The following is a 72,089-nucleotide window of genomic DNA, read 5'->3' as shown; positions in this document are numbered from 1 at the left end:
AAATTGCGTGCGAAGCCGCGGGACATAGCTAGTACTAAATAAATTGTAAGTTATTGAAGATCGCATATTTTTTATAAATATCCCTATTTTACATATTTACCGAGGTAAATTAATTAAATTAATTGATTAGTTAATTTAATTAGTGATTAAATTAACTACAAATTGCTTGTTTGCAATTGTGATTGCTTGTTTTCAACTACAAATTTGTATACCGTACATATATGTACCTCACATAAAAGAGGAATATTATTTTTAGCATAATCAAGAAAAAATAGTATTACAATTATTAAGTTATAGTATGAATTACTAATTCTTATATGAATAAAAGAATTTAGATCGTGAAAATTTGTTGAAAATTAATTAAAAAATAATGTTTTACAACATGTCGTAAAACGGCAAAATAATATTAATACTTTTTCAGATAAATTAAAGAGAGCCGTAGGTATTTTTGTGAGATATTTTAAAAAAACATGGTCGGGATCGAAGAGTATAATCCACTTTCCCTCTCTCGGCAGTATCTTACACGATGAGGTGTAAGCAAGTTCCAGCTGTTCCTTTCCCTCTCTAACCTTGCAGAGGTCTAGTGTTTGTATCAGGACAGTCCGTGTGTGGAGTTTATCTATTTTGAAACAAATGCACACTAATAATAAAGCCTAAATGCATAGCACAGAGTCATTTTTTATGTTCTTAGAACGTGTAGTAATAAGTACATACACTTTTCCGAGGTTCCAAATAAATAAAGTAATACAGGTTAAGAATTTGAAACATCTTACTCATGATATTGTATGAGAGCGCCTGAATAAAACATTCGCAGCAGAAATACCACAGTACCGCCCATAAGTAGTGTCGTGGAATTGATGGCACAGCAATAATCTGGGTATCGTTGGGAAAATGCCTTGATGACTCAGGCAGTGACAATGAGTCAGTCACAGAAAACAATTTAGCCCCGGGAGAAGCAGACGGCAGATATAGGCCTGGGTCAACGCCAGTGGCGTACCTACAGGATAGGAGGGTGAGGGGAATACACCCTCCTAAAGCTCTAATAGATGTTTACAAATATATGTTTAACAGTAACTTTTTTTAAATACGGCAGTCTAGTGTTTTATTTTGAATTATACCTATCTACTTTTTTTGAATTCATACTTTTCAGATGTATTCTGTACCCGCTGGTGTGGTGTGCTCTTCAACCAGATTCACTCCCCAAAAACCAAGTCTTGGTTACGTCACTGGTCGACACAGAGGCAGGCCAAGAACGATATATACCGTTAATTTGCTGAGGGTTGAGTTTAAACAAAATATTTAATCATTCCGTTTAGTTCAGAGTATTAAATCTGAGCGGAGTAGTCTCCTTGAGTCCGGAGTCGACATCCGTCTGAAGATATTAAAAAAGTCGGTGATGAAGAAGCTCAAAAACGATTTGTATGCGACATCACACTAGAGTTACAAAATCAAGTACAATCTAAATAAAAATGTGATCTCATTGTCTCGTGAGATGCATAACTGAATGTACTACAAGGTCTCTGGCCAAATACTGCCCTATTCAGGTTCTAATGACGGCGTATTATGGCTTGATTTACCCCCATCTCACTTACGGGTTGGTGTTGTGGGGAGCTTGTGCAAACAATCAATTTATGAGAGTGTTCACGCTGCAAAAACAAGCGATCCGCATTATCGCTCTGTTGAAATTTAGAGAGTCGTGCAAGGAAGCCTTAAAAAATTTACAACTGTTGACGCTGCCCAGTCTCTACATCTTGGAAAACACTCTGTTTTGTATGTCTAAATGTACCATGACGACTGGCCGAGACATACATGCGTATGAGACTAGAGGCAGAGATAACTACCGAACTGGTAGACACAGAACGGTGGTTTATGAACGCTTGCCTTCACAGGCAGGTGTTCATTTCGTCAACAAAATTACCAAACTCAATAAAAAACGCTCCAACGCCCAAGTTGTTAAAAACTCGTTTGAAACGCTTTTTAGTGTCACAAGCATTTTATAATGTAGACGAGTTTTTAGCATATGATTTGGAGACCACCAATTAAAAAGACTGACTGAATCCGTCGCTGGAAGTGGGAATCATTGGCGAATGAATGGATGTATGGAAATTTGTAAATTGTATGTCTGAATGAGATCTATTGTGGGGTGTATTACAACATTTTAGCAAGTAAAAAGTTGACTTTTGCCATGCATTATAGAATGTTCCGGTAATAAAAACCTGATTTGATTTGATTTAAGGCACGACCTCTAAGTACGGCGGAGCAGCAAACCGGTTTTTCTAAACATGGTGAAGCCATGGTGGCCATACAAGTTAAAATTTTGTTTAGTACATTTAGATCCAAAATGTTATTGGATAATTCCTAAAATATTGTAGAATATAATTGATTTTTATTTCTTTTCATTATTGTATTTAGTCATGAGTGATCGTTATAAGGCAGTGGTTAATTAACCTATTCTTAAATAGTTCCATTTTAATATGAATTATTTCTTTAATTCACGTGTATTTATTTAGCTATGAAATCAAACAATAAAAATCATAAATATTTAATATTACAAAAACAAATTTCATTTTCTTCTATGTAAGTCAGCGAGAATAGTATAAAACAATAAAATGAAATTGTTTAAATGACGAAACTTTCAATAGGTACAGGCGGAGACATTCGTATTGCGACGTTAGAGGCGAAACTCTTGGATCGTGGCTAGAATCGTAGTTATATAAATACCTTATTGTTTTCAGTTGAATCTTTTTTGAGACCATCAGCAATGCAAAGATCTTGGATCTCTTGTATCAGGGGATTTCTCTTCAATAACAAAAACATAAGTGACAAGTGAGTCCAATGCGATAATATATGAAATAATCACCTTCGAGTAATAGCCCACGATAATCCTTAGCCAAGAAACCAGACGTGTAACACGCGCAGCTGCTCAATTCAGCGCCTTTACTCTAGATAACATTTAAGATTATATATATTATATATATTGTACTTAACCTTCAACAATTTTCAATAAGTTATGCAATATTGAATTTTTTATTATATCATTTGAATATTACTCGGCATATCTTCATGTATTACAAGATGAAATGATTATTTAGTTATGTATGCATCCTGCCATACCGTAAAACTAAAAATAATAGTACGTCTAACTCATGATCTCCTAATACAGTTGTCGATCTCTTCAAAATTAAGTGCAGTGCTTGCATGTCTAGGGATGACATTTTTGTCGCCATGCCAATGATGTATAGGAGGAAAGGTACCTTATCGAGTGAGTTCGTCAGAGAAAAAAAAACATTAATAACTAGTAGTTACCCACAGCGTCGCATGCAATATTCTGGGTTTTGCACCTCTATGAGGACTTCTCGTTCTGTGCAAGAAAATATATCACGTATCAGATAAGTAACAAGGGGTTTAAAACAATCTTTAAATGTATAATAGCAATTAGATGTTAGCTTTATATTAAATACTTAACACTTACAAACAATGTACATTTTAATGTACTTAACAATTACGCTAGGCGGTTGTCCCTTGTCACTATTCTTGCCGACTGCTTCAAAACAAATCTACTAACTCAAATTCTGACTATCTAATATTTTAGAACATTTTATAAAGTAGATGAATACTTAACTAATCGCTAAGTAATACCGCGTGAAAATAATTGTTATTCCTTAGAGGATGTAAATGTAAACAAATAGGAAATAATAAACAATGTTTACACAGAACAGTTGATAATATTAGACATGCTCTTTAAATTTATATTTCACAACTTCGATACTTTAATAACCAGTAAAGCATAGTCCGGAGGGATTTTCGAAATAAGAATCAAATCAAATCAAATCAACATTTATTCCTTTTAACAAATGCACACTTTAAAAATACAAATTGAAATACAGGAATAATCCCCGCAAAGGCTGTAGGTCTGTGAGCGGGGAGAGTTCAACGGAACAGTTGCACACATTAATCTAAAAATACCAAATCAAAAACTTCTTACACATGGCACTTAATTAAATATACCTTGTAGGTAATTTTTTTTAATAAAAAAAAGAAACATACTAGTATAATTATAGTCTAAAGTATATACAGTAATAACTTTTTATTATTTAGAATAATATTAGATTAACAAGTGTGGAGTATCCATCAGAATATGCGATGCTGACATGTTACTAGTAATTATATTAAAAGAAACTTAAATTCTGTTAAAAATAAGGAGAGCGCAACAGCCTCCCAGCCAATGCGGTACAACCATCGCCTCACCCTCAGTTTGTGGACAGCCACACTGTAACTCTCCATTTGTTATTCCTCTGGCAAGTTTCTAAAGATGATTTGAGCAAGTTAAAAAGAGTTAAGTAAGTTCTGAACCATGATTTAATCTAGGGGTAATGAATCCGTAGTTCTGTGCCTTGTTGTATAGCCATGCTGTATTTCTGATAAAATTTCAATCTTATTAATTTTGATGTATAATAATACATTTTTTTATATATAACTGCCTCACATTTAATACTGGAAATTCTGTGCGACCGCGAGTGGTTCTGAGAAATTGGCAGACACCCCTCCCCACGCCAGGATACCATACTGCAAGACTGACTGCACGTAGGCAAAATAAACAGACCTGCACTGACCCACGGTCAACACCTGGCTTAACTGTGTGAACCCGTATATTAGCTTTCTAAGTTTAGATTTAACGTTTAGGACGTGTGGACACCAAGAAAGTTTATGATCTATTATTACACCTAAATATTTATATTAGTCCACACGCTCAATAAGACCACAGTCACAGGCAGCCGACCGCGGATCGCCGCAGGAATGCATTCTTAATACTCTCTCACCCGGGTCTGTTTGGTTACGAGTAACTATTGGCATGAATTTGGTTGTACAGTACTTACATTTAATGTTAAAGAATTGTGATTAAACCAATTTTTTACTTTCGCTAAATCCGCCGATGCATTATTATAAGCTTCATCCCAAGTGCAGCCAGAAGAAACCACAGCCTTGTCATCAGCAAACAGAAATATGTTACCTTGTAAGACCAGTTTGGAAATATTATTTATATATATATATATATTAGAAATAATAGAGGTCCCAGAGTACTCCCTTGCACGACTCCATAAGGTACTTCAATAGTGTCACTAGTATTTCCGTTTATATAAACCATCTATTGTTGATTTTGAAAGTAACTCTTAAACCACTCATGTGGTTTAAATGCTTTCATTAGTGGTCACCAGCACTCCCGAGATAATGAGATTGTTTTTGCGTGTGTGCTGCTCTAAGCTCTGCAATTGCACAGTGAACTTACTTACACTCTCATTTAGTCGTTTGTTTTCAATCTTCAAAGAGTCCAGGTCTTCCCCTGCTTGTGCACACTTCGTCGTTACATCATCAATTCTTTGTTTCAAAGCACCAATCTCAGTTTTTATACAGTTCAAATCTAGTTGTAACTTGTCTAATTTTACATAATTACTGTCCCACCTTGAACTTGACTCATTCCGAAAAGCAGCTATTGCCTCCAGGACCGATATGTTTGCCGTGTCACGATCATTCTCGCCCATCTTACTGTTACTTGACAAACTTTCCAAAACGCAACTTTTACACTTCCACGTTTTATTTCTTGTTACCACACCAACACATTTAATGTGGCACACAACACATGTGTCGGTAACAGGGGCAACGGGAGACGACTGAGCGAGTGGCAGCAGATAACACAAATAAACAGATTTGAGTGTTTAAATTGTTCGCTTCTTTTGCTGTAGTCGCGTCCCACCTTTTAAACGCGTCATTTGTTTACGATTTCAAACATGATGACAAATAACTAGTGTGTGTTGTAGTCCATCGGTCCGTTAACCAGCCTCAAACAAAAGTGTGTTTTAATTTTGTTTTTACTTCTAATATTACTTGTAATGGTGATTTTTTTTTGTTAGAATACACTACTGTAATACAAGTGGTGGACCTAAACAAGTGTAAATGCATATTATAAAAAAAGAATGATAGACTTAAATAGACTTCAAAATACGATATAATTTCAAACAATTTTATTTTAAGAAAGGAACACACACAACATCTCAATATGTAGTATTACAATGACCACTATAAATTCAATTTGACCACCATACCACGTACAGAACATGTCGACAGTTGTGCCTGCAGTTTGATAATCCAATATTTCCTTTTAGTAACTGGAACCTGTCGCTGTTGCATACTCTGTATTCTCTGTCGTATCACACTCCATTGAGAGATCCTCTGCAATGGACCAATTCTGCAGCTGTATCAGTAGAGAAGTGTCGTCGTCAATTTCTTCCCATTCCATAGACTCCTGATCTCCACCAGGGTTTGTGTCATCTGTTTGCGAATTCTGAACCTGTACTTCCTTTATAATGATATCCCACTTATAATACCCTTGTACGTTTACAATAAAACTCATGTTTGTCTCAACGTTTAAAGCTGGATATCAACGAAAATGTTAAGGTGTTTCAATGGTGGTAGTCAATGTGTTCCTATGACGCAGGGACTCTTTTTCCACACTGCTAAGAAGGTAAGAGAGCACTTATTTGGACTAAGGGACCACGTTAATATAATTTGTAAACTATATAACCGTATAAAAAACTAATAAAATGGATAACGCGATGTTGTGTAAACGAAATCCAAAAAGTAAATGCATGATTGATTATGGTATTCCGCTTTATATAGAAAACATTCTCTGCCAACTTCGTCTTTGATAGTAAGATTGGACTAGAGCGCAGAGGGCACCAGCAAAGTTGCCGATCGTCCATAGAAAATGCGTATTCCATAGAAATTCAGACAAATAGAAACATTTGTTGGATCATCAGTATGTAGTTTCGTATACCTGTCGAGTGTCTACGCCAGTACCACATTTGCAATATTTAGTTTGTTATTGTAAATCTTCTCAAAATGTAACATTGTGTTGTAAGTTAGAATACGTGTTGTATTGAACATACATTAAAATGTCACTACTCGCTACTGTCTACTGAATGGCGCCGTATTGAAGTTATGTTCTCTTTGCTGTACAAACCACTGTTATAATCATGAATGAAAAAAATAATGTTGTTACAGTGATGGTCTTATAAATGAACAACTCGTTACGATTGTCATCGAATAACTTTCCGTACAACAAATTATTAATAGAAATACATGTACCTAGACACCTAGTCAGCACACTTGTCCCGAAAAATATTCGCCAGAATAATTGCTTGTTTAATGCTGAACTCTGCGACCGGTATAGCCCTATTTCTTGGCTAGAACACGCAGTTCGTTTTGCTTACGCCCGGTGAGGCGAAGTGTCTACCACTAGGGAGTCGGCACGGCACGAGATAGTCGCTGGCGGGACCGTAAGGCCGCCGCAGTCAAGCTATTCGAGCCGCCCAGGAGTTTGCGCCGCGTGTGAGCTGCGTACCGGCGGCCACAGAGAACCGTCGGTGGGCTCGCGGAAATGCTGTGGGTCGAGGACAAGCCTCGAGATCGGTAGCGCCGCCGCCTAGAATCACTCTCGGGTCGGCAACTTGAAATTCCGATAAAAAGCTAAATAATCGAAAAAATGGCTAAAAACCATTTAAAATATGTTGCACAGGCCCCTACTGTACTTTGGGAGGGTTTTGACAACTTTTTATTTTTCACTTCAGGGACACCACCTCCTCACTATAAGACAACTGGAATTTACATGAGACGTTCCGCTGGAACGTCTCGCAAAAACTTCAGGTGCATATCGGTTTAATTTTTTTTAAATATTTTTGACAAAATGAACTCGGATTATTGTATATTGCAATGTTTAAAGAATAAAAGAGCTCCTGACGATTTTTCAAAAAAAATTTATTTACCGAGATACGGACGTTCAAAGAGAATCGGGACTTCAGAGTCCGAGGTGCATATTGGTTTGTAAAATAACATAATTTCGATTAAATTATGTATCGGAGACTTATACGGGAATTATTTAAGCATATTTGGCCTCTTGGAGTTTGACCGTCAAAAAATGTATTTACGGCCGGTCAAAGCGAAATCGTGACTTAGAAAAATCTCCGGAGGTTCATATCGGCTTGCTTCCGGGGTGAAAAACTGGTATAAAAACCGGTTTTAGAAGAAGTTTTCAAAAGATAAAATGTAATTAACTGTGTTAAGAAGGTGCAGGAGTAGTAATGTGACTATAAAGATTTCTTTCAACTCGAAAAAAAATGTTTGTACTTGAATCAGCAGTGGTCATGCACATGCAACGCCTACTAAATTGCGTGCAAAAAGCGAATAACTGCTAGCAGTGCAGATATAAGTCCCTTCATCGTTTTGCGTCTCGCAACCAACCTCTCTGAATGTTTGTACTTGAATCAGCAGTGGTCATACACATGCAACGCCTACTAAATTGCGTGCAAAGAGCGAATAACTGCTAGCAGTGCAGATATAAGTCCTTTCATCGTTTTGCGTTTCACAACCAACCTCTCTGAATGTTTGTACTTCAATCAGCAGTGGTCATACACATGCGACGCTTACTAAATTGCGTGCAAAGAGCGAATAACTGCTAGCAGTGCAGATATAAGTACTTTCATCGTTTTGCGTCTCGCAACCAACCTCTCTGAATGTTTGTACTTGAATCAGCAGTGGTCATACACATGCAACGCCTACTAAATTGCGTGCAAAGAGCGAATAACTGCTAGCAGTGCAGATATAAGTCCTTTCATCGTTTTGCGTCTCGCAACCAACCTCTCTGAATGTTTGAACTTGAATCAGCAGTGGTCATACACATGCAACGCCTACTAAATTGCGTGCAAAGAGCGAATAACTGCTAGCAGTGCAGATATAAGTCCCTTCATCGTTTTGCGTCTCGCAACCAACCTCTCTGAATGTTTGTACTTGAATCAGCAGTGGTCATACACATGCAACGCCTACTAAATTGCGTGCAAAGAGCGAATAACTGCTAGCAGTGCAGATATAAGTCCTTTCATCGTTTTGCGTCTCGCAACCAACCTCTCTGAATGTTTGTACTTCAATCAGCAGTGGTCATACACATGCGACGCTTACTAAATTGCGTGCAAAGAGCGAATAACTGCTAGCAGTGCAGATATAAGTCCTTTCATCGTTTTGCGTCTCGCAACCAACCTCTCTGAATGTTTGTACTTGAATCAGCAGTGGTCATACACATGCAACGCCTACTAAATTGCGTGCAAAGAGCGAATAACTGCTAGCAGTGCAGATATAAGTCCTTTCATCGTTTTGCGTCTCGCAACCAACCTTTCTGAATGTTTGAACTTGAATCAGCAGTGGTCATACACATGCAACGCCTACTAAATTGCGTGCAAAGAGCGAATAACTGCTAGCAGTGCAGATATAAGTCCTTTCATCGTTTTGCGTCTCGCAACCAACCTCTCTGAATGTTTGTACTTGAATCAGCAGTGGTCATACACATGCAACGCCTACTAAATTGCGTGCAAAGAGCGAATAACTGCTAGCAGTGCAGATATAAGTCCCTTCATCGTTTTGCGTCTCGCAACCAACCTCTCTGAATGTTCGTACTTGAATCAGCAGTGGTCATACACATGCGACGCCTACTAAATTGCGTGCAAAGAGCGAATAACTGCTAGCAGTGCAGATATAAGTCCCTTCATCGTTTTGCGTCTCGCAACCAACCTCTCTGAATGTTACAATCTCCCCATTCATCAAATTATCCCAGTAATCAGAATAAAGCGAAACAAAACGTACCGGTTTTGTATTCATTCCCCTCATTCGGTTAATTGACAGTTCTTTCCAGTGACAGAAGTCGAGTGAGATCCGTTACCCCCCTCGATGTTCACAGATCCAGCAGGCGCTACTGGTATCCGGGGAGCAGAGATTCATAACCATAATGAGTGAAGGAATGCTTGCTAGCCTTTCCGTTATTAGCTGTGAATTAGTTTGATAGTTCACAGCAGAGAGTTCAAATAGTATAGAAACGTGCCTATCTCTCCCCTTAAGACCTGGCTGTAGAGCAGGCCATCTTAATTTCTGGCACTAAAATGCACTTTTATGATCCTTTTTCTAGTCGTAAAGGCATGGAAGATGTCTCATTTTAAATATATGGTTTTAAAGACGCGTACTTAACTTGCTTTACTAGATCAAGGTTGCACAAAATGTAACTTCATATGCTTGATTTTAAAGGTTTCTGTCTCACTAGTTAACTTTGAAATAAGGTCTGATTATTATAGTTACAGTCTTTAGGGCCATCTGGAAGGTTTTCAGCTCATTAGATAATTTAGCTAACAACTTCGAAATTTTGTTTTCTAGAATAACAAAGTCTTGCATTTGGAAAAATCCATTCATTTCTATGTTTACTTTCTCTTTTCCACCCTTAGTTTACATTTTATTAAACTCATTCTGAAGCTTGGAATCAGTCTCCAGTCTGTTATAATTCTCATTGAATTGCTTCCTACATTTTCAATAACAAGAGGAATTTTTAAACAATTCTAAGATCGGGTGTTGTTTAGCTAGCTATAATTCCTTTATATTCAGAAATTAACTCTACAATAATTATCTCTGAACCAAATGTAACGCTCTTATTCTGATAGAGGATTGACTCAAAGTAATTTATGCAAATGCTAATATTGTTAATCGCTATATAATCATATATCACGTCATAAAATGCTATGTTTAATAAATAATCTGAGTGTAGTGAACTAAGTGTGTTTTATTTCGTACAAGATGTTTTATGTATAAAGGTCTAAAAGCCAACACGTATTATTTTAGATAAGTTATATTAAGTTGTCCGAATAAATTACATCAACATAATTAAAACTAATAGAAATAAGTCCTTGAAATCAGACACAAAATAACAAGTTTATAATTCCTGAAAACGATTCTTAGTAGTTTATAAAAATAAGCAAGTTAGAAATTCTTCATTTTAAATCTTAACATTATCACTCTGAGGTTAAAACACTGTTATTATTTCATTTTTATGAATATAATAATATGCTAACAGATAGTTTGACATTTCATGTATATTCTTTGTTACCCGCAATTTTTATGTTGAGTGAAGTGTCGGACTTTTAAAAACACAGTGAAAAACTCATTTAAATTCTCTAATTGTGTTATATCTAATTGATAGGTAGTTCTGAAGTAAGGAACAGATAAAACACAAATCTAACTGGAAAAAGTATTTACACATGATTCAATGTCTAGGCCTAGTACTATCGATTACTACTGAGATCTAGAAAAAACTAAAAAACATTTTTGGACGTGAGATGATGTTATAAAATGTCTAAATAGCCAAATTTAGGGATACTGTACCAAATTATTAAACTCAGGTATTAACATTGATAATGTTTAATCTGATTCCGTCTTCTACTTATAATATCTTTGATTAATTAATTATTCAATCATATTAAAACATAACCTAAAATACATTGAATGTGTTTCCTTGTTTGAAACACCCAGGTTGTTGTTTTCTTATAACTACGATAAAATCAATAAGGCACTGTTTATGCTCTTGTCGGACTTGCAGTGACGACTGACCAGGTGACAAAGTAAGTAGAGAATCTGACTAAGCGCTTGTGGCAGAACCCCTATGGAAGTCATGGGTCCTGTCACGTCGGGGAATAGAAGAATGCCCTGATGATGTCCCTCAGGCTGTAGAAAGTCCCCGTGCTGAAACCGACGACAGCGAGGAGAAGAGAAACGCAGTCGAAGAGATAGTTTGGGCCTGGCTGGTGACCCCAGTGTAGTGCCAGGTCGCACAGAGGTGGGAACACGAGAGCCAAGGCTGTACTGCTCACAGAACCCAGCAAGGAGATGAACAATCCTAACTTAGGCACCACTTCCGCTGCGACAACTGCAACATCACGTAATATAAATTTGAGGCTATACATGTGAGTCTAGCTGGTGTCCCCAGTGTAGTGCCAGGTCGTACAGAGGTGGGAACACGAGAGCCAGGGCTGTACTGCTCACAGAACCCAGCAAGGAGATGAACAATCCTAACTTGGGCACCACTTCCGCTGCGACAACTGCAACATCACGTAATATAAATTTGAGGCTATACATGTGAGTCTAGCTGGTGTCCCCAGTGTAGTGCCAGGTCGCACAGAGGTGGGAACACGAGAGCCAAGGCTGTACTGCTCACAGAACCCAGCAAGGAGATGAACAATCCTAACTTGGGCACCACTTCCGCTGCGACAACTGCAACATCATGTAATATAAATTTGAGGCTATACATGTGAGTCTAGCTGGTGTCCCCAGTGTAGTGCCAGGTCACACAGAGGTGGGAACACGAGAGCCAAGGCTGTACTACTCACAGAACCCAGCAAGGAGATGAACAATCCTAACTTGGGCACCACTTCCGCTGCGACAACTGCAACATCATGTAATATAAATTTGAGGCTATACATGTGAGTCTAGTTGGTGTCCCCAGTGTAGTGCCAGGTCACACAGAGGTGGGAACACCAGAGCCAGGGCTGTACTGCTCACAGAACCCAGCAAGGAGATAAACAATCCTAGCCTGGGCACCACTTCCGCTGCGACAACTGCAACATCATGTAATATAAATTTGAGGCTATACATGTGAGTCTAGCTGGTGTCCCCAGTGTAGTGCCAGGTCACACAGAGGTGGGAACACCAGAGCCAGGGCTGTACTGCTCACAGAACCCAGCAAGGAGATGAACAATCCTAGCCTGGGCACCACTTCCGCTGCGACAACTGCAAAATCATGTAATATAAATTTGAGGCTATACATGTGAGTCTAGCTGGTGTCCCCAGTATAGTGCCAGGTCGCACAGATGTGGGAACACGAGAGCCAGGGCTGTACTACTCACAGAACCCAGCAAGGAGATGCAAAATCCTAACTTGGGCACCACTTCCACTGCGACAACTGCAAAATCATGTAATATAAATTTGAGGCTATACATGTGAGTCTAGCTGGTGTCCCTAGTGTAGTGCCAGGTCGCACAGAGGTGGGAACACCAGAGCCAAGGCTGTGCTGCTCACAGAACCCAGCAAGGAGATGAAAAATCCTAACTTGGGCACCACTTCCTCTGCGACAACTGCAAAATCATGTAATATACATTTGAGGCTATACATGTGAGTTTAGCTGGTGTCCCCAGTGTAGTGCCAGGTCGCACAGAGGTGGGAACACCAGAGCCAAGGCTGTACTGCTCACAGAACCCAGCAAGGAGATGAACAATCCTAACTTGGGCACCACTTCCGCTGTGACAACTGCAAAATCATTTATTATAAATTTGAGGCTATACATGTGTTAACTGGATGTCGACAAGCAGCAGTACTATATCTTTACCCCCAAGAAGTTTATTTGTGTTATGATTATTTAAGAAAGATAGTATTATTTGTCGGTCATGATGTCCCACTCTTGTGCGAGTGTGACGTGTTGTTTGTGCAGTAACAACGCCTGAGTTCATTTTTTCCATTCTGAACCGCAAGCTATTGGTGTACCAGTGATGATACACATTTTTGAGCAGCGGTTCTCTGCCGCACTTTTTTACGTTTTAAATGCATTTTTATGTATTAGGTTTTTAGACCTGAAGAAGAGGGTATATGTCCTCGAAGCGTGGTGTTATACATTGTTTAACGTATGGTTATGGCAAATGTCAGAAATTCTATTACAACAATAAATATCAATTAATTACAAATCATCATGAGTTGAAATCTAAATGAGAAAAACATGAATAGATACCAAACGCTTTGTTTTGAGTAATATTTATTCGATTACTTTGATCTCGTTACCAAACAAATACCAGAACTGTTTTAAAAATGGACAATTACATGGATTAAATCAGATCGGGATAGAAAGAAATGAAGTGTGGTGTGGAAACAGCAGGAGTGGAGTGGATAGGTGGATAAATGGACGGGACACTGTTAAGATATCACATTACTCATACTGATATTGTTTTGTTCTATTGAACACTAATGTTGGATAGTTGAATGAATCAACTGGCCAGCCAGCTTCTGCATCTTTATCCACCCTTATAAGTACAGTTTATGATATGTTAATGATTGTTGCGATATTATAGAGAGAGGTGTTAAGAAGAGAATGTTGATAACTATATTGTTTATTGAAGGACGATACTAAAGAATTAATATCAAATAGTATTGTCAATAACATTAAACAAACCACTTTTGTTTTTATCTATGTACATTCAGAAGACTTGCAAACGACACTAGAGTTGAAAAATTGGTAAGAATGAATGTCTGTTGTTCTTCAACTATTCGAGTGTGGATTCATACAGATATATAGTTTGGTTCAGTTGTGGAAATGTGGCTATTTTTGTTTAAGCCTTTATAGAAAGGTTTTTGCTGTATTTTGGTTAGCAATGGTAGTTGCTGTTAATTAGATTTCTCTTATATGATATCCCGCAGGGTTTTGTAAAATATTTAATTGTATCGAAGAAACGAACTATTTGGCATTTTTGACAGGTATACAGAGTTTGGTCTAGCAATTAGGCTCCTCTTTTCCTACAACCATAAGCTCCATGTTGCTGACTTATATTACTTGGCATTAATTCTTTAGTGACATCTTTCAAAAAACAATATTATTGTTTCTTTTTTTCCAAAATTAACTCCGTAAGAGTCCCTTGATTATCCCTTACAATGTGAACATGCACCACAAGAGTTCCTCTAAACATTAGAGTATTGTTACTACCGGACGTAGCACTGAAAAGGTTAAAGTGCAGTAGTTGAAGATGGTTAACTTGAAAGGATACCAGGATTACTCACATTTCCATCGTTACATTTTAAATACTAACTTTTTTGTTCACTTAAATTTTAAACACACAATATCAAAACATCAGTCTCACGTACAACACTTTCACTTATAACGGACGATATACTGTGAAGATATCATGTTTCTCAACTGATATTTGTTTATTCTACTAATGGATTTATGAGACCCTAAGGGATATCACAAAAGGGATATCAAATTAAGATCAATTACCATTGCCAACCAAATAAAGCATAAACTTTTCTATATAGACTAGAACAAACATACCCACTTGTTTGCACAACTGAACTAAAACTTTATGTACCCAAACACAGCATTTCGTTTTGAATTTTTTATTTATTACGCCAGAATGCGTAATAGAAAGTGACCAAATGTGAAGAGACCGTATCATTCAAGATAAAGCGTAAAGAAGTTTACGCACTGTTGGCTACAGACATACCGGTTATACATTCAATATTATTCCCATAAAAACTATACTACTTTACTAATAAAAAGAGTGTAAAAAATATACTTCTATTATTCATGAGGATTAGTAAACAATGTACTCTACTAAATCAATGATATTTTTTACTCACAAGTGATAAGAGACAAGACCAGCTTGATGCCACACTCAGCCAACACGGGATGCTTGAATGGCCCATACTTACGATTGAAGTCGGGCCACACAAATGTAATGGCGACGTGGAACTGAAGAGCGTAGGTAAAGAAGAGCCCAACTGCTATCGTGATTTGGACCACTTCAGAGAACCTGAAACAATAACGTACTCCCTTTTGTAACCAGACCACACTTATAAGACTGTAATATGGAACTGAAGTACATACGAAAAGAGAAGCTCGATCTCTATCGTGAGTTTGACCACTTCAGAGAACCTGAATCAGTAACGTACATCCTGTTGTAGTCGGATCACACTAATCCAGATCGCACTACTCAGATAACAACATGGAACTGAAGGACTTATGGAAAAGAGAAACTCGATTTCTATCGTGAGTTTGACCACTTCAGAGAACCTTAAACAGTAACGTATATCCAGTTGTAGTCGGATCACACTAATCCAGATCACACTACTCAGATAACAACATGGAACTGAAGGGCTTATGGAAAAGAGAAGCTCGATTTCTATCGTGAGTTTGACCACTTCAGAGAACCTTAAACAGTAACGTATATCCAGTTGTAGTCGGATCACACTAATCCAGATCACACTACTCAGATAACAACATGGAACTGAAGGGCTTAAGGAAAAGAGGAGCTCGATTTCTATCGTGAGTTTGACCACTTCAGAGAACCTGAAACAGTAACGTACATCCTGTTGTAGTCAGATCACACTAATCCAGATCGCACTACTCAGATAACAACATGGAACTGAAGGGCTTAAGGAAAAGAGGAGCTCGATTTCTATCGTGAGTTTGACCACTTCAGAGAACCTGAAACAGTAACGTACATCCTGTTGTAGTCAGATCACACTAATCAGACAGCAACATGGAACTGAAGGGCTTAAGGAAAAGAGGAGCTCGATTTCTATCGTGAGTTTGACCACTTCAGAGAACCTGAAACAGTAACGTACATCCTGTTGTAGTCAGATCACACTAATCAGACAGCAACATGGAACTGAAGGGCTTAAGGAAAAGAGGAGCTCGATTTCTATCGTGAGTTTGACCACTCCAGAGAACCTGAAACAGTAACGTACATCCTGTTGTAGTCAGATCACACTAATCAGACAGCAACATGGAACTGAAGGGCTTAAGGAAAAGAGGAGCTCGATTTCTATCGTGAGTTTGACCACTCCAGAGAACCTGAAACAGTAACGTACATCCTGTTGTAGTCAGATCACACTAATCAGACAGCAACATGGAACTGAAGGGCTTAAGGAAAAGAGAAGCTCGATTTCTATCGTGAGTTTGACCACTCCAGAGAACCTGAAACAGTAACGTACATCCTGTTGTAGTCAGATCACACTAATCAGACAGCAACATGGAACTGAAGGGCTTAAGGAAAAGAGGAGCTCGATTTCTATCGTGAGTTTGACCACTTAAAATATCTGCTGTTTTGAATAGCGTTTCATACAGATCTCTGCTGAAGGAGCTCAATATTAGGTTTATGATTTTTTTCTAGCGAACTCCTTTCTCAGTCTACTTACAGGCTATCCTGAGGCAGGTTGAGAGGGAGGCTGCCAGCTACATCTTCCCCGTACTTGAGGTATCCCACGAACCCCACCCAGAGCAGGGCGCAACCCACGATAGTCATACCCACGTTCAGCACTCCGAACCTGCTTCCAAACTTGTCTGGGTTCTTCATCTCACTCTGGAGTGGCAGGACCTGACGAGGGGACAATGAAAATATAATTAAAACATGTTTGATTGTTAAAAAATAAATAAAATACAGAAACAAACAAATTGTTAGAATTTGGACCCAGATAGTTGAATTATATTTTAATTTTAACTGAATGGTCAAAATTAAGCATTTAGGTCCTTAATCACGTAGTTTGAATTCTGTAGTAGCCATTAACTGTTTAGTCGTGGCCATATAAATAATTTCTGAATGTCAATCATTTTGAAACCTGAGGACTTTCTTAACCAAAATTACATTCAGGAAAAAATATTAATATAAACTTTTTACTACATTTTTATATGAACCTAAGAATAAAGTTTAAAAAAGTTAAACTCGAATAAGACAAATTTAATTCCCTAACTTCTAGTAAGTAAAAAAGCTTAGTAGTGGTCTACTTTTGATATTTTTTTATCAGGGGGGCGTTTTCTGTAGTAAAAGTTTAGGGAATACTGAAATTAATTTTGCATTTTAAACTTGTTCCTATTTATCGTGGTAGCAGTGTATGAATATGAACATGTGATAATGCTGTGAGCTGAACTGTGCGTGGACCACTTGTGTTTGGTTCCTTTTGAACAGTACTTTGAATCTAAATTACTTTAAAACGGGTGTAAATGAAATATGAATTTATAAAATATTGAATATTTATTCAAAGTGTTTCAGTAATTTGTAAAATCTTGCATTGAGCAAAAACATTGTACCAACCGGGCTCACCGTGATAGGGAAACAGTGGAAATAATTATTTGTTTTTTTTTTTTTAAATTACCCATTTACCCATCATATATTGTGATATATTTTATTTATTTGAATACGCAACAACATCAGTATAGTCTGTGACGCAAAAATTGCAAATGTTACCTCTCAAAAAGTAACAGGGGATCAGGTGAGTGCTGGACCCATATGATATAAATATATCAGGTGCATTGATATACAAATATATCAATGGACTAACTAGGCCGCACTGCAAACAGAAAAAATGCTCTTGAACTGAAAACCTAGTTTACGCCACACTAATGATAAAGTACCATTAGTTTAGTCATTTATTACTTCCCAGTAAAATTATTGCTTCACCTCGCAATCACGTTTATACTTATCACACTACAAGTGGCTGCCAGCGGAGATAGCCCTAATACATACTAATAACGACAAACATGCTAATAACGTCAGCGATATACTTTGGAACACAGTCCATATTTTACTTATATATTTCATTAATCTATCCACTCCACTGTCTTGACAAGGGGTCTAAGAGCTACTGTATTTGCCTTTATCAATATCATTGAATGGCAGAAAAATTAACACCGGACTGAAAACTCTTTCTTTATACCAGTATACCTAGGCGTATTCCTAAATGTGCAATGCCATATTTGGGACCACTTCTTAACAAATTTACAAACAGCAAAAATGAAAACGTGATAATTTGAGTTGTTATAGTAATGGGCTATGAAGTAATCTGTATCTCTTGATATCCGTTATCTTCTAGACACAAACACGCATTGAAGCATCAGACCACACGCTTCAATTACAAGGAACAAACAACAAGAGCTAAAGTCCCTATCCACTTTCACTGTATGGTTAAAATTACAACACTCACCAATCCAACACCTTCAAAACAATAGATTATGGTTCCGAAGAACAGCGGAATCGTTGAAATGCTGCCAACCGCGTTCCTGGAGGTGACGGGAGGCAGGTCGTGCATAGAGATGTACATAGTGAGGATCACTCCCGCTCCCGTGAGGATGTTGGCCAGGACAGAGAATGGCACGAGGAACTTGAGGTTGCGGACCATTGTAGTAGACACCATCGGAATCAGTATTATAGCCATTAAAACGTGGACATCTACTAGATATCCGAGCCGAGACAGAATCTGTAGTCAATTATGGACAAGAATCATGTATAAATAATTCACAAACCATAGCATCACCAAGTAATAATTTTGATAAATCTTTCAAAACCAGGAACTTTTACTCGCATAAATATTAACGCCCAAGGCAAGTTTCACTGTCCGCTGAAGCAGAGAGTGTGCTACAAGTCGTAAAAAATGTAACGAACTCGAAAAAATTAAATCTTTCTGTTTTAGGTCAATTAATCTGATTAAAAAACATTAAACATTACGCTCCACGACACAACGATACATTTAGTAAGTTCTCCTTTTCGCACATGAAAACAATAGACTATTGTTTATATTTCAGACAATGAGTGGACTAGCCATTGGCGCCTCAACACCATTGCACCTCATTGTTGAATTCTATATGATATTTTTAAGATAATATTCTATACATTTGTACTAAATAATTTCCTTTGCAATATGGAATTTTAAAATGGGATTTGTTAGTGCCTACCTTATGCAATGTAGACGATATGATCACGAAGTAGACCGAACAAGATCCAAGTTGAGCCATAATGTTGAAAAAGGACACAATAAATCTGCAAACAGAATTATTTACATTTATTTGATGATTTTGGAAGGAATATTAATTGATTTTATATTCCAAATCCAAAACTATAACATTACTTATAAGTCTCAAAAGAGTTACACAGCCCAAAAATTATTCATAGAACTTTGTACGATAAAATGTTACAATATTCATTGACATTATTTGCAAAATAGAAGGGTTTTTCTAAATTTAAATAAATAAATAAATATATATATATATATATATATATCTTTATTCTCCTCATGAAGTCATACTTTATAAAACATACTTAGCATTTTTAAAACTCAAAACAATTGAATAGTACAATTATACATATTCTAGACCCAGGCTGACCTCAAAGGAAAATAATAGGGCCCCTAAGGCTACTAATTAGCCCATCTAGGGGTTCCATCATAATAATTATAACTATTAAAAATTAATGAGTTCAGGAGCATTAGTTTATAATTTATTAACAACTCTACTGTGATATAACAAACAAAAACTAAAAACAAAAGATGTGCTTCTATGCCAAACCTTATGGACTAATCTATCAACTGAACTAATTAAATAGCCTAAAAACAAAACAAAGCATTATACCTTTTTTATTTACTAAAAATATAACTAATTATAATAATCAAGTACAACATACAAAAAACAAAATACTTTCTCTTCTTAACAAAATGCCTAAATTAATCATATTTTACTACACACACACACGCACACTCGCACACATACACTTATACAGATACATACCTATAAAACATACCGCATACATACATAGGTACACATGAAACCTCTATGAATGCCTACCATTGTTACCTAACAATGTCTCCTTAAAACAAAAACCAATTTTTCAATTTATTTATGTACGTAATGTCATCGCACAATACACAATAAAGTCTCAGGATTCTCCTGAGTTAGCAACCACACCCTGACTAGTTTAACAAATAATCTATAGTTTGTTTGTAATTTAATATCATCACTCAGTTTATTAAATAGCCATGGTGCTAAGAAGTTAAATGTTTTAGTATAAAAAGTTAAATTAGGTTTCGGAACAAAAATATTAGAAGTGCTTCTTGTATTCATTGTATGCAAAATTTCATTATTTTTAAATTTTTTATTATTAAATACGAATTTCAAGGTTTTAAATATGAAAAGAGATCTCAATGGTAATATTCTTAGCTGGATAAAACATGGAAAAGACGAATCAAGTCTACTTTTCTTCAGAATAATTCTTACAAACACTTTCTGCAAAGTAACAAGTGGTTTCAAATTTGTAATGTAGGTTCTTCCCCAACATGTAATACCACACTCTAATCTACTATTAACTAGAGCAAAGTAAAGAGTTCTTAGAATACTCTGGGGACACATGTCGCGGACAAAATAGAACAGACGTATACTTTGTAGAATTTTATTTTTCAATTTTGTAAGATGTAACTTCCAATTTAAATCTTGGTCCAATAAAACTCCTAAATATTTTGTACTGGTACCTTTTTGAACTTTAGCACAATTATCACATACACTTCCACTTTCTAAACAGACTTGACATTTATAAACTAAGTCATTTTGTACATTAAAATTTTGTCTCAAAGAAAAATTAATATACGTAGTCTTTTCAGTACTCAAGACCAATTTATTCTTTCTAAACCACCAGTTAAGAGCATTTAAATCCATTCTCATATTGGAAGTTATAAGTTCCCTTGTCTTCACCTTATAGCAGAGAGCAGTATCATCTGCAAAAGCTGTTAATTCCCCTTTGAATTTTCCATTACACAAATCATTAGTAAAAATTATAAACAAGATTGCATCCAATACAGAACCTTGTGGCACTCCACAAATAACTTCCCCACTTTCGCTAAAACTATTTTCCACTTTGACACATTGCTGTCGTTTGCTTAAATAACTACTAAACCACTTTTGAGCTGTACCTCTAAATCCACAGTTACCCAATTTTTCTAGCAAAATCTCATGATCTACGGTGTCAAATGCCTTCTTAATATCAATAAACAGTCCAGTTACAAATTTCCCATCGTTTATCCCCGCATTAATCTTCTCCATAAAGCTGCACAAGGCTAACTCAGTACTTAGGCCTGCCCTAAACCCGTACTGATTCTTTGAAAAAAAAAAAAATTATTTTTATTTAAGAAAAGCAACATTTTTTCTTTCATAATCTTTTCAAAAACCTTAGAAAAGGTTGAAACTAAAGATATGGGTCTAAAATTAGAGCATACATTAGACGGACCCGCTTTGTAAATAGGTATGACAACTGCGTGTTTCAACTTTTGGGGGAATACCCCTGTTTCGAAACTTAAATTCACAATGAAAGTTAAAATGACCAATATTGCTGGATATATTATTTTCATCATGTTAGAATGGACACCATCTAATCCTGGTGATTTACCGTTTTTTAAGGTTTTAATCACCCTCTCTACATCTGAACTTAAAACTGGCTCCATAAAAAACGAGTTCACTTGATAATTTGCCGGAAAACTATTGGAATAGGTCATATTTTCAAAATTTTCACTTAGCGTATAGCTTCCCACAACTTCTTGAACAACGCCAAGAAAATACCTATTAAACTCTTCATCTATATCCTTACAATTATCATTAATGTGTCCATTAATATTTAAAGATATCTTATTACTAGATTTACTCTGACATGTTATTCTGTTTATAGTGTTCCACATGGCCTTAGCATTACCTACATTTTTTTCAAACTCATTTGCATAATACGTCAGCTTTGCAAGTCTTATATCTTTCCTTAGCTTGTTTCTATAATTTAAATAATATTTCCTAAATTTATCCTCTAAAGGTCTATATTTTATTTTATTATATAAATAATTTCTTTTCTCAATCCTTCTGCATATATTAGTTGAGATCCATGGTTTAAGTCTTTTATTAAAGCTGTATTTACATTCAGATTCTACCGTACAAGCAGATATACAAGTGTTAAGCTGTGTTTCAAACAGATCATATGCATAAGATGCATCAGTCTGTGATCTAACGATTGACCAGTCTACAGTACGAAGTATACTTATCAGTTTATCATAACAGACCCTACGTCGCATGACGCGGGGCGCGGGCGGGGGAGGACCGAGGCGGCAGTCAGCTGTTAGACCGGCCCGGCCTACCACCCTCCAACGAGCTCCTCCCGTTTGTGTTCAATGGGGTGATCGTGACAGGCGGAGAGAAAGAGTGGGGGCAGAGCCGAGCAGTACCGATAAATCCCGAACATTCCTGACAAACCCTGTACATGCGGCTGATAGCGACCTCAGTTCGGAACGGTTCTGATTTCTATTATCTTACGAATTAATGAGTCGTTTTATATCCGAATTAATGAGTCGTTTTATATCCGAATTAATGAGTCGTTTTATATCCGAACATATCTGCAAAACATAGAAATTATATCGAATTAATTATATTAATATTGAACTTTCTTTATAACTCCAAAGATACTTTACAAAATGTGAGATGGTGCACAACGAATAAAATGTCATAATCTAGAATAGAATAGAAAAATTATTTATTTTCTTGAAAATATGTACAATAGTAAAATTATATAAACATCATTTATACCTTAAGCACAAACACAAACATTGCTCCTTAGTTGTAGACACAATTGACATGAGAATAAAAATAAAACAATGTTACTTTTTATTAAAGAAATATGAACATGTATTTTTTTATTTTAATACAGCTAGGGTACATCAATAAACAAAATTCAAGAAAACAAAATAGGACCTCAAAAGGCAAGGAACTGCCTGTGTAGAGGCTCCAACTTTCTTAGAAAAACAAAAGAAAACAACACTCAAGCAAATGAAATTAACAAATAAATTCAAATACGATAAATCTACCCATTTAATCTCTACCCTTTTATTGTATTTCTCAAGCCTTACTTGTTTGTGCATTGACTCTTCATACCAGGCGCAAGCTTTGTGTTGTCTGTCTGTCAGCTGCTGTAGATAAAATATAAAATCAAATAAACACGAAATTGAACTAAGAGCTTGCGTCGACAACGAATATGATTTCAGCTTAACACATTCAAGTTGAAATTTGCCTCGAATGTTTTTACCACTGTGGGTGTTACAAGCCCCTAACACCCCTCTATTTGGACTAAATTTAAGATAATTTTGTTAGTAATTTTTGTAGATTCAAAATTTGTCTATAGATTATTAATATCATTCCATAATTTACTAAAATCAACTATTCCACAAACATGATATACATTTCTCTGTAAAATGTTTTCGCTCCCTGAAATTTGCTGAAATTGGCTATAGCCATTTAAGCCTATATGTCCATCCAGCTATATGCCTAAACTACAAAATAAACCAGCTAAATGAAAATGTGGTTCCTGTTATTGTAACTCTAGTGGTTACTCTGTGGTTATTTAAAACTCTGGTATTTATACGTTTTAATCTGAAAACAATTTCATCTTTACAGTACCCATTACAAAATCAATTTCTCCAACTTACCTTTGGAAGTTATTGGCCGTAGATTAACATTACATTTAATGAGAAACACTTCAAATTATTTAGTTTAAATATATATATATATATATATATATATATATATATATATATATATATATATATATATATATATATATATATGATAAACTAGTGATAAGTCAAGCCAGCGTTTCTACGCCAGGTGCAGGGTTGCAGTATTGGTTGACTCATATCTCCTTTCTGTGGCATGTCCTTTGATATCTTATCGTATTTTCTTTTGAGAACTTTAGTATTTGAAACACTTTGTTAAGTATTCATATTTTAATAACCTCAAATTATTACGATCAAGTTTTAACTTATAGCAATAGCAATATATTTCTCTGTCTGTTTGTTGGATATATAGAGAATGAGAAATAAGCTATAGACTTGAAATTGTGCATGCAACTTCGACCAAGCCTGATAAGTGTCATTTTGTGTCGTCTGGCGTACGCGATTATAATGCTGATCTGATCTATAGTACATGGAAATTATCGAATAATTTCTAACTAATAGTAATGTAACCTACAAATTATATTTATTTGATTAAGGCAGTTGGAAAATGCAATGAACCAAATATAATGTTACGAAACAATTTTATTGGTTTACATTTTAACACGAAAGATGCAATTAAAAAACTCAACATAATTGTTGATTTTGTGTTTGGAGACCCTGAAGATAAATTCTTTAACTACTATGCTAAGTAGGGCTCTTTTTAATCCTCCTGGATGTTTAATCCACCCTCGAATGTTTTATAGCTACGCCACTGAATGTAACGAAGTTACTTTGTTACATTAGACTTCCTTACGTCTTTTTTGGTATTTCGATACTCCGTTGTATTGGTTTATTTGTATGTAGACAAGAGTAATTGCCTGCCATTAATTACGTTGTAAAATCACGGTTCAATGAAATAAATTTAATTGCGCTGCATCCTGCAGCATCCAGCTTTGAAAATGTAATATATATATTACATTTATACATATACATACATATACATATTACACCACCAGGCTCTATTAAATTCAGAGGAGTACAGAGCGAGAACGCGCGGACTGCTTATTCCACTATTCTAATACGCGGGCTATCTCTAGTTGGCAGGAGGGGCCCCTCCATCCCCACTTTTTCTCTCCGCCTGTCACGATCACCCCATTGAACACAAACGGGAGGAGCTCGTCCACCCTCCCCCCGCACCGGCAAACCCCAGCAGCAGTACCGTCATGTAATGGTCCGTTACCTGAGTCTGCAAAACTTGTGCTTCAAACTCAATCTCACGTTTGCTTACTAATCTAATAAACACATGATCAATACAAGTCTGTGATATATTGATTACCCGGGTCGGCTCATTTATCAATGATTCAAAGCCAAACTGGCCATTAGTATTTTATAATAATTGTCTATATCGTTACTCTCTGAAGAAAGCAAATCCAAATTAATATCTCCCAAAAATATTAAATTCTTAAAGTGTTTGTCAAATTTATTTTTCACTAAATACATACGTAACTCATCCAAAAAGTAATGCGCTGTAAATTGCAGCAATCTATAGATTGCCAAAATATGAAATTCCCTACCTAATTACATAAAACTAATTTTGATCATGTCAGCTGATAATAATTTTGGTATTCCCTGTTCTAATACATTAATATCACTTTTTACGTAAATAGCTACTCCACCAGAACGACTATTATCATTGGCATTTATTATCAAATCATAATAAGGAATGTTATAATAATTTGTCTCATAAGAGTTAATCCATATTTCAGTAAAGATTATAATATCCGGGTACCTATCCCAGGTTGTAATTTCGGCTAGAAAAGCGTCAAAATTTGATCTCATACTTCGGATATTTTGCTGTACAATATTTAAAGTAATATTGGATTTGTCAAAATTCGACATTAATTCAGATAAAATCGATACCAAATTAGATTAAATTGAAATTAAAATTAGATTACATCAACATTAAATTAGATTAGATCGACATTTAATTAGGTTAAATCTACATCAAATTAGAATAGATCGACATTACATTAGATTAAATCGATTGGTATTTAAATTGAACAATACAGCAAAATATGTTTTCATTTTACTTACATTATTTAAGCTACAACCCATTGAGGTCAGCCTGGGTTCTTATCTCTACTACTGGTGCTTTTTCTTCCTTCCTCAGCAAGATGTTGCCGTTCCGCAGCCAGATGTACTTGTATCCCCGTTCCTTCCTCAGCTGCCGTGCCTGGGCGAGCAGCCTCCTCCGCGCTGGTGACAGGGATTCATTCAGGTAGACAGGGATGTCCATGGTCAGGCCTAGGTGTCGCGTGGAAAAGTCCCTTTTCTTTTCTCGCCTCTTCTTCATCAGTTCCTCCTTATCAGTCCGTCGCACGAATTTCACAACAATCCCTCTAGCCTGGTTTCTCTCCGATGTTTTCTTGCCGATACGATGACAGGCGTCAATCATGCTGTCGGTGATGTTTACGTCCAGGGCTTTTCCTACCTTCTTAACAAGCTCTGAAACTTGTTCTTCTTTTTCTTCCGGTACTCCCTGAATTTCCACACAGTTCCTTCTAGAATAATTTTCCAAGTCTTCAATTCTTGACTCAAGTACAACAACATGTTTTTTCAGAGCTACATTTTCGCTTTTAAGCTGTTCAATTTCTCTTAGGTAGTCTTCAATTTTCCCCATGCCATCTCGTAACGTTACAGTATTTTCTTCCACCTTGCTGTATAACATTTCATAAGATCTATTGAAATCGGCCGTGTTGGTTTTCTGCTCTTCACGCATCTCTTTCAGGGTGTTCATGATGGTCTCCAAGGTCAAACCCTCTGCTGCGTACTCCAACCTCATGCTCTTTCTTCTCGTCTTGTTGCAGGGATCACACCTCCATCCCGTACCTTGCTCGGTCAGGTAGTCCACATCCGGTTGTCCTATATTTACACATTTGCCGTGATTTGTTAATTTATCATTCTTACTTTAACAAAAACGCATTTCTATATATTTATTTTCGAACATATACATTTGAAACTAATTCAAATTGTGTTTTACGTGGAGTTTGTTTGTTTAACTTAGTACAATACACTAATTCTATTGATCTCTATAATGCCGTTCCTCAATTTATATAGATGAACATATAACATAAAAATTGTCTAATAAACTGATAAAAAATGGTTTAATTGTTGTTAAATTAAAAGTGAAACAAAGAAATAGTGAGAACTCTGATATAAATAAAGGTATAAAATGTTGCATTACGCTAAGTATATGTATTTTTATACGTAACATATTACGCGATCTCTTTGAGTTCTACGATCGTCATTACCACATTTCCGACAGGCATCCTGGTCAACTAATACATAACTATAGTTTAGTACTTAATTTTTGTCTTCCAGTCCTAATTCTCAACACACACTTACCTAATAGTATGAGAGAATCTTTTGAAGGACTTGGGCCCTGTCTGAAAGGACCATTCCATAGTGTCGGGGAAGGTAGGATACTGCCTCATCTTCCTGCGACGTCCTAACTCTTTGGAGCAATTTATCTGTCCGACAAAATAATTAATTAGTCAAACTAAAAAAAAAAAAAAACAACAAAACACGATATTACTATATTATTATATTTATCTTCAAATCCCTAGTTTAAGTCTTTTTTTAGGTTATGAAATAAGACATTTACGTAGGTAGACGCATTGTGAAAAAATATGATTAAGCAGGTAAACCTGCAGGGAAATCATCCAACTATGGTGAATACTTTAACTGAAGACTCTTTATAAAAGAAATCGCATTTTTTCTACTCTTTGAAAATTAATGGTTGTCTGTTCAAGCTGTAAGTTAAAACATTTCTTAAAGGTGCATTATCGAATAAAGACTGTACACAAAGTTAAGCTTTTAAATAAAATTCAAGAGGGAATGCATGGCATCCATGATTATTTGAACTTAATTGAAGTTAAAGAAACGAACTATGGTGATGGTGGAAACCCCAAATAAATACCTGGACAGTCATCTGAACGCCTACTTCTTACAAGAAACGTCTAAGCTGGGTTGTATCCAGATTTAATGTCTTTAAATCTGTAGCAAAAGCTAGATATTAACATTATCTTTAATTCCTGCATTACACTACTGATGAAGCACTGCATACTTAATTAAGCACTAACAATTTAAGTTAAAAGTCAATTTTACAAAACTTCCAATTTTATTATCTGGATAGCCTCTGTGCTCCAAAAGTGATTACAGAAAATATTGAAACAAGAATTAATGTTATTTTAATGCTTACTTGTCTATACTTATATTAATTAAACCTATGGTCGTGTTGTAATATTAAATGGTTTACATGGAACAGTTGATTACTTTTCTTTTAATAAAACAGGTTTAATGAAACAGGTTCTTTTAATACATAAAATGTCTTTGCTGCAATGGATTCTTGTGGACTTTATCACCAGCCCTGATGTCGTAGAGAAAACAATTCCTTCGTGAGCTTCTAGGATACAATATGTAGGTATGTACCAAATTTCATGCCTCTATCTTCCATAGCTTTTGCTAGGCGTTGATAAGTAATTCAGAACACTTTCTTTAAATACATGTTTCGATCAACTAATTTTAATCTGGTTGTAGAAAAATCAAGTTTTATCTGTTTAATTTAACTTTTTAAGATATTGCCTATACCTTGCCAATAGTTTGCCTTGTGGCCCGATCAAGAAAATAAATACCGACAAAAACCAACTTCGGTCATAAAACGTCTTCTTTCGGTCTGTTCCGATGAAGAAAACATATAACTTGCGTACGACTTAAAAGTTACTGCGGTCAAAAAGTGTTAGTTCCGACTGGTTAAATTCACTACTGGTCTAATGTATTTACTTGATCTGTAAAATATATACATATTTTAGTTTTCAAGAGCTCATCGGGTCAAAAAGCGTCTACTTCCAGCACTTGTAATCTACCTCCATTCTAACACATTTCAGGTGTTGTAGTAGGAGTAAGCCTTTTTGTACCAATGACGAAAGTATATCATACAGCTAAAATGTTTTTACGGTCAATATGAGTCTGTTCCGGTCATTCACTCCCGGTGTAATTTATTTCTGGTTCTAAAATTGAATTATATTGTTGCATTGACCAAGAAAATTATCACATATGTTGTTTTGGAATCCAACTTAGATTAATTTCTGGTGCTGAGGTAATTTTGACATTTTCACCGATCAAGAAATAAAAATAATGGTATATGCTTCTGTTTAAGGGGGAGAGTGTGTTATCCATCTGCTTTCTTTAAAATGGCATACACAATGTCAAGGGAGCTAACCAGATTCGATTACCTTATGTGCAAAACTTCACAGATGTATACAATAAAGCAGTTTTTATAACAGCGAATAAATAGTATTTGCATTGCTTTAGAGGGTTTATTGATCTCATTGGAGCAATGTAAATTTAAAATAGGATAATAAATTCGTTCTTGAAATCTGAATTTCCCTACTGATCAAGTACTTTACAATAACTTAATTCTTTCTAACATTTAAATATAAACAAATGTTTAAGCCTCTTTGATAAACTTCAGCTGAAAGTGTTAACAGCTGTTAAGTATCAGTAGTAGCACAGTCTGTCGGATTTAATGTAAAACATACCAAAATCGACAACAAATTATGAATACAAATTTTTATTAAATTTAAAATAAAGTTGAACCGAATTGTAAATCTAAACCATTCTCGAATCCACTTGAAGACACTCAAAAGATTTCATTAATGTCGGTCCAGCCGTTTAGGGGTTCAGTGACATACACACGCACACAAGAATTATATATATATATATATATATATATATATATATAAAGATAGAGTATTATATATATATATATATATATATATATATATATATATATAAATTCTTCCGTAATACCATTATTTGTTAACATTTTATTTTGGATATGCCTTTTGTTCTTGGTTTGAGTTCTGTTTGTATATTTTAATTCAGTGTGGTTCTGATGAAGGGTTCTGTGAACTCTAAAATTAAACATGAGCACTTAATTTTTGTTTCTGTTTTTGTATAAACTTTAAAGTACTTAGAAGAGTATTTTATATATATAATATTAATTATCACATTGTTTATACGCCTAAAGAAGAAGACACCAGATTGCAGAACTTACCAATCTATTAAATTACTCTTATGTTTAAATGCGTGTTTCACAATGAGTAAACTTTAAAAAATGTTGGTTTTTTACATCTTCCTTTTGTTCTACAGCACAATTTTTTTAAATCATTCATTCGAACAGCTATATCAATTTCTTTGTTTCTATTACATCCATAATAAATTAAAAATATGACGATTTAGATTCAGTCTTCTGGTGTCATATGACGTTTGCACTCCCTTTGATGACGAGGGAAAAATAATTTTTGAATGATGTATTGTGAATTAGAAACGGATTTAGTAGGTTTTCAATATATCAGATCCTAGAATTCATATGTTCGGGTTTTATGAAAAATTTAAGCCTTTCTTAGTTGTCATTACTTATTTTATGACATTTATTGAGAAAATATTGGTTTTAGCTCGTAAAAATGCTACATGACTACTCCATCCATTGCAAATATCCTGTATCCTTATTCTCATAGAAACAAATCTTTTGTGTTAACTGATGGGCGACTGATATTTTATAATTTGTTATAGACCTTTTTCTCTTTCCATTTTCTAATAAACCCCTTTAGTACAGTAACAACTTTCTTAAAAAATAAAGGTATTTTTAAGTCCTATGTATTTTCAATTTTGTAATTCAATATTGAAAGTGATACACCTTTAGAGTAGCTTTACTTACCAAAACATGGTTTCCATAAATACAAACAAATCCTAGAAAGATGGTCAGCACTGGTGCAAGGAGGAGGCCAGCATTCTTGAAGGCATCTCCCATTGCAAACACGCCAGACCCTATGTTTCCCTTGATGAGGTGGAACAAAGATTCCAAGTACCTGAGCGTAAATAAATACATTGTAAATGTTTGTTATTTTCATATACTTGTTGCCTGCAAAAAATATCCCTTAGCAACATTTCTTTAGTATTAGTAACTTGAAAATACATACAGTAAATAATACGTAGTTTTAAGGCCACAACCCTAGATTTATACGTTTATTTTAACATTTCTTTGTACATTTTCTGCATAAAATTATACACAAACCTCTTGCGTCTGAAAAAACTTTATAAATAAACAAAAGAAACCTGCATTGTCCAGTGACATACATCTATTGATTTCCAGTTGGAAGAATGTATTATCTGTGTTTCTGGGTCAGTAGTCTAGCTACGTACTGATATACAGTACGTAATTATATTATCTTATAATACTATTATCCGGTTCTGAGTTCCAAATTACAAGACCTTAGGTCTTCAAAAAGGTAGTTTAAAATTGGTAAAATATTCTAACAAGAAAGTCAGAAACTATCAAAAGGCCATGCATCGAAATCCACGCTCCGTTCCTCACGTTATTTGATAAGTTTGATAGTTATAAGTGATCCCAAAGCTGTGCTAACCGAACCTCATTCGTGCTCACACCAACGCTCGTGGTTCACACAGCTTTAGATTTTTGCCTTCAGTAACATTCATATTGTCAGGGTATCAACCTTCACATACAGTATTTGTGTATAGTACTAAATAGACAATACAGTTATAACAATATAAACCATTTACCAGTACCCGTGGCAAAGTAAAAAGAGAAGAAGTTACAAAATGTTGCATGTACAAATGCGAAACATTCTGTACGCGATAATCCAGTAAAAATTACACAATGAAAATATATTAATTGTTTTGGTTATGGGGTGTAGAAACTCATACTGCATAAGTGTAAAAGTGTAAAAGTAAATGTAACTTCATGTTACAAATGTAAAAATGCAAAAACGTAGTAATTATTCATAACACAAGTGATTATGTTGTTGGTAGGTATTTTGCCTTCATATCGTATTCATGTTTGTTTGTTGCATGGCTCTGCGACGTAATGCGTTACCTTCCTCTCTCGACAGGATGGGAGAGAGTACCTTTTGTTAATCAACGTTTATTGAAAATAATGATTTGTGCGTGTGCGCGATCACGTATATCAGTACATGAGTGCTAAGAACAAATACCAAATTTGTTTAGCAAATGACAGCTGTTTCCCTTTTGAGTTAAAACTGTTTTTTGTCAAAATTTTACTATTACACTAATTATAATAAGGACAAAATTTAAAACGGTAGTCCATCTACGCGCTGCCGTTTTTGCTTTCTTAAGGTAAAGGTATGGTAATCTATATATATAAAAATGTATGTTTGTGTGTTTGTCCTTTATAGACTCAGAAACTATTTGACCGATCATTATGAAAATTTGTATGTATATGTATTTTTCCACGTAGAAGGTTTATATGCTATGCCCATTGATGTAACTCACCACCAGGAGGCGCTGCAAAATATATAAGTTATCAAAGCGCCTGCACATTGTAAACTACAATTACGAGATAGTTGTGTATAATAACCACACACTATGTGAAGGCGCTAAGTTTTTATGGACATTTGTCTTTCAAATGAATTTCTGTTTGGCCTTATAGTTTGAATGTTAGACCACTTTATCATTAAGTACATGTACGTGTACAATGGCTATAAACATACACTTTTGGCAGATTTTCTTGATAGTTTCAACAAGGTAAACTCTACATCGGCGTTGACAATATAATTCACTTGAACCAGAAGTGCTCATACACGAGCAAAGCTTACAAAAAGCGTGCGAAGCCGCGAGGAATAGCTAGTAGTATTATATAGGTAATACATACATGGATACAAACATTATCAGCTGATAAATGCTTACGTTATGGGATGTTTCACGCCAACACTGTATCCGTCACATTCCTTCTCTTCCGGCTGGTTCTCCACATCCTCTGAACACTCATTGGGCTTCCCTTGTTCCAACAGATAAAAGGAGTTCTGTTTGTGGTCATCTTTCACTTGCGCCATCCTGTGTTGTCCTAAAATTAATAATAATTGTGATAAATATTTATTGACTTCAAAAGCTCCTAAGAAATAAAATTGTTTTAGTGCAAATTTGAGTTTGGTCTATTTCACCTTCCGCTTAGTGCGGCGTCTGAAAACTGCCACAATCACAGACTTAACTCCTGGAATGTAGAGTCCACATCCTTCTGAGGGGATCGAGAAATACGTATTGGCGAAGAAGAATACGTTAAAAACTCTTTGCATCCTCTCGAGGGAGAAACGCTAAAACGAGCACTGTCGCTGTCGGTTTAACACAGCAGCACCAAGTCTAATCTATATTGACAGTAACTCTTATGGTTACATCAGGTGTAAAATTGAGTTCACTACAATGTTTTAGACACACACGATCTACGCTTAATCAGCAACCGAATTCTACTCTAAACGTAGCTATTGTAGTTAATGCTGCACCGTGCTTTGGTATCTTAACTTTGGCAATCCACTAACAAGAGAGCGGATTATGTGCAGTAGCAATGTCAAAATGTTGGATAATTAGTTGGAAAACGTATAAACTTTACTTACAGAATTGTTTATAAAGAATGATTTGGAAGTGAGTATGGTCGAGCGGTCTAAGACGTCAAACTTTCGATCTAGGTTAGAGTTAACGCAGGTTCAAATCCCGTCTGTGACCGTAGTGCTTTTTATCAGTACCATCGATCTTGTACTGTATCGACTATCCTCCTTATTCTGTTTGATTAAGATCCTCGCACATGCAAGTGGCCAATACGGTCGGGCAGAATGAGGATTAAAAGGGGATCGGTCTTTCCTTAAAAAAATTAAATATGTAATTAAGTATTATTGTTTTGACAGTAATGCGTTTAATGTGGTAAACAATTTTTGAGTTACGTCCAACCAATTTAATCTTAATGAGAATAATTAATATGTCCGTATGGCAATACAGCCAAGAGTTGTACGCGTTCTGTGTTCATGTTTTGGACGACGTATGGAGCATTTTTTTTGTTTTGTTGAATGGTTGTATTTCGGAGTCTACGACACAAACTCATTGGGCCTGAGAATTCAATTCGTTACGATTAATGATCCGATATACGATCTGCAAAAAATACAGACAAATCTCCCTATGAAGGTTGTCTTAAAGCACATTGCGCCACTTCTTTGTCTGTTGCGGATTTCAAATAGAAATGTATTTAAATACCACTCACATAACTAATTTTAAATTATGAACATATTCAGAACTTGTCAAACCTTTATTATGAGAAAACAAAAAATTATCTTTTAAATAAATAATATAAATAGCGTAATAATTATAGATGTCATAATAAATATTGACAATAATTTTGTTTTCTTTTTTGAAATATATAGAAAATGCCTTGTTAAAAAGTTAGATACCATAAATTAAAAAGCTAAAAATCTTTTTACCAGGTGGAACAATAACTCCAGCTTCACAATGTATGGCTGCACTCGGACTTCATTTCTAAGTTTAGAATATGTTTAGAATAGGTTATTTAATTCAAGCGTTTCTTCATACAGTTTTATTTATAGAATGCTTACCGTATAAACTCTACTATTTTTATGAACGTATATTTTTTAATAGTGGAATTTTTAAACTTTTGAAAGACATTCTTCACTAAAATGAACATGATTATTTTGTTAAAAATGGGCAGGAGATAAATGGAGAGATTACTATCATCAGGGCTGTGTTGTGAAAGTGTCCATTATAACGCAAACATACGAAATTTAGATAAAAGTATTAGTCAAGAGGAAATGCAAACAAATTTCTAACTTTTGGGTGCGATGGCTTTAAACATAACTCAATAATTGTCAAAGAAATTATATTAAAGGAACTGTATCAGTGAAAAATCATTTGGTATTCATTAATATCTTATCTCAACTTAATTTATTTGTACTTTGATATAAACATCTTGAATAAAATTAAGTACAAAGTTTTGTATATCACATTAAAATCTATAAATGTCTACTAAGCATACGTAAATTATTTTACTTGTAGTATTTCTCATCTTATCGAAATCTACAAATTGACATGAAACTTAATCTATGTCAGCTTTAAGATTTCCATCGTTCTTATGAGAAAGTAAGGAGTCGCAAGCGTAGTAAATAATTAGGATTTTATGTCTCAGTTTGCGGTACAAAAGGTCAATTTATAAAAACCACCCCTCCCCCACCTTCTAGATGACATCTGAGTACGTTCTTGATTTTGAGTTTTAACTGTAGTGCGGAGATGAAGCCAACCGAAAGACTTACCCTACTTGTCACAACGTCTACCAATGCCATGTTATGTCATTGAGAACTGAAATATATCTTCCCGTTAATCTTTTTCAATTAATATCTCCCTTAATTAATATAGCTGTTGTCGATTTCCGCCTTTCTATATTGAATCAGTAGAGCTAATGTTTTAGTTTGATGACAGGAGCAAAAATGGATTAAGGTATTATTTGTAATAGCGGATCTGCTCATTGAAGGATACTTCTCCCCCCTTAAACCTTACTGAGAAAAATAATATAACCATTTAACAAAGGGATATACTTACGAACAACTTCAGTAGTACAAGGTAGGAGTAAACAGGATTTTTCCGGACATTTACCATCGTTCAGTGAAATAAGAAATCAGTAACACTACGTTTCGAGATCTGCAATCTGATCTCTTCTTCAGGTAAAGAACTAACCTAATACGTCATTACAAACTAGGTTAAAATAAACAAATCTTACCAAAGCGTTATGGCACGCCTAAGTCAGGAATCACAACCTACATGTGATTTTTTTTTATTAAGTGCATGTTTATAGAGTTAGTGAAGTTGACAAACAACATGTAGGTTGTGATTCCTAACTTAGGCGTGCCACAACGCTTTGGTAAGATTTGTTTATTTTAACCTAGTTTGTAATGATGTATTAGGTTAGTTCTTTACCTGAAGAAGAGATCAGATTGTAGATCTCGAAACGTAGTGTTACTGATTTCTCGTTTCACTGAACGATGTCAAATGTCCGGAAAAATCCTGTTTCCTTCACAATCCTTCCATCGTCAAAAATAACCTTCAAACAAAGAAGGTAGGAGTATGTCACACCCCCATGCCGCATTTTGGCTTCTATAAGGTTGCATGCAAAATTTTAAGCCTATAGTTCGGCATTTTCGAGATGCACTACTGCCAGATAGATAAACATACGTCAAGGAAATGTTTATTTTCCTCCGGCAACAAAAATTGTGTCGGCCTATGAAATACTTCAAAGACGCTTTCAAATTCTATAGCTGGACATTCACCATCATAGAACTCATGCCTGTCTAGATAGAAATAAAGTTTCATGCCAAATTAAAAATCTACAGATGATCTTTATCGAAATATCTTGCTACTTGAAAAATTCGCATTTTTGTTAATAGAGTTAGGCTTCATAGCAATATATAATAAATGTTCTGGTCAGGTAGGGAGGGTACAACAACGTAAGAAAGCGCTGAAATCAGATCTTTTAACCAAATTTTAACATTGACTTTCACTCTTTTGTTTCTTCTTACTGCATGCAAATTAGTATTGATAAAGCACATGTTAAAATCTCATATGATTGTACTCAGATTGTTTAAAAATTTATTATTTCTGATATTTTCTTGTTACAATCATGGTTACCAATGTAGAAATATTCACTAACGCTCAGACACATCCCATCGAGTGACATGTAACTTCATCGAATTCAGTGTTCCTCAAATAGAAACGAAGCTTCATCCACAAGGAATGTTTTCTTATTAAACCTATTTAATTGAGAATTGACGATTGGTTTATATTTTCCAACGACATTGTAACTTTAAATGTGATATTTGAGAAACAGTGTTCTTTCCTACTCCGGTCATGAAACATGAGATTGTGGGTAAGCCCCCTTCGTATTAAATTTTGGATACGCTATTTATCTTATGGTCATCAGCAGTTTACGCATTTGGAATGAAAATGTTATATATGTTACCTCGGGTAACGTGTGGGTTGAGCGGAGCGTTAGAACAGGTCATTTTCAAGGCCATCAAATAGTTCAATCCTAAATAGTTCTGGCTTAAAACGTATACAGGGATAGATACTTCATTGTTTAAATTTCAGACATAAGCAAAATAAAGGTGTGTAAATTATTCTCTTACTTTCACTTTAACCTAATTAATTTGTTTTATTCCGAATATTTTGCATAACATTTATGTTTTAAAATAAACATTTCATACCTAGGTGAAGCCGCAATTTAATAATCGTACAATTATATCTTCGGGATACGGTGAACCGAATTTATAATTCGTAAAGCCATTACACATTTGTATAGTCTAGTATTCAATAGGGTACTTACCTATCCTGCAAACATTTGAAATACTATTACGGTACAAAAGAGAATTATTTAACGAGTCAAATTACCTTTGAGCTATCATGATAATTACCGTATTTAAATAGACAACACTGATACGAAAACTTATATCTGGGATTACTTTGCATTCCTGATGTAATTTTTCCGTTTTAAACCTTCAGTTAATATTTATTAACCATAAAGAACTGTGGTTTCAAATTTAATATTATTATGATCAAATTGTGGAAGACCAGTATCCTGTGATTTTTTCATATTCTTTCGTTATTTCTTATTCTTTGGATATTTATTTCGAAATGTATTTTGGCTAAATTTACTGATAATTGTCTATTTTCCTGGTTATTCAACTCTCTTAAAAAAACTTAAGACAATCTGAAAAATATTGAAACCACCTTAAATAATGAAAGTCATAGAAACATTACGTAACATGCAGCAAAGAGGGCCTGCAGTAGGTGAAGCTGATTCCGCCATCTTTGTAAAGTATAAAAATGGAAGACGTATTTTTAAAAGAGACATTTTTTAATGTGTACGCTTCATAAAATCCACGTTAAACGCACGTTTAGGGTATCATTTTCAAAACTTACAGAATTAGTCACTAATATTTTCGGACAATTGCAGTATCAGTTATTAATTGTAACATTTGTAAATATTTTAAAGAGAAATGTAATCTTTGGATGAGTTTCTAGAGATAAATGTAAATCGCCTACCTAACGTTTCATAATTTTGACACAGAAGTGAACAAAGTGAGAAAGTGGTAACTTAACGATGGATTATGTTTTGTATTTAAATCTACAGCTTATATTTAGAGTACAATCTTGTATTTAAAAGCGAGGTTATAAAGCTGCCAACTCGGTCAAGCTCGCAGTGTCCATGTCGGCTGAGAGGTTGCGGTCACAAATTCTTCCCTTCTTGCTTTAGTTGGGTACAATGCTTCCTTTGGAATCTTTCTGTTATCAACGGAGACAAACAAAATAAAAACAAGATCAAATATTTTCTAAAGTAGCCAGGTTATTGATTTTATTTCACTTTAAATATTTTTAATTCATTTAATAGGTGTGTTAAATCCTCTGAGTTAGAACGCAGTAATTTACTCAGTGAGCGGTAATGAATACTGTGAACCAAACTTGTTTTATTTTTCGAGTTTTATTAAATTTAGGTCAAATATTTTTTTAACTATATAGTGTGTAACAGCTTGAACTCCCGATCAAATTAAATAACAAACAATTATAGAAAATGTATTGTCAAGTAAGACATTGGCTAATTTAGTGCATTGTCGTACTCTGTTTGTTAAAAAACGTAATTATACTTTAAAATTTCCGTAGTTTTTTAATAATATTTTTCTCATAGTTAATTTCTAAAAAAAAAAAATAGATGTCCTGACTCACTCACTCACTCAAACATTTTATAGCCGTCAACAAAATGCATCGCATGGCAAAAGTCTTGACTGTTTTAGAATTTCGACATTTATTCCACAATTCCACATTCACAAATACATTTTTCCATTAATTCACCATACATTCGCCAATGTTCTCCACTGCCAACGCCAGTGTCAGTTTTCCAGATGGGTGGTCTCACAATTATACGCCAAAACCTTTTATTGCCGACATTATAGATTGCCTTTGACGCATAAACAATTTTTGAAATAAGTCTTTAACGACTTTGGCATTGGTTTATTTTCAATAAAATCTGGTAACTTTTTGATAAAGTGGTCACCTGCCTGCGAAGGGAAGTGTTCATATACTACGGTTCTGTGTTTCTCAGATCGGTAACTGCCTCCTCTTCTCATGTCCGTGTGTCTCAATCTCTTAGGGCACATTTAGATGAGCAGAATGAAACTGTCTCCAAAACGTATAGACTTGACAGAGTCAACAGTTGCAACTTTTTGTTGAAAGCTAGTCGACAAGACTCTCTAATATTGATGTTACCAATTTTTCGAATCGCTTGCTTTTGAAGCTTGAAAACTTTCCAAAATGTATTGATTGTTTGTGGAAGGTCCTCACAAAACCACTTGTAGGTAAAATGTGGAATATCAGACCAAAACACGCCGTCATCAATACCTGAATTGGGCAGTATTTAACTAAAGATATCAATACATACATTCCTGAGGCTAATTTGATGCTGATTGATTCAACATCGGCTAGAAAAAGCTATTAAAGACAGATATGGAATTTGATACTTAGTTATATCTTATGCCCTAGAGACTTACTAAGGACGGAGTTTTCTCTTCAAACTCAGGGCTCCGCCCCACTGACCTCAAAAGTTGTGAAAATTCCCACAAGATTGCATTGGTGCAATTACATGTTATTAATTATTTGAACGAACTTTGTTAAATAGAAAAATTTTCTATGTAAACATTTTATATTAGCATAACTATCATGCGTTTAATTAATTTAATTCCAATTTTAAATTTGTGTCCATTTATAGTCTTTAAACCACAGAGTAAATTTTAAACCAATAACACTTCTTAGTCAACCTTTTCTCTAGATATTAAAATTTGAAGTTTTAGTAAAAATCTACTTTTAACCGAACATTTCAGCCAACATTAAGCATGCAGTACTTGGTCAGTAGAGAAATGCAGATATTAAAGACGAAGTTACTGTCTGGCTTTGAATACAGATGTTAACGACTTTGTAGTTTTCTAACAAAACTAGGCTTCTTAGAACTGTATGTATATATTTTCTTGATCAGGGCAACAAAGCAGACTCAACTATGCCACTAAAAAAGGGCCAGAAGTAATGTACAAGGGTTATAAGTAAATACCTCTTGACCAATGTAGGCTTCTCAGACCAGTCTCGACACATATTCTTGATGAAGGCAACAATACAAACACAACCATGGTGTTGGAAATATAATTCATGAAAATTGCACATGCAAAGCCTAAAATAAAAACCATTCACGATTTCACCTAACATCTTAAGCTCTGAACCATAAAAACTGGAATATTTAAAACAAGCCTACTCTCGTTTCAATTCTACATAGAGCCCTTCCATTTATTTACTCCATAAGTGCGTGAGCTGAAAAGTTAAGGACCTAAAATAGTTCAATTGTTTCTGAAAGCGTTGTAGCTATTCAATCAATAATCATGGAATATTGGAGAAAAAGTGTTGTTTCACAGGTAAAACCATTTATAAAAACTGTTTCAATATCCGACTTCATGGTCTCAAAACACTGCTCTTTAAACTTAAATATAAAATGTATCATGAGGTGGGATATATTTCAGTGACTGTCACTTATTTCAGGAATGTTAAGAATGTCGTTTTAAAGGAATATGGCTACAATATCGTGGACAACTGCTGGTTTGATACACGAGTATTTATATCCACGCATTGCCCCAAGTCTGTTGCGTCTATTTGCTGATAAGAGCTGATCGGCTGTTAGCAAATTAGCGATTGCTAAAACGTAGATAGGTAACCAAATCAACAAATTGCCGTAATTTTACAAATAACAATAATTTGCTTGCAATTTGTGTTATCTATATTTGAACGGGTGATTATTAAAAGGTACTTAGTCATTTATTTCATATTTTGTCATTATTACTTTTGTGCTTACTTCAGAGGTACATACACACTTGTATGTCAAAAAGTACCTCTTTTAACCTTTTACAACACATTATTATAGACATTGCGTTCTCTTAGTTGGTTTCAAAAGGTTGGTAGCACAGTTGGTAGCACTTCAAAACATGTTCTCCAGCTGTTTCTGTTAACTTCTTTATCTTATTTTGATGAGTGTGATGTTGATTGGCAAAACTGAGAGGTTATGTCATTGAAGTGTTTTCACAGTAATAAAAATACAAGATTTGAACACTAAATGGGTATAGCATATTACTACATCTACCATGAGGGCCAGGGTCACGAGGGACCATGAGGTACTTCATTGGAAGTTGCTTCATTTCTTATCAAAATCCATGTAACAGAGACAGTTGAGTTACATCTTTTCTCGGAAAACTCTCAGGGACAAAATAAAAACTACACTCCCTCAGTAGTTTGTTTTACATTAACAGATACTTGCAAATATATAACTATTACAGTTTTTCACTTTCCGTGGTCATTCCTAGAACCTACGCAATCAAGTTCAGATTAATAAACTGTTCCATTATAAAATGTAACCGTATGTACACCCCTTGTTAAGTTTGCGAAATCATTGCTAATCTGGATGAAACATCCAGGACTGTAACGCCAGTTCATATCGACATGATCAATGAGTTTATTACTTGGTGGTGGTGGTCTTCCATGTGTAAGTAAACATCAATTTCTTTTGAAACCAGGCTCCTTCGAAGGAATGAAAGAGAGCAATTTAGTATTTCAAAATATCGTTTCTTTAGTACTTTCATGAACACAACAGTGCCACAAATTCAAGTGAGTACGTAAGATCGGGTGGTTTTGAGAATATACCTCAATAAAATTTATCTAATTAAGACGCATATACAAAGGAACAATGCCTATCAAAAAGAAAAAGATTGATGACTTAAACAAAGTAATACCGTATTTCATTAAGAGCACAAAGACTTTTTCAACCAACTTGTACAATGGCCAGTATTTAAACATGTTTCCATCAATGATTATGAAGAATAATCATTGGAATATGAATAAGTCCACTACTAAGAATAAGTTTTATTAGGTGAAAATTTATTTCATGGTATAATTCCAAGTCAGCCGAACCCGAAAAACAAATAAAAAACAAAAAATAACTGCTAGTGATAATGGTTTGTCAATCGGTGCAGTATTGTTGGCAACAAAATAATAGAAAAAGCGATGTATATTTTCCGGTGCAACGATCTAAATTTCTTTCTCTTTGCTAATTCTGTTTTCTACAGTTATTCCAAACTCAATTGAATTGAATTAGATTGAAACGTGTTGTATTGTGTTCAGTGTTGGTTTGGTGTGTTGTTTTGAGTTATGAATGCTTGTTGAACGTGTTATCCCGTTTACGCCAATTAGAATTAGAATAACTAGGATTTAATTTACTTCCACTTAGGTTCGTTTTATTCCTTGTGTTTCCTTGAAGTTCAGTACTACATCCTTATTTAGCGTACACTAGCCTGTTGCTCTATAGTTGGATTAGGTTAGGATTGCTGTAATCAACTTTAAGTGTTTGTTTGGTTCATGGTTTCAAGTTTAGTTGTAAAGACTATATTAATTAGGTATTTTGCCTTCGAAGATCGGCAATTTATGGGAAAGTCAAAGGCTAATGAAGGAGATGAATCAAGCATATCGAGTTAATAAAGATGATAAAATACTTCTTTTAGGGGAAGGAAATTTTTCATTTTCAAAGAGCTTTATTACATTTATTGAGACTCATTCTCCACATATTCTTAAGGAAATTGAAATATTTTCGACGTGCAGGGAGAGTGACTCTCAGGGCTTTTCTGATTTGAAAGAGAAAACGGTCAAGTTTCTTTTGGATAAAGGTAAGTTGGTCTTTAATTAAGAACTAGCCTATTTAGGCTATCTATGCGGTTTCGCATGCCATTTTATACAACATTTTACGCAGAAATCTTTTAATAGTATGTCGAAAGATAAATGTAATAAAGTTACGCCTAGGTAACCATGGGTTGGTAAGGTTAGTTATAGTTAGTTGATTCTCTTTTTTTGACAAGAAGCTCTAGAAACTTTGTGTACTTTAATGTAAGAAGTTTTCCACGTGGTTTTTATGCGATAGATAATTTGGCCTTGGTAATTGAGGGAGTGGGACTGCCTCCTGCTGAATTCTATACCTACAGCCATCATAAGGGGGAATGTGTTCATTATTTCAGTCATGCCACCGTAAAATGGGGAGGCTTGCTCTTTAGTGTGCTCCACCCACTTGAACCATCATTCTCCATAGTAAAGTAGACTTATACCCCAATATCTGTGGTTAGAGATGTGCTGCTTCTGGACATCCATATGTAAGTAACAATATAGGTTTTTGTTAGCCTTCTCAGTGTAGGTTCTACTGGCAGATATACAATACCCAAAATATATTTTTTGTAATCCGTGTATATCTATTTAAAAAAATTTGTTTACCCCAAATTACAACAGGCTACTAAATTTTATATATAATTCCTACCCTAATCTTATCTGGTCATTGTGTAGGTATGATGTTTTATTTTATTTAAATAAACAAAATATTTTAACGGAGAAAAATGTCCAAAACCTTGATTATTTTTAATTATTATTAAAATCTTCAATCTCCTGCACAGGATTTTTCTGTAAGCCTGACTACTGCTAGCTGCGGGAGTTATTCATCTAGCCTACCATCACTAAGTCAGTTACCTCCGGTCAAGTTTTTTATTTGCCAACTTTTAGAGGTTACTTTAAAAATTATGTGTTAATTAAAAAAAATTATATAATATTATAGAAACACTTATTAACTTAACATTACTTCTTTCTGTACTTTCTGATTAAATGGAGGGCACATATTAAAAGCACACCGCGGCTGATGTGGTTAGGCGATTTAGCTTAACTAACCTAATCTAACTGTTAGTATTTATTGTATAACTGTCCACCCAAAGTTGCTAAATCCCATTTATTATCGGTGGCCTCTGTTTAGTCAGAATGTACCCGTTTTCTGTTACAATTTACACAAAATAAAATAACTAAATTTTCACTGTTAAACTACAACATACAATGCCCACCCAATTATAGGCAACTCTTGGCACGCTACAGTCTATGCGCTTACTGCACAATGACAAAATATTTAGAACCCTATTATAAGTTAATCTATATTGATTAAAACAACGATATTTAACTGCTATTCCACAGATATCCGTTGTTTATTTTTGTTCGGGTAGGGTACGATAAGCGGACCTGGTTTTTTATATCGAAGATAGTAATCATCAATACCTAATATTCGCATCTCAAATCCTAGACTATCAATCGATATAAAAGTATCTATAGTCCTTAATAACAATCATATGTTTTAAATTAAAATATGGATTTAATATTTACAGTGATGAAACAAATTATTATAAGCAAAATTAGGAAAACTGAAGACGACCATATTTGCTCCTCTCACAGTTACAGTTGTTTCTTTCCCACAAATTTCACATAATGGATTTTTCGGTACAAGTCCAACTTGTTGAAGCCACGTAAAACATGTCTTATCATCTTTAAAAGCAATGTCATGTAGTTTTCTAAAATTGACTGCCATTACGAAATTGAAATATTACCTTACGTGTATTATTTCAAAGTGTTTGCAGCTGTTGACATAGATTATTTAAGTTATTTGTTCAAAATAATTAATCAGTATCGATTGATTATATCGGTGGTTATGATTAAGTAATATCGTTTGCCAATTTCGATATAAAAAACCGGTCCGCTTATCGTACCCTACCCTTTTTGTTCCTTAAATACTAATCTTAAATACTATGTAATAAAATAAATACACAATCAAGATGGCTACCTGACTAGTCTTGCAGTGAAAGTGATCCAGTAATAAGTTTAGTTTTAAGTGGGAAATAGTGACTACATAATACTTCCTACGGACTATAACTTACCAGAAATTACTGTGAGTCATTTTTAGCCATTAAAAAATTCATAAAACAAAGTAATTAATCAGAAAATACTCATATTTGAAGCTACACTCTCAAGTGATCACATTTCATTTTTGGAGGTAGTAAATATGTGAAGTTTTTTAGTGGGTAAAACAACAGAAACTCTACTAAACAACTCACCTTGACACCACACAACTGTAAGTCTCACTATTATTAACAAGCACAAGAGAAACAACAACTGCAAGATAAGATTTTGAATTAAACATACTGCCACCCAGTTGGTTTAATTTTGATCATTGGACACCATATCAACTTCATAACTACTAATCTTGACACTTGAAACATTATGGTTCTTAATACAAGAAAAGGATCTTAGTTTTTCAGAATTAATATATTTCTATTACATGAAGAATTGATTACTTTTTAACATTGACAACTAATAACCACTAAGTGTGACGTCACAGCCAACTCATTGCTGTTAACACATCAACTTCCAACACTACATCAGCCAGGTGGCGGACAAACAGACAGCAGAGCAAGTGTGTCAGGCAGCCGGGAGCACTAACCTCAGCTGCTGACACTGCGTCTGCTGGTAACTGACCTTAGACATCTGCTTGCTATTCATTGCACTGCCACTAATTTAAACCGTGAATATTTTTATGTTCTGCTACAGTTCCTCATACTTACATTAATTATTTTTACCATTACTTAATTTTACTAACTCATTAACTCATTTCATTTCACAGAATACAATGCCCACAAAGTATCCATGTGGTAATTGTGGTATTGGAGTCAGATTTTCCGGCATAAAATGTACTGGTCTCTGTAAAAAATGGTATCATGCAGGATGTCAGAATATCATAGAAAAGGACCTCAAAAAGTGGTCAACTCAAAAAATTGGAATATGGCGATGCACAAACTGTTTGGCAGACAAACATTCACACCTATTGACCCAAGAATTGACTGACTCACTTTCCCTAAATAGCTCAGACACCATTGAAGATCTGAAAAATAGTCTTAATTTACTAGATAACTCAAGCAGTCAAGAAGACAAACTGGAAATGGCTGCAAAAATAGGGTCTGCGTTAGTAGAGGAAAATGAGCTCTTAAAAGAAGAAATATTCAATCTAAGGACAAAACTAAGTATTATGGAGGACAAATTTGAGGAACTTGAGAATGAAGATAAGAAACACCTAGATAAAGTAGAAAACCTGTTACAGCTGAACGCAGACATTCAAGCTCAACTGACTAAAGAGAAAAACCTTCACCTAGAAGCGCAAAGCATCTACGAGGAACATGACCTCAAACTAAGTCATTTAATTGATGGTTATGTTAAGAAAATAACAGAGCTTGAAAAAACTATTTCTGCACTGAAAAATAAAATAAAAAATCAAGACACTAAAACCAAGACTTTTCAAAATTCCGCAACTCAAACCTCCCCCACTACTGAAGTAATTGACAGTCCCACTTTCCTGCTATTAGGAATGTCTGACATCAAAACAAAACTTGACCGGTTGGAGACAGCTATTAACACCCTAACCTCAGGAGACAGTCAAACCTGCCAACAAAAACTGATAGAACACAGCTCATCCCTGACTTCAGGAGACAGCCAAACCTGCAAAGAAAAACTGACAGATACATTGACAGAATACAGCTCATCCCCGACCTCAGGAGACAGCCAAACCTGCAAGGAAAAACTGACTAATACTTTGACAGGATGCAGCAGCAAACTGCAAAGGCATAAAAAGTCAGGGAATGCCAACCCCCCAGTACAAAGAATTAACCTAACTACCACAAAAAAAGAACATACACCCCAGGTAGTTAGAAGCAAAAAGGCAAATGTTTTAGTGTCTCCCTTAAAGTGGCAAAAGCTGCTGAAAAATCAAATGCCCAGAGGCTCGAAAAACCAGCCAAGTTAAGTTCAAAAATGAGCTTGAGAAACTCTCCACCTCTAAATGCAAAGTTAAAGAGAAGTGAGGAAAGTTATGAGGACTTCTTTCTAAAAAATATTGCTTTCTTCAAGAAGCATATGAGGACACACTACGGTTATGCTGGGACTACAGATGATCCATCACAGATAAACCAAATATCTCTGCACACAACTATTTTTGACGACAGTTTGCCCGACAGTATCGTGCTCCCTGCAAATCACACTGCTTCCACAGACAACAGTCCAACAACTTGCACAGAGAACACTTTTTTAGAGGAAGGAACACGACAAGAGAATATAATGGAATGAAACAAAAAACCCAGGATCAAATCTCAATAGCTCACCAAAATATAGATGGCCTAAAAAACAAAATAGAAAGACTGACACACTTCCTCCACAAGTTCAATCCACACATAATAATTCTAACAGAACATGGGCTAAATAGTGATCACTTGAAGAACACCAGGATACCTGAATACGAATTCATCGGAGGCTTCTCCAGAACTCACCACAGGAAGGGAGGAGTTGCTGTATTTGTTAGATTTAAACTAAAAAATACAATCAGCATAGTATCCATCTCTGACATATCATCTGAGCTATCGTGTGAAGCCATTTTACTAAAGATAACATTTAGAAAATCCAACTTTTACTTAATGGGAATCTACAGATCACCACACAGCAGGCTAGAAAACTCACTGGATGCATTATCAGCTGAACTGGACAAAATACACTGTATAAACAATCCAATAGTCATTATGGGTGATATTAATGTGGACAACTTGACGAACAATAATGACAACCAAACCTTGACAGATGCCCTAGAAGGATACAACATAAAAAGACTAGAACTGCCTCCCACACGAATTACACATCATAGCCAGACATCTATTGATTGTATCTGTACAAATCTGAACGAGGACCATCTATCATATGAAGTAATCAGCTCAGGACTATCTGACCACACAGCACAAATCTGCTACATCAAGACAGACTTACAAAATGACAATACAGCAAAATCCAAAAAAAGACTAATCAATCACAATACAATAGAGGAAGTGAGGAAAATCCTAGCCTCCCAAGACTGGCCACAAATTACTGAAAAAACAGACACAGAAACAGCTTTTTCAGCCTTTAACAGCGTTATGAAATACGCGATGGACATATCTTGCCCACATAAAACTTTTAAATTAAAAACCAATCACGCAAAAAGAGTATGGGATACTGAAAGTGAGACACTACGAAAATCATATTTGGAAGCCTTGAACATAGAAATACTTACTGGAGATGTAAATGATAAAAGGGAAACAGCAACTAGGAAGAAGATGTATGATCTTAAGCTAAAAGAACTTAAGAAGAAGCAAAATGCGGAATTCATAGAGCAGGCTGACAATAAATCAAAAGCTGTCTGGAGGGTAATCAACTCTGAAAGAAAACAAAACACCACAACCATAATTCCAGCAAGTTTCATTGTTGAAGGTGAATTACACGATTCTCCCAATAGCATTGCCAATGCTTTAAATCAATTTTTTTCCAGAATAGCAGAGAAGACACTTGACAAAAATAGAACACTGAATCAAAATCCTACACCAGCAAATGTTATTCAGGCTCACTTTGTTACTAACTTGCAGCACCGCAACACTACTGAAGAAGAAATAGGAACAATTATTGACTCCATGAAAGCTAAAACATCTGCTGGAGAGGACAACATTTCTTCAAAGCTAATTAAACATTGTAAAAGTGAACTTTTAACCCCACTGACAACTCTTATAAACAAATCTCTGGACGAAGGAATTTTCCCTAACAGTCTAAAAGTGGCTAAAGTCTATCCCAAGTACAAAAGTGGCCAAATCAATGACGCTGTTAACTATCGACCAATATCTCTGATATCAAATTTTTCTAAGATCCTAGAGCGAGTAATATTGAACAGACTTATAGCACATCTGCAGCAACACAACCTCCTGACCTCTAGACAACATGGATTTATCAAGAACAGATCAACAACAACTGCAGTAGTACAACTAATTGAGTACATTATTGATAAACTAGACCTGGGATGTGTTGCAACAAGTGTCATGCTCGATTTCAGCAAGGCATTCGACTGCCTGGACCTGTTAATTGGAAAGCTCAAGGCACTTGGGATAATTGGAAAAGAAGCCAGCTGGTTCACAAGTTATCTCAGCGATAGGAAACAATTGGTTGAGCTCAGCTACAAGGATAACAACACCCTTCTCACAGTAAAATCTGAAACCCTCCCAATGAAAAGAGGAGTGCCACAAGGATCTGTCCTTGGCCCTGTACTTTATATACTCCTCACCAATGATTTTCCAAGTTACCTTTCAGAGTTTTGTGAGACAGTGATGTTTGCTGATGACACAGCACTACTTGTTGCCACCAAAAATCGACAAGAGCTTGAAATAAACTCCTATGTGGCATACAGCATGGCAAAACAGTACTGCCTTCAAAATGATCTGGTCCTGAATGAAAGTAAAACCTATCAACTGATATACACATCACTTCCCAATGACTACCAAGGCCTTCCAGAATTAACAACACTAAACTCAAATAAATATCTAGGCATAGTCCTTGACAACAATCTCTCATGGACACCTCATGTGACCCAACTTTGTAAAAAACTGAACATGGGTCTCTATGCTATACGAAGGCTAAAGCAGGTCAGTGATAACAGAACAGCCATCATAGCCTACTACTCTTTATTTGAAACCCACCTAAGATATGGTTTAGTGGCCTGGGGTGGGACAAGCGCTTCAAACCTCCAAAGAGTATTGGTAATTCAGAAAAGAGCCATAAGAACACTGAAAGGACTAAGACCGCAAGAGACATGTAGAGAAGCCTTCAAGGAGCTCAGGATCTTGACAGTTACTGCACTCTATATTCTTGAAACAGTAATGCATGCAGTAAAAATAGGCCGAGCCAGATTAGGAGACCACCACACATACAACACAAGGCATAGGCACAACTTCGCACTTGACACTCATCATCTCTGTCTATTCGAGAAGAAACCATCTTATCGAGGAGCTGCCTTCTACAACTGTCTGCCAGAAGAAATGAAGAGAATCCCTGAGAAGAATCTGAAGAGAAGACTCATGGACTGGCTGCTGGAACGAACAATATACACAGTCCAGGAGTTTTTGGATTGGAGAACTCAGCAATGAAGATGAATAATGACGAATTCTGTAACTCTTACTGTACATACTTTTTACCTAATTCGAACTTAACAATTGTAATTCAAATGACACAATCGCTGTACTCAATGTATATGTGAATAAAGATTTGATTTGATTTGAATCAACGGAATGCTACCACCTGCTTAATCTCATTTATTATAGTATGTAATCAATCATGTATCATGATTCATATAGCATTGGAAAGGTTAAGAGTTACCAAACATAGCACTGGTTTTTTTTATTGTTCTAAGACAGTGAAGTAGTGAGAATAATGTTGCTGTTTTCGTCTTTGCAGAAAAATTGGTTTCACCCACTTTGTTGTTTTTGTAAGTATTTTATAACAAATATACTGTATTTTTACTGGATGTCTTAAATGTCTTTCTCTCCTCCATTAATTTTATTATGAATAGAAATGGAGTGATGTACTGTGGGGGATGTTTATGACCACCTGAGGAGTTTTTTATGTATGACAATTTTTACTCTCTCCAATCCCACACCCCAAAAGGTGTATTTTGAGGGTAAGTCAACATTTTTAAATAGAAACTCCTAGCAAGTGACTTCTCATTTCAAAAGTATTATAAAAAAAAGAATGGCACATTAAAGTTTGGATTGTTTTATAAGACCCCCACAGTTTGTTACATGTAAAGATATTGTAAGGCAGATAACATTCACTCACTAGTTATTTTGAGAGCTTAGGACAAATCATAAAACAGTTTATTACAAAAATTTACACCCATGATTAACATAGCATTTATTAGTTTTGTTATGTATGACCGAAGCCCATTAGGAAGTCCTGAGAATACCATTAGCTATGTCATCTCTTATTGGTTACCAATTAGAATGTGAGACACATTCAGTCCACTTTAACACAGTAACTGAAGCTATATTGTTACTTAGATATTTCAGCTGTGTACTATGTTAAATATCATCTAAATACCGATCCTGAGGCTGAAGTTGAACCAACGTATCAGAAAGTATGGTTAAGAAATACTCCTTTGAAAAACCACACCTAGTCTCTATTGAAGATAGAGAAAAATGGAGTATAAAGAAGGCCTACCCTACAAAAGGAGTCCAGAAGTTTTACACAGATGAATCATGCCTTGAGTCTAGGGCAGGATATGGTTTATACAGACCAGGAATTAACTCAGCTGTACCCTAGCGCTACGGTCTTCCAAGCGGAAGTCATGGCAATAGAATCATGCGCCAGAAGACTCATATAAATTTGGCCAAAAGGAGCAGAATACTTAATCCTCTCTGATAACCAGGCTGCGCTAAAGGCACTTGACACCTGCTCATTTTAATTCAAAAGCTTTATGGGAATGTAAGAATGTTCTAGTGGAACTGGCAATGAAGAAGAAGAACAGAGTTCAACTTGGTTGGGTGCCGGACCATGGAAACGAAAAAGATATCCATGCCAAAAAAGGTACAGAATCCCTTATGGTAGAGCTTGAGCCAGGCTGTGAAGTAGCTTTCTTCTACAGCTAAGCTCTCATAAAAGATTGGGTAAAGAGGAATAGATCCTTTAACTGGAGTAGGGTCTCAGGACGAAGACAATCTAAAATGTTTATCTTTCCTTATGCTAAAGGTGGGCAGCTCTCCTAAAACAAAGGATATAAGATATTAAGGATGTTGACAGGACATGGGCCCCGTATAAAACATCTTATTAAAGTGGGTCTTAGTCAGACTGATGAATGTAGATGCTGCGAGGAAGCAGAGGAATCAGCAAAACACTTATGGCTAAACTGTCCTGCCATATCTAAAAGTAGGAAAAAATTCCTAGGGGCTTCTCAGCCCCAAGTAATCAGAGAACAGGAGCCATCAAATTTGACTGGCTTCTGTAAGTTTCAGATTCTGAGGGCACAAACATAAGTAAGGGAGGCGCAAAGGTCCTTTTAGAACTACGTGCAGAAGTAATTGTCTTTTTCCCTCGGAGGAAAAGAAAAATCATATAGATGTATTTGATATGTTTTGATGTATCAATTAATGCTTGTTTTTTCTTCTTCATCGTAGGTCTTTGGAATGATTATTAACTGTGATGTTATACCAGGAGAGTTCACTTCTAGCTGATTTATACCTTCTAGTTGAACCTATACTGGGTATAGCAAGAACCGATATGTCCATTATATCTGGGCAACTGTACATGGATGTCTAGAAGCAGCACTTCACTAAACACAAATGTGTGTGTGTGTGTGTAAATATTGGTGTGCAAGGGTAGATTGATAGTTCTAGTCAACTGTTGGAGTTGGTGGTGGAGTTCCCTAAGTATTACGGGCTGTTGCTAACCTAGACATACAAACGTGCCACCCCCTGCCTGCTTTGACTGCAGACACTGATACAGAGTTGGCTTCAACTTCTTCTGAGGAGACATGACTGAGATTAATATCCAAAATCCTTCCTCATGGATCTTGACAAGAGGCAGTCCCTACCCTCAACCTTACCCATCTCTATCTCTATAAGAATATCCTGTCACTCCGAAAGTGCAATTTCTCAGCTTCTTGTTCCAAGAGAGGAGAAAAAGTATACTAGCCTTAGGCTAGTTGCACACACACCGATTTTGGACGACCGATTTTTTACCGGCCGTCCAAATTCCAATAGTGAACTGAATGAGGGAACGGAACCTGGCACACACGCCGACAGCTGATCGGCGCCGGTTCACATTGGAATTTGGACGGCCGGTAAAAATCGGTCGTCCAAAATCGGTGTGTGTGCAACTAGCCTTATGGTCTGTTAGCCTATGAATTGTGAATTACACATTCAGCTAGTACCACAGTATACTACATATTGTAATTATGTTTTGATTTGAAAACAAATGATAAAGCAGTGTACAGTTTACATTTATTAGTGTAATTATACCAATATTGATATTTGGATGTTTCCGTAGCAATAAACTTTGTTTCCGGTATTGCTGCCAATTACATAAAAGTTTGACATCTATTGTTAACATTAGTTTATTAGTGAGTAGTGTTATTTTGTGCTTTTATCAGATGTCTTTTATTTATAACAATTAGTGAAGAAAACTTAACATATAATGAAAACCGTCTCTTACAGGCTTTAGACGAGAGTATAAGGTTAACATTTCTCAGTAGTAGGCTAGTTGATGCTGGTGATCATGGCCTTTAACACCATGAAATATCTTATAAACATCTTTAAAAATTGAAATAATGAGATTTATTCAGAAAAATACAGATTTTACAAACAAGATTAATTAATTATACATATGGAAAATTTTAAATGAAACAATAGTTTATAAAAAAGTAAAAATTTTACTAACAAATATTTAAAAAATATTTTATTTTATTTATAGTAAAAAAATATGTAATGTATTCTTTTTTACTATATTATAATTGCAAAAACAACATTATAGAAACCTGTCAGTGGTCATTGAACAATTTTTTTCTGTAAATCCTGCATAAATACAAAAATTAGGTCGGCAATTTAAGAAGGTAGCATAGCACAATAGCTACAGCATTCAAAGCGTTAATAAAAATACAGTTAATTAAAAATTATGTACCTGTTAGCCACTAGTTTTTATATTAATAAGACTGAGCTTTAAATACCTAGATTATAAATATTTCTATTCATATATTAATTCAAACAAACTCTCCAATAACATAAAGTTTTTTATTTTTGTGAGGCCTTTCGTACTCAATGAGTACATCTTCGGACTCACACAACTGAATGAAATTAATAATAACAATAGTAACATAAACAATTTTGTACTAAATAAAAACATATGTCATTAAAAATACAAAGAGGTAATATTCTATGACAGCACAGTATGTTATATGTATATATAAAAATAAAGTTTATTCATTCCAAAGAAAGTGTGAGATAATTATCAAACTAGTTTTATTCATGTACATAAAATTATTAAAGGTATCTTGGAAAAAGTGTTATTGAGTTAATAAATTAAACTCAGAAATTTACCAATAAAAATCTCTGTTTCAGGTGTTAATGTTGTTTTTAATGTTGATGCAACTAATCTGAAATGCCATTTGGCAGTAGGAAAGAAAAAGTTCAACAAAATCATATTCAATTTTCCACATGTTGGAGGTAAAATGAAGATACATCTGAATCGCAAACTCTTAAAGGATTTCTTCTGCAGTGCAAGAGAAGTATTGGCTGAGAGTGGGCAGGTGGTAGTAGCACTGTGCGATGGCCAGGGCGGTACATCAGCGGACACAAAGCGACGGCACTGGCACGACACATGGCAGGTGACAGAGATGGCGGCGTATTCCGACTTTGTGTTGCACATAATTGAACCATTTGACCTGGCCAGCTTCCCACACTATGTCAATGTTGGTTACAGAAGCTGTGAAAAGAGTTTCCACTGTGAAAACGCCATTGTTCATGTTTTTAAAACAGAAGACCCACCTCGTATCCTTCTAGAAGACCTTGATAAGTGGTTTTCAGTTGAGAATATGTCGGAAGACATGATTTTTGAATTTCTCGATTGCCACATGAGAAACCCGTTTTCAAACCCTCAATCTCCCACATCGTATATATGCAAAACTCTGTCGGAAAAACTGGGTTTTAAATTCAACACTTGTGAGCCAGTAGAGAGTTATTGTAATACTGGTTCAAAACCATCTGTAATTGATGTGATGAAAATTTTCAGCAAACTTAAAGAAGAAAATATTAATGGTGATTGCTCTGTTGTAAAAGTTGTGATGAAAACTAAACCTGTTGACCTCAAGGATTTCTCTAAGGCTCCTGTAAGATGCCAATTGATGATGTTTGGATCTGAATCAATTTCAGTGTTTTACGAGTATCTTTCCCATCTCATAACTGTTTTCCAATCTGGCTGGCTCTTGAATGTTGTTAAAATAGAAGATATAGCATGGAAAAGCAAAATGCTTGTTACACCTTTAAATTCAGACACATTTCAAGCTTTTAGTGCGGTTGAGACATTAGTCCTCCCCAATGGAATATCTTGTCACATCATACATGTAGACCTACTGGCTCAAGTCTTGTTCCAACTGGAAGACTGGAGATCTTTGTGGGACGGCAAGGTTGATAGCTCCGGTACTGGAAAGCCGACATTTCATCCCAAAAGTCTTTTTCCAAAAGAACACGCATTTGATTTGGGCCTGTCAGTACCGCTCCATTTGAAAGATCAGTTTGAGAATAGATTTCTTCTGGTTTTGTGGCTTTTAGCAGGAGATATGATTGTTAAAACAGAACGTCTCAGTACGTACCTCCCTACGGATAGAGAGTTAGTGTGTTATTGCTATCGCATCACGTACACTTCGCACACAGCCCCTTTACACAGAAAGAGAGTTATACACATCCACGAGAATATAATTGCTAAGTTCATATCTAAATCACTGCGCGTAAATATTACATGAAACAAATTGTGACTAAAGACTTTGTTTACAGTTGCGTGAAGACTTTTAAAAATGCTGCAACGCCTGTCAAATGTCAGTGTTAAATTAATTCGTTACTGTTCAAGTAAACCCACTGCTGTGCCTTTGAGAAGCAAAAAACCTAAATCAAAAAGTGCTATGGTAAGTAAACTCATTTGGAATTATTTGTTTAAGTAGTTCTTTATAGATAACTACAGTACTAGTTTTATAAACAACAATTTGAAAATTAAATATTAAAATTTATTGCTTAGGGCTGTTATTAAAAAATTAAAACTGGTTTAACTAGTGTACTAGTTTAACTCAAATCAGCTAATTTAGTTAAGTTGAATTATGTTACCTACTGTCTTGGTTGTATTTGTTTTACTGTACTCCAATTTGACGTTTAAAGGTTAGGTGTGTTTCAACAAACATTTAAAATTAAGATCATAATTGGTAAATTCAAACTATGAAATTACAAAAAAATTTTAATATAAACTAATCCCGTCAATACACTTCATTTATTTCCTTAGATCTGTATAACAAAATTATTATATTACCACATTATAATTAAGAAGGCTACCTAACATAACTTTTATAATATTAACAAAAAGAACAATAAAGATTCAAAGAGCACTTATCACGCACAAAATATGGAAGAGTTGAAAAATCTGCTGCAGCCAAGCACTGCATTGAATCAATACACAGAATATCAATTAAAAATCTTAAATTAATAGCAGAAGTAATAAAACAAATGAAGTTAAATGCTTGAGAAACACTAAACACAAACAGGAATAAAGAAAAACTCATAAAAAATGAAGAAGGTCCTATTGAAAATTCCAGTCTTTCTTCTCAATTTATTCAAAAATTAAACTGCAGTCATATCAAATTTTTTCATACTGGCTGAAATATTTACAAATTTATGTATTTGCATATTTACACCATATGGTATTTTAATATTAATTGTAATAAAAATAATGTAAATATTAATTTGTGAAGTCGCCTGATGATGAAACCTTTGGTTTTCTAAAGGCCTTGTCCAAAAAATAAACTATATTGGAGAAGTATTGTTTTAATAACATTTACTATTTAAGAAGATTTTCCAATTGCTCCAAGAGTCATCCAATAACTTTTATGTTTATAATAATAACTTATGTTTATTTCTAGTAATCTGAATATTGCAATCTTCATGCCAGTATTTCTGGAAAAATATCTTCTGGGTGGCAAAACCACTTTGTTTCAAAATATTGTTTAAGATTTCCTGAAGAAAAGTGTAAATACTTTTAAGGTCAATTCGTAGAGTGTTTTTTAAGGTACTTTTCTCCCTACACACATGTACTAAAATGAACAATCTGTTTATTTGCAGAAGCTTCTACAAATAACAATAATCCTAGTATTCAAATGCTCCAACAATTAAGCTGCTTAATATGTATTTTCATTTCTGAATATAACAATGCAATACACAATGTACACAAAGTTTAATAAAGATTAACCCTCCAACTGGCAAGCCATTTGGAGTGTTTTGCACAGGTTATGAAAAAGTACATATTCTTTTAAAAAGTTAATAGAAGTTGTGGAAAAGTAGCATTTTTTTGTACATTTCTAGTGTGATTATCAAAGAATTGAGAATTTGCGATACTTCACACTCCAATAGGTTGGCAACTTAGTGTAACATATCTTTTTTTGGATGCTATTTTTGCATTTTTATTATGTCCAATGAACTTCAACACAAGTCTATTTCAATTTTATATTTTGCGGTTCCCATTTACATTTTTTTCTCCGTTCTGTCTTGTATTTGGTTATCTTTATACATTGAAGCTTCAATATTAATTCCAATTAAAATTTTTGTTACAAGGGGCATCAAACAAATCCCTACAATAAATTTGTACAGAATGGATTGACATACATCAAACACCGAGTGCAGTGAGTACACAAACTTTTAACAACAGAAAAAAATATGATGGTGTTTGAATCCATTCGAAAAATGCAGATGCTCAACAATGACAATGAAGCATTTTTAAGTGGTTTTTAAATTTTGTTAAAAACGTCTTTGGACTGAAAAAATCCACTTGCCATGCAGATTAATCATTTCTAAGAAACGCTTTTTGATGAAACATCTGGACTGGAATCACTGTGAGTGTTGTGTTTTAGCAGTATCCAGGGGAATGAGTGTGAAGACTTGACTCTGTTCACCAGACGGCAATATCTCCAGATATTTCCCTGCTGTACAGTGTGTCCACAAAGTTTCGTCACACTTTTAATTGATTATAGCTACTCTATTATTGATTCGCAGGTCTATGAAAACAGATGTAAATTTTAAAAAAAATGTTTATAAGGTTTTGTTATAATTAGTTGAGTTACCCATTGTTGTCATCTGTGGTTAATGTCTTTACGAAAACTTGTCATCATATAATCCCTCTTACTGTTGCAGAATTTATTGATGGGATAGCATGTTTAAGGAATAAAATATGAGATACAACCGTCGAAAACATTAAAAACAGTTTTGTAAGAAGGGCAAAAAAAAGTCTGTGTGGAAACATGGACAGGAGTTGAATGTCCCTAAGAATACAGTTAACAAATTTTTGAAGAAAAGGCTTAAAAACCCTAAATTATCTCATGCTTTAAAGCCAGATGACAAATTAAAGAGTTATGACTTTGCTGTTGTTATTCTGTATGAAAATGGACTGTATTAAAATTTTTATAAACCAAATTGCTTTTAGTGATGGGGTTAACTTCACTTGTCTGGAATGTCGTAGTAACGTTTGTATATTGAACACATAAAGAAACTAATCAGAGCTGCGACATTTACCCTAGAGTCCTGTTCAAAGTATAGGAGGAGATCAAAGTTTGCTTGGACGTGTATAGCGGCAATTCATGATGCTCATATTGAGCTCAGATAAACTGATGTAAATCTGTTTAAAGTACTCTTTAATCTCATGTTAATCTCATTTCCTGTGTTTTATATACTTCTGTAAATAAAGTTATTTGAATGTGTGATATAACTTTGTGGACACTGTATTTCTTTTTCTGGGGCTATCAAATATAGTAAGTTTTATGGGACACAAAATAGAAAATTTTATAAACTCAATGAGTGGTGTCGTTGCAGCAACAGAATTAGTGGGAAGGTGACAAATGTATGAAAATACAAGGCAGTGCAATGTTCAGACTGTTACCAATGCTAACAGCAATCTTCTCGGAATAAAAACTCTGGTGACATCAAGAGTTTTGACTAAAGCTATCACTATTTACAACTCCTATCAACTCAGAAAATGTACACTCACCCTGTACAGGGTGTTCCAAAAAGGACTTTATAACTTTGAAAAATTCATATAAATTTATTCAAAAAAATGTGAAGCTGTTTTTAGTGATGTTTTAAGGGAAAGCACATTAAGTTTTTTTTACCTTAAACTAAAGATGATCCATGTGGATTCTGTCGGTTATCCTGCAGACATCCCATCGGTAGTTGATTTCTTGCTCTTAAGTTCTGGTAGTGTTGTAGAGAAAGGAGGTAGATATACCATATCTTGATGAAGCTCCTGAAAAAAGTCTGTCAGGTCTGGAGAACGCGGGGTACATTACAGACAATCCATTGACCTGGAAAGCGGTCATTGGAATTCCCGGACATCAGTCGGTTGTACGCCATGTTGCATGAAGTAAACATTTTGTTCTCGGTCATCCTAATGGATCTATGGGATCAAAAATTGTTGCAACAAATCCAAGTACACTATCCTATTGATGGTTCTCTCTTGGAAAAAAAAGGCCATACAATTTCGCCTTGCTCAACGCACAAAACACGTTCAGCTTAAGGCTATCACAAGCATGTTGCAATGTTTCATGTGGATTTTCACTTCCCCAAATCCTACAGTTTTGTGTGTTAACCTTTCCACTTAAGTGAAAAGTAGGCTCATCCGAAAAGATTGTGTTTGCCAAGAAATATTCATCATCATCCAATTGATTTAACACATCCACACAGAAATTCTACCGGGCGATCTTATCAGTGTCTTTAATTGCTTGTAAAAGCAACAATCTGTACAGTTTAAAATGCAAACATTTTCTCTACATATGCCAAACCATCGTATGTGGGACTCGCTGTTCACAAGATGCACACTGGGTTGATTTCACAGGACAAAACTTTGTCTCACTTGCTCGACAACTTCGTTTTACTTAGCAAAAATCTAAAATCTCTGTAATTTTGGAAAGTTAGTTTGCGTATTTCCATATAAACCATATAAATTTACATAAAATTGTCCGTTGTTTGCAGGTGCAGTCATTTGATGACATGAAATCTGTAAGGGTGATTGGAGGGAAAGGTGGGGATGGCTGTGTCTCATTCCTACAACTGTATGCCAATGATAAAGCTGGTCCAGACGGAGGCGATGGAGGAAATGGTGGACATGTCATCTTTTTGGTAATAATTTGCACATGGAAAATAATATATCTGGGAAAGTAGACAGATCCTAGGTCTCTGTAAAACATTTTGTTCTTCTGGAAACTTATTAATCAATTAGATTGTCAATTTTCTTCTGGAATATTTTAGCTTTACCTAGTCAAAATTAATTCAAAAATTATATTTCCAAATTTACTTAAGAACAAATAGTTTAAGGTAAAATTTATGTGTAAGTGAGATGATTGACTGAGCTTCTGTCTGTTAACATCTCTTTCAATACCAAAACAACAAGCAAATATTTTCACATAATCTCACATGCCATTATATGCCATTTTGGATGAAATAACATTATTGTATGATCAATATTTTACCAAAGAATACAAGTTTTGCATTTTTACTACAACCCTGCCATCCTTCTCCTGTAGACAAACAGTAGGTCAAAACAGTGTACTGTAAGTAAAACTCCCATGATGTTCTCTTCCCTGATTTGTTTATTGATGGGGAAGAATCAATGCTTACGGCTCCTAATACTTACGGATGTCATATATGTTTGAGAGGAAATCAAGCTACACTATTACAGTAAAAAAACCTAAATTAATTTTGCTGTGGAGAAGCAAGGGATTTCCAATGCATCGATTGACGTTTTGTTTTGGGATTGTAAGTAAAAAAAAAACATGATTCATCGCAGGTAATCACGTTTTTTAAGAACGTAGGATCACTTTTTGTAAGATGTCAGAACAAATCATTCTACAGCATTTCTTCGATTCAGGTGAGACACTTTAGAACCAATTTTGAACACACTTTTTTCATGTTGAATTTTTCATGAAGAATTTGCCTAACACTTTCCTTGTCCATGTGACCGGTCGTATGATATTCAGCCTTATTGCGTTTGTTCTGTCGCTCTGCCAATACTAATCCAATTATTTTCTAGCTACGCCTCATATAAGAGGAATAGGTACATTATAAAGGATGCCCAGATAGTCAGAAATGCATAGCAAGGTTTAGGAGCCATGAAAAGTTGCAGCAAAAGTCAATTTACCATCTTGATTCCCAAGCCAACCCATCAGAAATGTGACATTACTGATGTCCAATAAGACTACATCCAGTTCCTACATTTGGTGCCGGTACATGGAGATCATAATGGAAATGAGAGATTAAGGATTTTTAAATAACTGAATAGCTTTTTATCTGTTGCCAAAATTCTCTTATCTTGTCTACCATTAACGCACATATAAAAGTTTATTCTAAAATTGTCCTGTGAGAAGCAAAATCTATTTCAATCAATAATAGTGTAACCATTAATTCATGTGACTCACCGTGGCAAATTCTGTAAATTCATTGAATGTAGATGAATTTTAACACATTCGAGTCTACGCTCGAGCCAGACTCGAGCGCCATTGTTTAAACCCCCGGCCGGCGCTCGAGCGTGACTCGAGCACAGCTTTGCCGATTGATATACGGAGTTGCTCGAGTGATATTCGAGTGCCGTCTGCTGCATTAGAAAGCCAGCGTTAATGGTCAGTTCAGAACAATTCCGCTAGGCGCTACTACGTCATACCCGCTTAAGGCTTTTGTTTATCCACTGACGTGGCCTGGCGCGTCGTCGTCAGTCTGTCTACGACAACAAACTTTTTTTTTAGCATTTGAAATTTTTTGGTAATTAAAATAATTATTTGTAAATATGTATATAGTAAATGCCTTTAAAAAAATTGAAATTACTTGTTTTATTTATTCAAAAGTTAGTTTTCAAGTGACACAAGACATGCGGGAGTTTTTATTTTTCTTCAAAAAATGTAAGTTTTGAAATTTTTTTTAAAAATTAATTACATTTTATAGGAATACAGTTTTACATATCATTTTAAAGAGGAAAGATAGAACTTTCAAGAAAATATAATATCTTAAACATAATATTTAACATTTTTCTAAAAACAAAATGTGAAAACCAATTAATTTATGCAGACCGGGTTATAAAAACAGCAAATAGCGAGCCAGACTCCAATGTGTTAATTCTTTAATATTAAATTAAATTAATCCAGTTCATCATTATAAAGAGACTATTATTGATGTAACAACATTTGGCCAGCACATTTTCTTCTAAATCCATTTTAAACATTTAAATGGAGACTAAAGGCAGAATTCTAGTAATTTTATTCATACTTACTTACTCCCAGGGCCATTTATATCGGAGGTGATATTTAGCCGCACCAACAAAGCTCCTCCATCTTGAACGGTCCTCTGCATCTTCCTCTGAAGCGCCCATCCTCTCCATATCAGCCTTCACCTGGTGCCACCATCTCACTTTCGGTCTCCCACGGGGCCGTCTTCCCTCTGGGTTACCGTACATTACCCTCCTCAGTTTGCATTCCTCTTCTCTTCTCAAAACATGGCCTGCCCAACGGAGTCTTCTGCACTTTATTTCTCCTATTACATCCGTACTATTGTAGAGCTCCCTGATTTCTCTCATAAGAGAGATTTTATTCATAACCTTTAACTAATATTAATTTGACACAATGGGAAAAATATCTTCTGTAAGGTTACAGACACAGCTAGATATTAACTTTGAAGAGTAATAAAAGTCAAATACTGGACCTTGTTGTGTAAAATTTTGTGCAATTTCTGTAAAATTTGAACATATATTCAGGAGTTTTAATTACTAGAATTAAAACTGTTTTCTCCAAGACATGCACCTGTTGAATAATGGAAATCTCTACTCCCTTCTAATTTGTTGTTTATTCTCATGTTTTTTATTTACAGTATGTAGACAATAAATTGCAAGATACGGATTTGAACAGTATAATTCTGTGTATTCATTATTGGTAGTTGTCTCTTCAAACAAATATCACTCTGTTGTCTGTTAAGATTATTTTCAAATTTTCAACATTTGCACAACAGTTATACATTAGAGGGGTCTCTGTTGCAGGCCTCCCGCAATGTAGCCAGCCTGAACCACATAACCCCTGAGCTGAAAGGGTTATCTGGAGAAAAGGGTTACAATAAGGACTGTCACGGGAAGAATGCAAGTCATACAATTGTAGAGGTACTATATATTATTTTTAGTTAAAGGCATGCATTATGTTTTATTGGTTTTAGAAAACTTGAAATTTCCAAACAGATGGTAGTAGACAACCTGGTTATCAGAATTATGGACATTTGCCACTTTTGTATGTTAGAAAAGTTCTAACACAACGTTTTGAAGATTGAAATCTATCCTCTTTGTCATGTGGGGGGGGGGATTATTGATACATACAAAAATAAAGAACAGAAAGAAGAAAAGAAGGGAAAGAAAAGGGTTCAAATATACCTGAAAGCTGCTTGGAGTCCAGTCCAGACATTGTCACTGCACAGAATTCAAGTTCCGAGCACACGCACGAGTACGAGAAACAATCACACGTCACACCAGCATAGGCATAAGGGAAATATTAACAAGAAAATCAATTTTGGCTCTTTCTTTGGCACCACGTTGTGTTATCTGAAACAATGGACCAGGAGGGGAAGGAAAGGCTAGACGCTTCTGGCCCTATATTCTGGTCCTAGACCTTAGTGTCATGGTGTGTGTCCAAATTTTGTTGATGTGTGTGTATTAAGAAATAGGGAAAGAAAACACACAAAGGCAAATGCCTAAATTTTCATTCAAACTATCAAAAATTTGTCTAAGAACGAGTAGCATACATGTGGGTTAATGTTCTGCTACCTTCAATAGGAACATACCAAAAGCAGTAGCAACAGTAGTTATCCAATCCCTTACCTTGTGGGAGATTAGTAGTGATATTAAATTCTCAGGAATTTAAAATCTAGGAAATATTCCCAGGGAATTTATGATTATTTACCAAGATAGTTAAAAACCTGGAAATTAATTGGTAAAATCAGTAAATTATGTGGTTAAATCAAACTCAAAAACTGAAATATACTTTAAAATAAAATTATAATTAAATAAAATTGTTGAGAATTTATAATTTGCAAAGTGAAACAGCTCAAAATAATAGGTCAGTGTAATAATTGTGTGATAAAATAAAACACAAATGCTCGTATATGTTTAAAAAATATTATTATTGATTGAATAAAAACATTAGAAAACTAGAGTGTAAAATCGTTATAAAAAATCAAATTATAACTGCTAAAAGGCAAAAGGTTTAATGGTTTATATTATACAGCATTTTTCTTCCCATATTCAATCTTTTTTTAAGTTCCCTAGTTACTGTCACTCTCTACGTTCATTAAATCTTCTTTATCCTTTTTCTCTTCTACATTTCTAAATCGAAAAAAATCGTCATTACTTGACTCGATCTCATCATCTTCTTCAATCTAAAAATTTCATTGTCTCCAGCCTCTCCTCCTGTTTCCTCTGGTTGTTTCTTTCTTTTCCTCTTTTAGAGATAGAGCATTCATGAGCTTCCAGCTGTAAGAAAGAAATATTAGTTTTACTCCTCGCTCAGACAGAAGACAGTTTCTTTTCTACAAGAAAACGTACTAAGTGTACTCTTTGGCAGCTGAAGTTACTGGTGGTGCCCTCAGTATTCTTATGGCTACATCTACCAATTACAAGCACCTCTTAACCCCGCCCACCATGAAATAGGCTTGATAATTTTATCTTTATCGTCCATCCCTTTTCAAAGAAACTTTCTTGAAGATAAGCCTTCCTTGTGTTGGTAGTCAACTAAACTTTCTCTTACTTTTATAACGTCCAAAGTCATCTGCTGCTGAGCACAAACAAAAACCTATGGTGTTAAGTAGTTCCATAAGGTCAAGCAAATCACCCTGCATTTTAGGGCCCAGCATAAATGGTATGAGATGGTTTGGTCCGATGCCAAATTTTATTCTCTTAATGAACTTTTCTATGAATTTCTTTTCTTCGGACTGTTACATGGATGATTTTGGTATTCTTCCTACATGTGTCTAGTTTATTTAATTTTCTGACTATGTATTTGTGGGTCATTTAATTCAATGAATGTGATATGATCAACAATTGGTTTAAGCAAATTTATAATTTTTTCTATTCTAATCCAAAACAAGCATCGTCTAGGTGGTTCCTTTTAATTGATGGGTCCAGATCAGCCTGTTCGTTGACCTAAGATGTTTAAACATGAGTTCCAAAGAGAAATTACTTGTAAAAAATGCTTGAGTTTTTAATGTTGGTGTAGGAATCGAAGTTCATTTAGTTCTATAAATTCCCAGGATATTGTTTTTACAGCAAATTAATGCATGAAATGATAATTCTTGAATTAAAATGTATTAATTTCCTTAGTTAACGTAGTTTTAAGGTTAACTTTTAGAAAGTGTTAAAATATTGAAAATCAAAACATTGTCATAAATTCCCAATTTTTGGGAATATTCCTGGGCAAAAGAAATATGCCCGGCAATATTCACATTTCATAAATTCCCTCCCATTGGGAATATTCCCAACCCTCAACCCATATCACTACAGATTAGCTTAACCTTGGAACTGATGTGTTTAAGTTGGTACAGTAATTTAGAAGATTTGAATGATTTGTTTTTTAATTAATAAATGTAAATAAAATATATGTAGAAGACAAAACATATTGTTTAGTATTACTTTAATCAGTACGAACTAGTAAATATGTAATTGTAACATAATGTATATATACAACTCTGACCACTTATGCTGGTAGCTTACAATTTCATAAGTATTTATTTCCCCCCACTTGTTTCTTTTTTTTAACAGCTTTAAAATATACATTAAACTTGGGATTTCGGTTTTAAAACAACAACAAAGTATTATTTGTTTTGAGTATTGAAGTATAAAATAAAAATATAATAGTGTATCAAAAACCACTATTTTATACCTTCTTACTCTACATTTAAAGCCTATTCATTAAAAAACTCATTTATTACCCTTTTTTTTCAAAATAAAAAGTGTTAGTTTAAAAAATACAACACTGTACTTTAACTGAACATTTAAATACAACCAGAAATTAGCACTTTTTAAGGAGTCCCAAAAGGGTTATTAATAAATGTTTACCCAATGAATGTTTCAAATTGTTAAATTCAAATAATTAATATAGTTATCTTTTATTTAGTTCTCTCTCAACTTCATTACTGTTCAACATCCAAAAGATTTATCAATAATTTGAACATACTGATTTCCTCTGACAAATTTCACCACAATAATAATGAGGTGTGTCTCAGGTCCCGGTAGGAACAATAGTGAAAGACCAGAATCTGAGGGTGGTTGGAGACCTGGACCGTGACGGAGCTATGTTCGTGGCGGCAAGAGGAGGCGCAGGTGGTCACGGCAACACCTTCTTCTGTTCTGACACAACGCAGAGCCCTGAAGTGGCAGAATACGGGGCATTAGGTGAGAATCTGTCCTACGTCATCGAGATTCGCAGTATGGCACACTTCGGGCTGGTAAGTCAACCAATAATACTTTATTCGTATAAAAAGAAAGGACCAATCTAAAGAAATAACTTTGTTTTGCCATTCCCCCAAGACTATAAATCAGTTTGGAGAACTTAAAAAGCAGAATAAGAGGAAGAGTCAGTATGGTACAAGATGGACAATATTATTAAATAAGGCACTGGCCAGTGCAGCATTTGATCCTGCGTTAACTCAACTCTTAAGACCAATGCCTTGGACCAGTGGTCTCCAAACGTTTTTGCTCGAGGGTGAAATTAAAAGATTTTAGGAGGCAGTGGGGCCCAGTACTTTCATGTGTATATTATTGAAGGACAATATGGTTAGATAGGTATACTTAGCATTGGAAGTTTAACAGTAACTTAAGCCAGTATAGTAGGCTGGTAAAGAAAACTGTCAATCATTTTTATACGAAATATATAGTAATTTATTTACTAAAATCTAAATTTTTAATAGTTTACAAAAATTAGTCATATTTTTCTATTGAGCCAACCCTTGTTCTTCATGTGTATGTGAGTGATTTGTACAGTTGCTTTTGGCCAACAATGTTGGTCCATTTTCTTGTATAAAACACACTGGTTGTCAAAGTCTGATTTGTTAATGATGTCTACTCAGCTTGGTTTGGCAGCGTCTATTATTTATAACAGTTAAAACATTTCTCGTAGTACGGTAGTTAAAATTTTGGAATACATTTACGAGGTGTGTCCAAAAAGTATCCGACCTTGACGTCTGGCATGAACTGACGTTACTCGGAGGCAACAGCAATCTGGAATCTGGTCCTCTTCAAAGTACTCCCCTCCACAAGCCACTACCTTATTCCAACGCTCCTCCCACTTCCGGAAAAACTCCTTAAATTCATTTTGCGGAATGGCTAATAGGTCCTTCGTAGCATTTTATTTTATTTGTTCAACATCGTTAAATCTTTTTCCTTTCAAAGGAATTTTTAATTTCGGAAATAGCCAGAAGTCACAAGGAGCTATGTCAGGACTGTAGGAAGGCTGTCGTAGTCGGTTGATGTCATGTTTGACCAAAAAACGATGAATAAGATTTGAGGAATGAGCTGGTGCTTTGTCGTGGTGCAGGATCCAGTCACGGCTTGTCCACAGTTCAGGTCGTTTCCTTCGCACTGCATCTCGTAGCCGCCTTAGGACCTCAAGATAATACTCCTTATTCACTGTCTGGCCTCTTAGAGCATATTCGTGATGAACAACGCCGTCCTGGTAAAAAAAAAACTGTCAGCATTGTCTTGACATTGCTTCGACTTTGTCTTGCTTTTTTCAGCCGTTGCTCTTAGCGAGTTTTCCACTGTGAAGATTAAGCCTTTGTTTCAGGGTCATAGCCATAAACCTATGACTCATCACCAGTAATAACTTTTTTAAATAGCCCTGGGTCACTTTTTATCAAATCCAGATTGTCCTGTGCGATTTCAAGTCGACAGTTTTTTTGGTCTTCGATCAGCAGCCGAGGAACAAATTTTGCCGAAACACGGTTCATTTTTAAATCTTCATGTAAAATGTTACAAACTGACGATTTTGGTATTCCTAAATCTTCTTCCAGATCTTGGGCAGTCAATCGACGGTTTTCATTAATTGCTGAACAAACACATTCAACATTTTCAGCATTTCTGGCCGTTGAGGGCCTGCCAGATCGGTCATCACTCTCACTGATATGCGGCCATTTTTAAACCGCCTAAACCACTCTTTTATTTGTGTATCACCCATAGACAATGTCACCATAATCTTTCCGTATCATAGTAATCGTCTCTGATGCTGAATGGCCAAGTTTTTGGCAAAATTTCATGCAAATGCACTGCTCAACACCTTCAGTCATATTGAAATGCGACGCACACACATGGCAGTACTGTATGGAACAGAGCGCTGTGACTCACTGAGTGACCGGATCGTATTCAATGCCTAATATGGGAAGGAGTAGGCTTGCCCCTCCCATCCAATAACCGGTTCAAGCCGATCGGTTACGCCGTGGCCGCCTACTGGTCGGATACTTTTTGGACAGACCTCGTATACTGGAAGGAGATCATCGTTTTAAAATCATTTATTTAATTTTGAATGTCTTTTGAACATAACAGCGTAAATTATGAAAACTGTTTTGCACATTTTTAATAATAAGTCAATAAACAATTTGTTATAAATAACTAGTTAACAGTTATTCTTAATCCTGTTTATAAAAATAATGGACCGTGAAATTATTATCTTACTGTCACAGCTGTGAATTTGACAATTAAGATTAATTGGGAACCCTGGTTATTGGTATTTTCAGAAATAGTTATTTTAGTTTATATTCAGTTTTCAAATATATTATAATAACCTTAACATAAAATTTAGAGTTTTAACTAGGCCATGTAAAGGAAAATAACAATGTATAATACTTCAGGAGAAAGGTATAAAAATCTGCATAATTGTTATAGATTTTTTTTAATATTAGTATTATCAATTCATTATAATTCAGCTTACAAAAATCGTTCATTTTGCAAATAACAAAAAATTAAGTTACTTTTAATGGAAAAGAACAATTGTAGTAATCCAGATATTTATGTATTTGAACTTTTCAGACTACCGATTTGTTCTTATAGTATTTTATTAATAAATATGTAAGTATAGACTCTATTTAATTTTATTTTTATAGTTTATCTTGCTACCTTTAATTTTTTCCTTTGTAAAGTTTACAAATTTAACTGCAAAACAACTTTATGTTTTCAGCTAGGAATGCCAAACGCGGGAAAAAGCACTCTGCTACAAGCAATATCGAGGGCCAGACCAAAGATTGCCCCTTACCCCTTCACTACCCTGAAACCACATCTGGGCGTGGTCCAGTACAGCGACTATGAACAAATAGCAGGTCAGAAATCGTTAGTCAGCTCATACTGTTTATATAAATGTTAGAACACATTTACCTGTTAATTTATGAATGACCTTCACTTTTTTTTCTTTATTGCTAATCTTTAAGATTAAAAGTAGCATCAATGAAAATAAGATGTACATAGTTCTCATTATTTGTCACACAGTTCAACATGTATTGAATGCCAATGTTTTGTGAGAATACGCCTCAATGTTTTAAGGGTTTTCACAAGCATTATTAATTAAAGTAGAGATATAATATTGTCCAATTGTAAAGTAATAAAAAGTAAAATAGGTTTAACCCATTGTGGATTGTATTGTTTTGGCGCGCGGGCACGAATTAATTTACGGCCAGCGGCCGCACGAACAGCAATGGTGCGCCACAGTATCGCTCGCTATCGTATACCAGAAAATTCGGCTGTGATGGTATTCGTTCAGATGGAATATGGGCCTGCTGTGTATCCGTGATGTAGGAACGATAACACGCGAGCAAGGTTCCGGGGTGGCAGGGATGATGTCTGAATCATAGTCTAAATAAAGCGGCTCGGGCGAACCGATTACAACATCTGGGCCATTGTCTAGACTACACCCGCCAACATGTATGTCTGCGTCTTTTTGTTGTGTCACTAACCTCAAAAGTATTATAATAACAACTGAGGAAAACTCCCAATCAGAAGCGCTCAAAAGCAGAGAGTAAACTCATATGAATGATTTTTCAACTTCGACATACAACTGCGATCTGTAGGATATTTATAAAACTTTTTAAAACTCTAAATGTAGACCGTTGTTACATACTCTTAGTTGACAAGTGAAGACGATCGCCCGATCTATCAGACATTAAAAGAACTATTTGGAGGGAAATTTAAAAGCAGACCGCTTTTGCGACCTGAGCTCGTCATCGTGCCGTTAGGCCCGGCCGCTGCGTGACGAGCCCAGCTCGTCAGTGATCCGCAATGGGTTAAAGCAAAAGTGTATGTTTATTGGACTTATAACTTTAATCTACCTGTAGCAAGCCTGTTAATTTAATTTTGTCAGTACAGAACTTAAGTTGAAGTTCCTTCTGAAAGAATCAATCTAAGCCAATCCTTGGAAAAAATACAAAAATATTTTAGGAGTTGAATCATAAACTCTTTTTTGTTTTTAAAATTGAAGCACTAAGGCTCCAACGTGTAATATCTTCCTAATTATTTTGGATTTTTATTGTTGAAAATAAAAATTAATAGAAAAATAATTACAAAACTGCTGTTGAAGCTTCCTCCATCTTGCTGTGCAATAAAGGGGAAGGATATGATTGCTGAGGTTATAAGTCTAGGATACCTGCAGCCTCTTATGCAATATACATACATATTCTATTGCAAAACATATCGCTTACAACTATGTAATGAAGATTTTATGGAATAAAAAGAAACACTTTGGTGTTAACATATAAGTAAATACATATGTTTTGAATTGTGTATGAAAATATATATATTAAATGATAACTTTGACCTTGTCAGATACATTTGGCCTTGGTTATCATGTGGAAAATTTTTAAATCATAAGAAATATTGTATTAAATGTAACAACACCGTTTGAAAAAACTTCATGTTGGTTGGTAGTTGCTGATCTGCCAGGACTAATAGAGGGCTCGCACAAGAACCGCGGGCTCGGGATCTCATTCCTACGTCATGTAGAGCGGTGCGCGGCACTGTTGCTACTGGTGGACGTGTCAGGTCCCACACCATGGCAAGACGTCCAAATGTTGCGGCACGAACTGTCCTGTTTCAGTGAACCCTTGTCGCAGAGACCCCAGCTCATACTTGCCAACAAAATAGATGTGCCTGGCTCCCAGGTGAGTCTCACTTGGAACATCTGTTCACAGCTTTATCCATTTGTCAGGCCTAGTATTACTATTTACAGGACATTTACATCAACGCCTTTTGACTAGCCTTAGTTACTAATCTCAATGAGACATCTGGATTTGTAGTCTTGTTTAAAGAACTGCTTAGTATTTGAGAGTGAATGCATTGAGGTTGAATACGGTTTAAATTTTAACCACTTATTGACAAACTTTACATGATTAGCCAGAATATACTTTGGAGCTTTCATAATTAAAATTTTTTTTTAATTAGGGATCCATCAAAACATTAATTTTTACTTAGTTGTCTAATCATTCAAAGTCAGGCGTTTTCAAATGTGAACACAATTGTAAATTTACTAGTCAATTTTAATAAACCTCTAAATAATATTTATTTTTGGCTAAATATGTCTATAATAATTGGAATAATTTAATTTTAAACATAGTAAATGTAAACTATTTCATTTTATTCTAAGTTATTTAAAATGTTAACTCATACTTTTTATCCATGATTATTTTATCTTAGTTTCTGTAGCTAAACACTTTGTAACTAACATTTTACTTGCTTAGTGTACATTTTACAGATATGGTGTGTTGGACTGCTACAGTATTTTCCAAACTTTGAACCATTAAGTACTTGGTGTTTATTTTCATTTCTTTCCTTTTTTTGCAGGATAATGTGGAAGCTTTGAAAGAGCATCTGCCAGGAGAAACTATCCTTTGTATTTCAGCAAAATTTGGAACAAATCTTTTAGCACTTTTAAATCTTTTACGTTCAATTTATGACGAAAGTATGAAAAATAAAATGCAAGACAAACTATAAGTTGCAGCATCAATGTATATAACAATTGCCTACAGTTTTTGTAAATAAAAACAGTATTTCAACTCATATATCTATATTTTATTGCCCTGTTGTAAACACTGTAAGGAAACTAGGATTACTGACATTTATCACATTTATGGTTACCAGCATTAAAGATTGTAACCAATTGAACTCATGGTGAAGTACACACCAGTCATAGTGTTATACAACTTGAGCCTGAGCCTGAGCTGTCATCCATGAATACACGCTGCACTGACAGCGATGCATGAACATAAATACAGATCTACAAACAAAATGTACTTTACTGAACTATAGGATAATTTGTAAATCAGGTTATCTATTCACGGTTAATCATATACAAAATACAAAAAAAATCATGTTTTTGCGATCAGTTATTTACGTAATGCTGATCAGCTGTCGGAAGATACGCAGCTGACTCACAACAATCTCATACTAACTGCAAGCAAAATACTTTTCTAAAAACTCAGACTATTCATTAGTAAGATTGTGTATTTAAAATTTATCAAACAAAATACGACAAAGGCGTTTTTTTAATCAGTAATTTGCATACTGACGATCAGAATTAATGACACGGCAAGGCTCCCCAGATTATATTGTCGAATCCTGTCAATCAATTTTCAGACATGAATCTTTCTTGATTCGAGATTTGTCTTCGACACATCATTAGTTATTACCACAATGCGACAAAGCAGATATTTTAAACA

The 72,089-nt window shown here is 35.0% G+C and overlaps 2 protein-coding genes across 4 annotated transcripts; one reads left to right on the top strand and one right to left on the bottom strand.

Moving 5' to 3' along the window:
• Positions 1 to 12,499: 12,499 nt before the first annotated feature.
• Positions 12,500 to 33,447, bottom strand: LOC124365070 (proton-coupled amino acid transporter-like protein pathetic). The gene is made up of 9 exons (XM_046820994.1): positions 32,943 to 33,447; positions 32,689 to 32,845; positions 30,683 to 30,833; positions 27,307 to 27,431; positions 19,349 to 19,433; positions 18,601 to 18,873; positions 16,819 to 16,997; positions 15,259 to 15,431; positions 12,500 to 12,648 (listed from the first exon to the last, which is right to left on the bottom strand). Exons 2-9 carry the CDS (start codon positions 32,832 to 32,834, stop codon positions 12,506 to 12,508), a joined length of 1,275 nt encoding a protein of 424 aa, XP_046676950.1. The 5' UTR covers positions 32,835 to 32,845; positions 32,943 to 33,447; the 3' UTR covers positions 12,500 to 12,505.
• Positions 33,448 to 41,955: 8,508 nt separating this feature from the next.
• LOC124365069 (mitochondrial ribosome-associated GTPase 2) lies at positions 41,956 to 71,430 on the top strand. 3 transcript variants are annotated; one of them, XM_046820992.1, is made up of 8 exons: positions 42,002 to 42,136; positions 55,128 to 55,255; positions 59,352 to 59,498; positions 62,398 to 62,514; positions 65,622 to 65,843; positions 68,567 to 68,705; positions 70,303 to 70,535; positions 71,215 to 71,430. In XM_046820992.1, the coding sequence occupies exons 2-8, from the start codon at positions 55,148 to 55,150 to the stop codon at positions 71,362 to 71,364; spliced, it is 1,116 nt and encodes a 371-aa protein (XP_046676948.1). In that variant the 5' UTR covers positions 42,002 to 42,136; positions 55,128 to 55,147; the 3' UTR covers positions 71,365 to 71,430. The 3 variants fall into 3 exon arrangements, with proteins under 3 accessions (XP_046676946.1, XP_046676948.1, XP_046676947.1); XM_046820991.1 differs by lacking the exon at positions 42,002 to 42,136 and adding an exon at positions 42,430 to 42,569; XM_046820990.1 differs by lacking the exons at positions 55,128 to 55,255; positions 59,352 to 59,498; positions 62,398 to 62,514; ... (2 more) ...; positions 70,303 to 70,535; positions 71,215 to 71,430 and adding an exon at positions 53,697 to 55,121 and having other exon boundaries at positions 41,956 to 42,569.
• Positions 71,431 to 72,089: the final 659 nt, after the last annotated feature.

Source organism: Homalodisca vitripennis, chromosome 6, assembly GCF_021130785.1.
Source record: "Homalodisca vitripennis isolate AUS2020 chromosome 6, UT_GWSS_2.1, whole genome shotgun sequence".
In the NCBI taxonomy this organism is placed as follows: Eukaryota; Metazoa; Arthropoda; class Insecta; order Hemiptera; family Cicadellidae; genus Homalodisca; species Homalodisca vitripennis.
The sequence above is the reverse complement of the archived record's forward strand: the minus strand, read 5'-3'. Positions and strand labels throughout refer to the sequence as shown.

Excerpts from the sequence above, each read along its gene's own strand:
- LOC124365070 (XM_046820994.1), bottom strand. The coding sequence starts at position 32,834 with ATGGCGCAAGTGAAAGATGACCACAAACAGAACTCCTTTTATCTGTTG. Across the intron at positions 30,834-32,688 it reads GGCGTGAAACATCCCATAAC|GTACTTGGAATCTTTGTTCC; the intron begins GTAAGCATTTAT and ends ATTTACGCTCAG. Across the intron at positions 12,649-15,258 it reads GGTCTTGTCTCTTATCACTT|TTGTCGCAGCGGAAGTGGTG; the intron begins GTGAGTAAAAAA and ends ATGATTTTGCAG.
- LOC124365069 (XM_046820990.1), top strand. The coding sequence starts at position 42,350 with ATGAAGGAGATGAATCAAGCATATCGAGTTAATAAAGATGATAAAATA. Across the intron at positions 42,570-53,696 it reads CAAGTTTCTTTTGGATAAAG|GTGTTAATGTTGTTTTTAAT; the intron begins GTAAGTTGGTCT and ends TCTCTGTTTCAG.